Below are 60,672 nucleotides of genomic sequence, written 5' to 3' on the forward strand. Positions count from 1 at the left end.
CCCTCATCACCACCTACCCTGTGCCAGTCCTTGTGGGTCCACCCGCCCCGTTTCCCTGGGTCCTGATGGTTTGTGTTCTCTGGGTTTAACCTGTTTGCTGGATTTCTGTCTGGCGTTGTGCTGGGATCTGACCCTGGTCATTATTCTAGAAGAGAGGGGGGAGACCAGCTGAGGTGAGGAGGACGATGCTTACACAAGGCGGGGGAGGCCTGGCATGACCTCTGGCCTCCAGGTAAGGGGGCCCCTGTCCTCTGTCAGGGAGAGGGACTGCCCCTTCCAGCTCAGAGAGCCCAGGACTCCAGGGGCACCTACCTGAACCTCCCTGACCAGGCTCTGGGCGCCCTCACTGCCTGTGGGTACTGACCGCGATGTAGAGGGCTGTGAGGGCCCACAGCTACCACCCCGTAGCTCAGCCACATGCTGGCCATGCCAGGGGAGCAGCTGCAGCTGTTCAGCCTTCACAGCAGGCCCCCAGGGATGCCATGCTCTGTCTTCAAGGCTCTGCAGCTGCCTTCCACAGTCTTTCACCATGCCGCCCCTTCACCTGCCCAGCCGTCTACATCACCAGGAGACCCAGGCTCCCCTCCCATTCCCTCCACCGAGATTCTCTGTAAATGGGATGTCACCTATGACGGGGTGATCACCACCTCACCTTCCAGGGGCCAGGGCCCTGTCAGCCCCTAAGCAGGGTGCCCACCTGCACAGTCCCCTCCTGGGGCTCTGCCCTCAGTGCTCCACCCCGGAACCTGGGTTGAGACGATGCCGTCTAGAGAGGCGACCCCAGGGAGCAAAGCTGAGAAGAGAGTCAGACAGAGGTAGGGAAGGCCAGTAGATGGTGTGCTCATTCAAGTAAATCCCAGCTCCTGGCCCTGGGCTCCACCCTCCTGGACCTGCTAAGAAGCCAGGAGAACCATCCTCAGAATTGCTGATCTACAGGGAGAGGGCCTCCCAGAGCCCACCAGTGGAGGGTGCCAGAGAGGCACCAACACCCCTGCACTTGGGAGCTGCACATGTGAGTGTTAGTTAGCTGTTGCCACAATGATGCTAAGTAACCACCTGCCCCAGTGCAGGTCTTAGATAACAGGCATTTGTTGTCACTCCTGGGTGGGGAGAGACCAGCGGGGGTGGAGACGGGGTGCGCGTGGGGTGGAGCAGGTGGAATCCCAGTGAGGACCTGGAGGAGTGTGTGTGGGGGCCGCTAGGTCCGGCCAGCATAGCATCAGAGAGAATGGCCTTGCAGGCACCTTGGGGACGTCCCCTGGACAGACACAGGCCTTGCATGGGTTCAGCAAAGCAGGGGTGTCCCTGTGAGGATGTAGCCGCCTTGGCTGCTGTGCTGAAAATTGAGAAGGGCAGAGACAGACACAGTCTGCATTTAAACGAAAAGGATACAGAAGTAATATCAGAGGCCGCCCCACCACCGTGGCCTCTATTAATATAACTAATGACTGGATTAGCTGAGGCTGCGCTCATTTTTTTCTACTTAGATAATGCAGTTGCCAAACCTTGCTGCCTACTGTGTGGGTGAGAGGTCCATGCTGAGGGCCTCTGCCTGGGAGCCAGGCGCTCAGGACGCTGTCAGCCACCGTCTGGTCTACACACCCTCTGCTCCACCTGAGCATCTGTCCACACCTCGGCGTGTGCATCGGCCACCAGCCTGGAGACCAGAAGTCCACCTTCAATTCAGGCTCCCTCCTCCTTCAGATCACTCACTCAGACCTCGTGCTGTGTTCTGTTGTGAGGATTTTCTATCTGACTATCTGCATAGCAGTCATAATGAAAATAATGATTTTTGATACTATCTTTAATATTTACTCTCTATGTCTATTAAAGAGGAATCTCAATATGCCTTATTTCTCTCATGTTAAGCTATGCGTATATAAAACTTGAACTTTGGATGGTTTTTTAAGTCCATTTGAAAAATGACTTAGCAATTCTACTGAAATAACATGATAGCACATATTCATAAGTAACATGATCGGTTTTGAATTGAAACTGTTCTACAGAGAAGCTGAAGGACTTCTGACTGCTCTGGGCCGTGTAAGCATGTTTCATATAATAGGTTTGGAAACCAGCCTACGGTAGTCACCTTTGACAGATGACAGCTGAGGAGCAGCTACAGGAAGAGAGGAGGAGCCAGGGGGACACTTGACTTGTCTCACTTTCCCTTGAGGGGAACTCGCAGGATTGTCTGCCTATGAGCTTCCATCTTCCCCAAGATGAGCCCAGGCAGACAGACTACACGACGGGGACGACTGTGAACACCCGGCTCATCTGGTGCCAGTTTTACATTGTCCGTGGGTTTGTTTATACACTCTGTTAAGACACTGCTGGTCTCTGCACAAGGTACAAAGTAGAATAATTCACAATCCCACGCCTAATATAAGTGCACTTTGGTGATGGGGTGAGGAGTGCCTGCCTGGCTTTTGTTTCACGTTTCTGAAAGCTGCTCATTTTTCTCATTACTCTGGAAGACTCAGGGACCAGGTCTCGTCATCCCTTCCCTCTGATTCTCCATCATCGCCCTTCCCACATGGGGCTTCCCGACATCCACGCTGGTGTCATTGAATTTACAGCCGACATGGGGAGAAGAGGCATCGTTCACAGTGCTGAGTCCTCCTATTTTGTAGCAGTCAAGGGTCAACAAGAGAATTAGAATCAGTAGAAAGTGACCACAGATGGACTTATCGCAAGGATTCAGCTTTCATGACTATGCGGACTGGCCGGGCAAGTCCAGGAAGGGCAGGCTGGAGCCGCTCTGCACAGGTGGCATTCCTTCTTCCTCAGAGAAGACTCAGTGCTGCCCTTAAGGTCTTTGAGCTTATTGGACCCAAGCCACCAGACTATCCAGAATAACCTCCCTTCCTTCAAGTCAGCTGATGTTGACTTTGATCCCATCGGCAAACACCTTCATGGCAACACCTGGATCAGTGTTTGACTGAATAGCTGTCACCATATTATAGCCAAGGTGACACACAAAACTAACCATTATGGTCCACCCCTTGTCAACTTGGCACCCATTTGAATCTCCTTAAGCCATACTTAATCCCCTAATAAAGACAGTAATAAAGGCATGCTTTCACCTAATATGATATTACTATCTTTAGTATAACCAAAAACGTGTTAACCTTTTCCCCACAAAAGGATGCAGAGTCCTTGGGTGACACTCGCTCTTCTCTTTGATGTCCTGTAACCTAAATGCTAGGACATAAAATTGACTGTTATTAACATGTCTTACATTAGATGATAATGGAATAAGAAAGGGAAGAAAACAAATTTGTTAGTTTAATTGATCTGTCTATCTATCATTTATCTATCTATATCCATCTATCTATGTACACACACAGACAGACAGATATTCATGACAAAATAAGGAGGAAACACTCGTGATGATTACAGTCCTCATGTCTGTAACTGGGGTCACATGGTCATGGCTTCCATCATAACCAGATTCTTCCACCTCCCATTCTGTATTCCCTTTACCCCTGTAAGTACCTCAGCTGGTCATGGTCTTTACCTGGTGGGGTGACCCAAACCTTCATTCCTGAAGGATCGGGGTCATGATGGGCAGCCCATGCTGCATGGCCCACGGTCAAGCGCTCAGTCTCTACTAAGGCCCAGTAGCAGGCCAACTTTATGTATCAAAAAGATGGTTACACTTTTCATGAATACGGCATATCTCTCCACTCACATAGGTCTTACGTAATGTCCATAAAATAAAGTTTTATAATTTTCTCCAGTATATTTTAAATATCTTTTCAGAAACACTCAAGTACTTTATATTTTTGTTGTTATTATAAATGGCTGTTTTTTAATTACACGTTTAGTCATTTTGGCATATAGAAACATGACTCATACTGGTATATTGATCATATACCCAGCCTTTCTGTTAGATCTTATTGTTTATGATAATTTCACTGTGTTACTAGTTTTGCACTTTCCTTTGTCTATGAATTATGACAGTTCTCTGTTGTCCCCCTGTTTCTTAGACACTTTGCTCCCTCTGCTTTCTCGTTGTGCTATTTGGGTCACCGGGAGAAGTCACAGTGGACATCCTATTGTTTTCTAAGGCTTCTGACCTTCTCTGTTAACACTGGGGTTTGCAATGTTTTCGGTTATGACTTTCCAAAGGGCTATAACGAGTGTGTTAACCTGAATTCGGTGTTTCCCCCTGGCATATAACTATGATGAGCCGCTAGTTTCTGCCCTGCCCCGTCCTCCTCCAGCAGCTCCTCTGAGCTGTCCAGCAGCCACAGTCCTGGGTTTGCAAGACTTAACCAAAGAGATGGTAAGTCAACTTCCTACCTCCTATTGATTGTGTTAGGCTCATGATTTTCAAAATTCCTGCACTTCTTTTGACAAAGTATTAGAAGTGAATTATCTATTGCACAGAAGATAAAATTCCAAAGAAATATTTAAACAGATTTACAAGCATGCTTCCATTTGAAATTTGTAGTGTGTAGATATTGTCTATCCGTTGATCACCAAGAATGGCAAAGCTGGTTTGTCTCCCTGCATGTTGGGGCCATGGAGCGAATCATGGCTGAAATTGTGTGACCTGCACTCACGTAAATATTTTGTAGTCATTTTACAGTGAAAATATTTAAACACCTTTGGATATATGGTGGGGGACTGGAATTGGCCACCCCAAGATACCTCTCTGGCATGAGGATTATTTGGGGCTGGTTACTTTTAAAAACTGCAGACATGAGAGAAATTCTGAAAAAGTAGAATTTATTTACCCTTTGTTGAGAGACATTTACATTGTAAAGGAAATCTCCATCTGTAAAGGTGTCTCCCTCTCCGAACCAGGAAGAAGGGGGGATGACCTTATCTCTAGAAACTCTTAACAATGCAGAAGGCAAGGACTTAAAGCTGCATATAACCTCACTCTTGTTTACTGTGCTTTTTTGGTGATCTCCCATAACTGACTCTCCACAACCCCCAACATCCTCCTTTCTCTTTAGCTGAGGATGGTACTTAAGGTGAGAACCTCAGCCATTTTGGTGAATTACTCAGTTTTTCTGGGTCTCTCCCATGTATATATGCTGTACAGCTTTGTTTAATTTTCTCCTGTTATTCTATCTCATGTGAATTTAATTCATTGTCTGGCCAGAAGGACCCAGAGTGGGTAGAGGAAATGTCTTCCTCCCCTACAAAGGTGTGTAAGTTTCTTATTGCCTCTATAGCACATCCCATTGAAAATTCAGTGGCTTAACCCAGAAATAAAACCACACATCTATGGACAGCTAATCTTCGACAAAGTAGCTGAGGGTATACAATGGAGAAAAGAAAGTCTTTTCAACAAGTGGTGCTGGGAAAACTGGAAAGCCACATGTAAAAGAATGAAAATTGACCATTCTTTTTCACCCTTCACCAAAATAAACTCAAAATGGATCACAGACCTAAAGGTGAGACCTGAAACCATAAGGCTTCTAGAAGAAAACGTAGGCAGTACACTCTTTGACATCAGTATTAAAAGGATCTTTTCAGACAAAAAATATTTGCAAGTCATACATCCAACAAAGGCTTAATATCCATAATATATAAAGAACTCACACAACTCAACAACAAAAAGTCAAAAACTCGATCAAAAAATGGGCAGGAGACATGAACAAACATTTCTCCAAAGAAGATATATGGATGGCCAATAGGCACATGAAAAGATGCTCATCATCTCTGATCATCAGGGAAATGCAAATCAAAACTACACTAAGATATCACCTTATACCCATTAGAATGACAAAAATAACTAAAACAAATAGTAACAAATGTTGGAGAGGTTATGGAGAAAAAGGAACCCTCATACACTGCTGGTGGGAATGCAAACTGGTGCAGCCACTATGGAAAACAGTATGGAGATTCCTCAAAAAATTAAAAATAGAACTACCATACGACCCAGCTATCCCACTACTGGGTATCTATCCAAAGAGCTTGAAGTCAGCAATTCCAAAAGTCCCATGCACCCCAATGTTCATTGCAGCATTATTTGCAATAGCCAAGATGTGGAAGCAAGCCAAGTGCCCATCAACAGATGATTGGATAAAGAAGATGTGGTATATATATATATACAATGGAATACTACTCAGCCGTTAAAAAAAGAACAAAATCATCCCATTTGCAACAACATGGATGGACCTTGAGGGAATTATGTTAAGTGAAATAAGCCAGATAGAGAAGGACAATCTCTGTATGACTCCACTCATATGAGGAATTTAAAAATGTAGACAAAGAGAACAGATTAGTGGCTACCAGGGGAAAGGTGGGGTGGGGGTGGGCACAAAGGGTAAAGTGGTGCACCTACAACATGACTGACAAACAATAATGTACAACTGAAATTTCACAAGGTTGTAACCTACCATTAACTCAATAAAAATTTTTTAAAAATAGAGTGAGACAGCTGGCTCTCAATGCCTATAATATGTTGACTTATTGGTCACTATGCAATGCATTCTTTTTTTAATTAATAGACTATTTTTTTTTAGAACAGTTTAGGTTTGCAGTAAAATTGGGCAGACAGTAGAGAGAGTTCCCACATACCCCCTCGTGCCCCCACCACATACACACACACGCAGAGTTTCCCTTATTATTAACATCTTGCATTAATGTGGTGCATCTGTTACAACTGATGAGCCAATAGGATATATTATTATTAACTAGAGTCCACAGTTGACATTAGGGTTCGCTCTTGGTGTTGTACATTCTATGGATTTTGCCAAATGCATAATCTCACATGTCCACCATTACAGTATCATACACAGCAATTTCACTGTCACAAAAGTCCTCTGTGCCCCACCTGTTCATCCTGCCCTCCTCACCCCTGGAAAACACCGATCTTTACAGTCTCTAGGGTTTTCTCTTTCCCAGCATGTCATTTAGTTGGAATCATACAGTGCGGAGCCTTTTCAGATTGGCTTCTCTCACTTAGTGACGTGCATTTAAGTTTCCTCTGTGTCTTTTCATGGTTTTACCACTCCTTGGAGCCTGGCTCTGGCCCTAATGGTGTGGGCCTGAGGTGGGCTCCACTTCACAGGTCAGCTTCCCACGCCTCCCCTGGACTCTGTGTCATCCCCACAGTGTCCTGCTCTGTCCCCCCAGGTTCTCTGCTCAGGGCTGGGGTGACAGGGAGCACCGGGCTCTGTGCTCTCCTGCTGCTGTTCCTCCTCTTGCCCTCAGCCACTTTGCCATCTATCGGTTCTCTGTGCAGGATGCTGAAGTGCAGTTTGCTCCTTGAAGTCCCCCTCACTGCCCTGCAGGGCATTTGCCACAGTTCCTTCTGCCGTCACGCCTCCCCCCACCCCCCATGGATCTCACCAGCAGCACCACCCCTGAGTGAGTTCCTAATCCTGCTTCAGATGCCCTGATTTTAGTTTCTCCAGAGTCTGGGAACTCCTTGCAGCAGGGTTGGGTCCTTGGATCCTTGCGTCTCAGATAGACGTTTGGCTCCACCGTAAGCTAGCTGCATCCCAACGAGTCCTGTAAAGTGCTAAGGTTCGATAGTGAGCACCCCAGAACAAAGGCCAGGGAGACACTGGTTCTGAGAGAATATGGCCTCCACTGGGCGTCCATCCATCACATGGAGCACTTGGACCTGCCGGACACCGTCCTGCAACCGCTGCAGCCCAGTGAGACAGTTGGGGCACACGACGCAGAGGAGTTGCAAAGCCACCCCTGCAGGAATGGCCCAGGGTCCCCCTTGCCCAATCTGCTGTTACTAGTTGCTGCATTGGCTCTCTTCATGACGCTTGTGCTCACCCAGGGGAATCTGCTGGGAAAGGTGAATCTCACTGTAATAAACAAGAAAGACCCTCTTCTGACTAACACTGCTTCAACATCCCCAGGGCCCTGCTGCAGAAAGAGGGACATTCAGCTGGGATATAGGGGAAGACCCTTCCCAAACAAATATGGGCCTATCCCCTTGCCTTCCCCTATAGTCATCGCAGGCAGAGAAATACCTCGGGCCATTAAGGCAGAAGGACGCTGGTGGTACCCACCCCCCAGCAAGGGAACAGGGCTATGCAGAGGGTACCTCCCACACCCATGCCACCTACATCCACTCTAAACATAGAACAATGGCTGTTGGAAGTAAGTAAGAAAGACAGATGGGACTATGATGACACGTGGGGCGCTGGGAAGAAACGGATGGAAAGAGGGTTAAAGGTCAGATGTCTCGGTGTGGGAGTTATATAAGAGGATGTGGGGACCTGCATGTGCCTGGTCTAAACCTACCTTAGCTCACCTTTGCCCCAAGGCTTGTTCCGTCCAGCATAACCCGAGTCTCGCCCCTGCAAAGACTACTGTAGAGATCTATAAATATTAACTGCACTTACCCAGAAAATGAAAAGAACAGCTCTTTCCCAGGACTGAATAAGGGAAATAACCTTTAGAAACTGCTGATGACCCAGATAAATTAAGGAAGTAAAATGATATCATGGGGAAAAATCAAGCTACTTCAGGGGAGAAAATAGATGTATTCCAGACGCTACGTAATCCTCAAAATGTACATAAATGCACGCTTGACAATAGAGACTTCAGACTCGCTTCCACCAACTTGGTGTGCAGTCTCAATCTCTTCGCCGACGCTGTTCATCCCTCAGGAACCTGGACTCTGTTGGAGCTGGACTCTGGCATGGACTCTCAGTGGACACCTGGCCTCCAGTGTGAGGAAGTCACATGACCTGGCAGCACACAGATGATTCCATTCAGTCCTTCATTATGTGGTGCATATAATCACGAGGGCATTTATTCTAGGTTTAGAGATGCACACATTCTCACCCGGGTCTCACCTCCTCCCAGATGCATTCTAACATTTCGTCTTCTTCCTGTGTCCTTCCTGTTTCCTCTCCCCCAACAAGAGCTGGGGACTGGACGCCGCTCGTGTCTGACAAGAACCAGTGGCTACAGATCGACCTTGGAGAGAGGGCGGACCATGGTGGCCACTCAGGGCGGGTACGGGAGGTCCGACCTGGTGACCAGCTACCTCCTGATGTTCAGTGACAGCAGCAGGAACTGGAAGCAGTACTGGGAGGAAAGCTTCTCCATACGTCCCATTGGGGTGACACGACTCCCGGAGCCACATCAGAGCGACTCCTCCCCCAGCCACAAATGTCTCAAATCCAGCAGAGAAATGGAACCTGCAGAATTACTTTGCCAAGGTTTTTGTGCATTTTCAGATGCATGACACACGCATAACTTAACAGGTCTCCAAAAGTGAAATCATTTTAGAGCATATTGGAAAAATTGAAGAGAAAGTCCTTTGTTTCACTGAACGTGTGGACAGCATCGCGTGTAACGAGCTGTGTGCCACAGCATGGAGGCCGCACTGTCTCCGAGTCATTTCACACACACACAGGGGCCGTTGTCTCCAATCCTTTGATCCCAAGTTTCTGAATGGCACCACTGAACGACCTCCGTTCCTGGCTTGTGCAGAAATGCAGAAATTGCCACTTGCGGTCTGCAGGGTCTGTCCTTCCTTCTGTGGCTACGTTTAGCGAGTCTTTGGGTAGCGACCTCAGTGGGATTCTGTGAGCTTGTGTCTCTGAACACCAGTGCTTCTTTGGGACAAAGTGTTTTTGTTTGGTTAACTTTTGTGACTTTTAGAAAGTTATGCAATTGACTGCATCTCTTTTATTACAGAATCATTTAAGGAACCTTTGCTAACCTTTGTTCAACCTTGCCTATCTCTAACAATGGTTTAAAATGTTGGATTTTGTGGCTGGGGTGTGGGCTGATAAAGGAGGGATTGGCCATTTAAAGAGGCAGGTTATTTAAAGAAGGCAGCGACGACAAAACCACAAACGGGAAACGAGCACTGAGGGAGCGAGCTCGAAGGACACTGTCAGCAAAAAGACCTCCTTCTTTTCTGATCTAAAATGACATACAAAAGTTAGTCTGGGTTTGTGCCCACCAAGTACCATGTCGCAGCTGGATAACCCTCAATTCTTTCTTCTGAGCTGTCATGACAAAGGGAGGATGCAGAAAGTAGCCACCAGTGATGAGCAGACAGCAAGGGGATCCATCCTAACGGGTGTAGGGATGTGGGGTGGTATCCCATTATGGTTTTGATTTGCATTTTCCTTTTTTTTTTTTTTTGAGGAAGATTAGCCCTGAGCTAACATCTGCTGTCAATCCTCCTCTTTTTGCTGAGGAAGACTGGCCTTGAGCTAACATCTGTGCCCATCTTCCTCTACTTTATATGTGGGACGTCTACCACAGTGTGGCCTGTCAAGCGGTGCGCACCCGGGACCTGAACAGGTGAACTCCGGGCCGCCAAAGCGGAGCGCGAAAACTTAACTGCTGCGCCACCGGGCCGGCCCCTTTAATATTCTTTTAACCAGAGCTGTTTTTACTTTAAGAGAAGTAAAATCTCACAGTTAATAATTACTAGTTTTATCCTGTTGTACTCACTTAAATAAAACAGGCTGCTCCTGGTGTCTCCAGCACTGTCATTCGTATTAGTTAGCTCCTTTATAATAAATCAACATCTTATTAGAAATGCTGCCTTTTCCATATGCATTTGTTTTAGATTGAAATTGTAAAAGTCAGAAGTAGTTAAGTATTTACTTTCATCCCCTAAAATATTAACACTCTTGTTAATGAAAATAATATACTTACTCTTAGCCATGTCAGCATGTTTGTAGATCTCTGACTTTTTAAATTATTGTTGGCGTCTGTGCCTTTGAAACGAGGATTCTTTGGATAAATACCCAGTAGTGGGATAGCTGGGTCATATGGTAGTTCTATTTTTAACTTTTTGAGGAATCTCCATCCTGTTTTCCATAGTGGCTGCACCGGTTTGCATTCCCGCTAGCAGTGGACGAGAGTTCCCTTATCTCCACATTCTCTCCAACACTTGTTATTTCTTGTCTTGTTAATTATAGCCATTCTGATAGGAGTAAGGTGATATTTCACTGGAGTTTTGATTTCCATTTCCCTAGTCATTAGTGATGTTGAACATATTTTCCTGTGCCCGTCGGCCATCTGTACATCTTCTTTGGAAAAATATCTCTTCAGATCCTCCGCTCCCCCCCTTTTCTTGTGTGAGGAAGATTGGCCCAGAGCTAACATCTGTTGCCAATCCTCCTCCTTTTGCTTGAGGAAGATTGCTCAATGCTCCTTATGGACCTTCTGTCAACAAGAGAGACTGGCCTGAGTGGCAAAATGGAATAAGGCAGAGAACCAGGACCTGGCAGGTTGCCCTAAGTGAACGGTGAGAATCTAGGGGTGTTTTCCAGTTCTCTCTTCTCTTCTCTTGCTCTCTCTCGCAATCTCTCTCTTTCTTACACAGAATTTTTAGCATCTGAAAACACCTGATCGATTCTCCAGCTGCCATTTGTCTATAATGAAGGTTCCCATTATCACTGCCCCATTTCTTAGGAGCGGGCACCTTAGCCCCAGACCCACCCCAGGCTTGTTCCCTGGCACAGACATGCGCTTGGGCTCTGAATAGGGACACAGAGCTGAAGGGGCACAGAGGAGGGGGAGAAGGAAGATATGGAGGAGGATGAGGAGGATGTGGAAGAGGAGGAGAATGTGGAGGAGGAGGAGGAGGACGTGGAGAAGGAGAATGTGGAGAATGAAGAGGATGTGGAGGATGAGGAGAAGGATGTGGATGAGGAGGAGGATGTGGACGAGGAAGAGGATGTGGAGGAGGAGGAGGATGTGGAGGAGGAGGAGGAGGATGGGGAGGAGGAGTCTGGGTTTCCTGGACCCACGCTCTGTGTCTGTGGGCAGCCTGGGATGGTTTGCACCCTCCTAAAAACACACCCTGCAGGGACAAGACTCCAAGTGTCATCAGCCTCATGGGTTCAGCCCACTGGAGCCCGAGAAGGGAGATGGAGGGAGGGAGGGAGGGAGGGGGGCTGTCGGGGCTGAGTCTCCACAAGCACCACACACTCTGATTTTTCCACATGTCTATGGTAAGAAACAAAAACGTCTTCCCGGGTGTGGACGTGTCACAGGTGCCATGACTTAGAGAGACACCTGTGAAGGTCGAGTGACTGCTCTGCTCAGTCACCACTGGACCAGGCAGCCATCAGCCTGGGAGGAACGACTCTTGGTTTATGTTGGGTAGAAGATGAAACAACCCATTTTTTATGGTGTAATGTTACGTGGTAGAAAAGTAATCATAGAGGCTGCACATGAGCCGTTTGAAAGCTGCACACGCAGGGACACATCTGTAACTGAGATTTTGTGTGGACAAAGCTGGCAGCTAAGCATCCTGCAAGCAGGACAGAGCCCTGTGGCCGGCTCCTGGGACCACTGACCACAGAGAGACCCTGGCTGGGGTCCTGAGTCCCGAGCCCTGAGTCCACGCTCAGGCAGAGCTTCTGACTCCGTGCTCGCCGGGGGACAGGCTGGTTGCTTTCTCAGTCCCATATGTGCGGCTGCAGAATGAATCGCAGGCCATGGTGGAGTCCCTCTGCCTTCTGTTTCCCTTGAGGGTCTGATGGCTCACCAGCTTCTACACCAGCTCCGAGATGGACTGTAAGCAATTGGATCCCAACTCCAAGGAGGGACAGAAGGAGTCTGAAGGTGCTCCAGCATCTGACCGAGTCCCTATGGAAACACACAGTGGATGCTGGCACTTCCTCCTTCTGCAAGACACAGACACGCCCTGTGAGTCGGGGGCTGAGTCTCCTCACCCAGCCAGGCCCGTCTGGGAACATCAGGAGCACAGGTGTTACCCTAACAGGACAACACCCATCCAGGTCGCTGCTTTGTCCCTCTCCAATCACCTATTCAAAACACTAAGAAGAGGAAAGGCAGCACAAATTGGATTGGAATAATCAAATAAAGAGAAAGAAACAAAAATGAAGACAGAGTGCCCAGGGATCAGCAGGGCTTGGAACCCAGACTGTCTGCCCAGAGGCCTCATGGGTGCATCACCGGGTGGAGGAGCCGGATCCACAGGGAAGCGTCTGCTGGACCGAGGAGACGACAGTTCCCTGACACACCCTCACACATGCAAGTAGATGTTCTGTTAACTTAGGACTGAAGATTTAAACAAAAGAGAAGAAGAAAGGCTCCAAATTTCTAACCATCTCCAAGAAATGTAGCCACAAGGAAGCCGGGTGAGACAGTGGGAAGCCCTCTGGGGAGTGGCTTTGGCTCCTGCTCGTTCTTGGCTCCAGGCGGCGGGGCACAGCGGGCACACCGACCATCACGGGCAGAGCCCCAGCTCCCTGCCCCGGGAAGAGGACGTTATTCCCATCCACCCATGTGCTGCACTGGAAGACTTGCTTTGAATTCAGAGTGAAACGTAGGGCGGTAGTTACTCTTGTTTTCTAGAATTGCTGAATCAAGACATCTTTATTTTCTCGGTAAAAATCCCAGGGCGGCTTTAGAAACATATTTGTTGAAGATTAGGTATTTGACTTGACAGATTCTGAAGTGTATTTGGTTGGATCCTGACCAAAGGACATTTTGTTTAGATGCGAAAGCACTTCCACCACTTGTCAACAGATGCTTTTCTGCATAAACAAAGGCACGAGCTTCAGGGATAAGCATCTTTCTCTTATGAGCCGCGCAGCGCATGCACAGAACTCTCACTTGAAGCAACATTAAGAGTCGGGTCACATCGATGCGATCATTTTGCATTGGCTGTTGTCTCCCAAATTCCACGTGGAGAGTGTCCTCTAAAAAAGGGAAAACTCATTCATAAGTTCTCAAACACGTGAGAGGCAGAGCAAAATGGTGGCATGAGCTGACCCGGGATTCTCTCCCCTCCAAAATACAACAAAGGATTGGAAAAACTGAATTTCAGAGAATAAATCTAATGCCAACACGTTAGAGACCTACAATACCAAGAAGGTGGAGATGATAAACCTTGCAGACGGCCTCAGAGGTGCTGGAACGGTAGGAGAGAACGTCACTCCCTCCCCTAGAGTCTGCTATCACTGCTGCGCAGGTCCGGGAAGGAGCGGGGGAGGGGCCGCACGACCGGGGGATCCTCCAGGACTCCTGCCGCTGGTTCAGTGGAGACCTGCTGATGAGGGGGAAAGCTTCCGTCCGCGGGGACCCTATAAATCAAGGGCCTTGGGAGACCAGAGAACCCAGACCGGCGCCTGTGAGTAACAGCCCACACCCCCCCCCCCCCCCCCCGCAAAGCCAGTGGGCGCAGCCATCTTGCCCCAAGGCGGAGAGCTAACACGCCGCTCTCGACCCCCATCTAGTGGCGACAGGCTGTAACTGCAACTGAATTCTACCACCATGAGAAAAAACCGCTCCTCTACCATCCAGCAATTTATAAAAGCCCCAGACCAGAAGGAAAACAATAAAAACATAGAATTAAGTCCTGAGGACTTGGAATTAGGTAAACTAAGTGATAATGAGTTCAGAGCAGCTATAATCAAAAAACTCAATGAGGTAGAGAGAAAGATAGAGAAACAAGCCGAGTTCTGGAGTTACTTCACAAAAGAGATTGAAATCATAAAGAAGAATCAAACAGAATTACTTGAGATGAAAAACACAATGGACCAGATAAAACAGAACACAATTCCCTGAATGCCCGTGTAGACACCATAGAAAAGCAAATTAACATAATTGAAGATTGACAGGCTGAATGGCTCCAGAGAGAGGAAGAAAGAGAACTAAGAATTTAAAAAAATGAGGAAAATCTCCGAGAGATAGTGGATTCAATGAGGAGTAAGAACTTAAGGATCATAGGAATTCCCGAGAACGTGGAAAAGGAAAATGGAGCAGAAGTGTGCTTAACGAAATTATTGAAGAGAACTCAAATCTAGGGATTGACGGAGAAATGTGCGTAGAGGAAGCTTTTAGATCTCCTAGATTTGTCAATGTAAAAAGACCTACTGTAAGTCACATAGTAGTAAAATTGGCAAGAAGGAAAGATAAGGAAAGAATACTCAGGGAAGTAAGAAAAAAGAAGAGAATAACCTACAAAGGAGCCCCTATCAGACTGTCAGCGGATTTCTCTACAGAAACCTTACAAGCTAGGAGAGAATGGAGTGACGAATTCAAAGCTTTAAAAGATAAAAATCTTCAGCCAAGAACACTCTATCCAGCAAGAATTTCCTTCAGATATGAGGGAGAAATTAAATCTTTTCCAGACAAACAAAAGTTAAGGGAATTTGTAACTAAAAGCCCTCCACTACAAGAAATCCTCAAGAAGGCTCTCATACCTGAAAAAAGAAAAAAGGGAGAAAGGGGTCACAATCCACAGACTAGGGAGACTGATGGATAGAACCAGAACAGGATAGCAAATATTCAACTATAGCATTAGGGTAAAGGTAAGGAAACTACCAAAGAAAGGATGATCTTATCACTCTAACTACAAATTCATAACACAAGTTGGAATAAGAAATGAAAATAATTATTTAGGAGGGGAAGAGCAAAGGGTCTAAATCAGTATTGGTCAAGTAAGTAAGAGACCACCAGAGAATAGACTATATTATACACGAGATTCTAAATACAAACTTCAGGGTAGACACTAAAATAAAATACAGAACAGAGTCACAAATCATAAATAAGGAAAAATCTAAGAAACCCAGCATAAGGAATTGCAGTATTAAATGGGTAGTCTAAAGCACACAGGAAAAGAAATGCAGGAAAACAAGATAATGAGCGACAGATTGACAGCATTAAGTCCACATGCATCAATAATCACTCTCAATGTGAACGGATTGAACTCTCCAATAAAAAGACACAGAGTGGCAAAATGGATTAAAGAACAACATCCAACAATTTGTTGCCTCCAAGAAACATACCTCAGCCCCAAGGACAAACACAGGCTCAGGGTGAAGGTGTGGAGGACAATACTTCAAGCTAATGGCAAGGAAAAAAAGGCAGGTGTTGCAATTCTTATACCAGACAAAGTGGATTTCAAAATAAGACAGGTAAAGAGAGACACAGAGGGACAATATATAATGGTCAAAGGGACACTTCATCAAGAACAAATAATGCTTATAAATATCTATGTACCCAACACAGGAGCACCAAGATTCATAAAGCAACTATTAACAGACCTAAAGGAAGATGTTAAAAACAACACAATAATAGTTGGGGACCTCAACACCCCACTCACATCAATGGACAGATCATCCAGACAGAAAATCAACAAAGAAATAGTGGAGCTAAATGAAAAACTAAAACAATTGACCTTAATAGACATATATAGATCACTTCACCCTAAAAGAGCTGAATACACATTCTTCTCAAGTGCACATGGAACATTCTCAAGGATAGACCATATGTTGGGAAACAAGGCAAGCCTCTACAAATTTTAAAAAATTGAAATAATAACAAGCATCTTCTCCGATCATAGTGCTATAAGGCTAGAAATTAATTACAAGAAAAAAGCTGAGAAAGACACAAAGATGTGGAGACTAAACAACACACTACTGAACAAGCAATGGATCATTGAAGAAATTAAAGAAGAAATAAAAAAATACCTGGAAACAAATGAAAATGATAGCATGCCATACCAACTCATATGGGATACAGCAAAAGCTGTGTTAAGAGGAAAATTCATCGCACTACAGGCACAGCTTAACAAACAAGAAAAATCCCAAATAAGCAATCTTAAACTACACCTAACTGAACTAGAGAAAAAAGAACAAATAAAGCTCAAAGTCAGCAGAAGGAGAGGAACAATAAAAATCAGAGCAGAAATAAATACTGTTGAAATGAAAAAGGCAGTAGAAAGGATCAATGAAACAAAGAGCTGGTTTTTTGAGAAGATAAATAAAATTGACAGACCACTAGCCAGACTTACAAAGACAGAAAGGGAGAAAGCTCAAATAAACAAAATCAGAGATGAAAGAGGAGAAATAACAACAGACTCTGCAGAAATACAACGGATTATAAGAGAATACTATGAAAAACTATATGCCAACAGAATGGATAACCTAGAGGAAACGGATAAATATTCTTGGACTCCTACAATCTCCCAAAGCTCACTCAAGAAGAGGCAGACAATTTGAACAGACCAATCACAAGGAAAGAGGTTGAAACAGCAATCAAAAACATCCCAAAGAATAAACCCCCAGGACTGGATGGCTTTCCTGGGGAATTCTACCAAACTTTCAGAGAGGATTTAATACCTATCCTTTTCAAGCTATTCCAAAAAATTAGGGAAGATGGAACACTTCCTAACACATTCTATGAGGCCAACATCACGCTGATACCAAAACCTGACAAGGACACCACGAAAAAAGAGAACTACAGGCCAATATCACTGATGAACGTAGATGCAAAAATTCTAAACAAAATTTTGGCAACGAGAACTCAGCAATTCATCAAAAGGATCATACATCATGATCAGGTGGGATTCATACCAGGGACACAGGGATGGTTCAACATCTGCAAATCAATCAACGTGATACACCACATCAACAAACTGAGCAATAAAAACCACATGATCATCTCAATAGATGCAGAGAAGGCATTTGACAAGATCCAACAGCCATTTATGATAAAAACTCTGAAAAAAATGGGCATAGACGGAAACTACCTCAACATAATAAAGGCCATATGTGACAAACTCATAGCCAACATCATACTCAATGGGCAAAAACTGAACGCCATCCCCCTGAAAACAGGAACGAGACAAGGATGCCCTCTATCACCACTCTTATTTAACATAGTATTGGAGGTCCTGGCCAGAGAAATCAGGCAAGAAAAAGGAATAAAAGGAATCCAAATAGGGAGGGAAGAAGTGAAACTCTCGCTGTTTGCAGACGACATGATCTTATATATAGAAAACCCCAAAGAATCCATTGGAAAACTCTTAGAAGTAATCAACAACTACAGCAAAGTTGCAGGGTACAAGATCAATTTGCATAAATCAGTAGCATTTCTATACTCCAATAACGAACTAACAGAAAAAGAACTCAAGAACACAATACCATTCACAATCGCAACAAAAAGAATAAAATACCTTGGGGTAAGTTTAACTAAGGAAGTGAAGGACCTATATAATGAAAATTACAAGGCCTTTCTGAGAGAATTGGATGACGACATAAGGAGATGGAAAGACATTCCATGTACATGCATTGGAAGAATAAACATAGTTAAAATGTCCGTTCTACCTGAAGCAATCTACAGATTCAACGCCATCCCAATCAGAATCCCAATGACATTCTTTACAGAATTAGAACAAAGAATCCTAAAATTCATATGGGGCAACAAAAGACCCCGAATTTCTAAAGCAATTCTGAGAAAAAAGAACAAAACGGGAGGCATCACAATCCCTGACTTCAAAACATACTACAAAGCTACCGTAATCAAAACAGCATGGTACTGGTACAAAAACAGGTGCACAGATCAATGGAACAGAATTGAAAGCCCAGAAATAAAACCACATCTATGGACAGCTTATCTTTGACAAAGGAGCTGAGGGCATACAATGGAGAAAAGAAAGTCTTTTCAACAAATGGTGCTGGGAAAACTGGAAAGCCACATGTAAAAGAATGAAAATTGGCCATTCTTTTTCACCATTCACCAAAATAAACTCAAAATGGATCAAAGACCTAAAGGTGAGACCTGAAACCATACGGCTTCTGGAAGAAAATGTAGGCAGTACACTCTTTGACATCAGTATTAAAAGGATCTTTTTGGACACCATGCCTTCTCAGAGAAGGGAAACAATAAAAAGAATAAACAAATGGGACTTCATCAGACTAAAGAGCTTCTTCAAGGCAAATGAAAACAGGATTGAAACGAAAAAACAACCCACTAACTGGGAAAAAATATTTGCAAGTCATATATCTGACAAAGGCTTAATATCTATAATATATAAGGAACTCTCACAACTCAACAACAAAAAATCAAACAACCCAATCAAAAAATGGGCTGGAGACATGAACAGACATTTCTCCAAAGAAGATATACGGATGGCCAATAGGCACATGAAAAGATGCTCATCATCGTTGATCATCAGGGAAATGAAAATCAAAACTACACTAAGATATCACCTCACACCCATTAGAATGACAAAAATATCTAAAACTAATAGTAACAAATGTTGGAAAGGTTGTGGAGAAAAAGGAACCCTCATACACTGCTGGTGGGAATGCAAACTGGTGCAGCCACTATGGAAAACAGTATGGAGATTCCTCAAAAAATTAAAAATAGAACTACCATACGATCCAGCCATCCCACTACTGGGTATCTATCCAAAGAGCTTGAAGTCAGCGATCCCAAAAGTCCTATGCACCCCCATGTTCATTGCAGCATTATTTACAATAGCCAAGACATGGACACAACCTAAGTGCCCATCAACAGACGAATGGATAAAGAAGATGTGGTACATATATACAATGGAATACTACTCAGCTGCAAAACAGAACAAAATCATTCCATTTGCAATAACATGGATGGACCTTGAGAGAATTATGTTAAGTGAAATAAGCCAACTAGAGAAGGATAATCTGTGTATGACTCCACTCGTATGAGGAATTTAAAATTATGGACTAAGAACAGTTTAGTGGATACCAGGGGAAAGGTGGGGTGTGGGGTGGGCACAAAGGGTGAAGTGGTGCACCTACAACACAAATGACAAACATTAACGTACAACTGAAATCTCACAAGATTGTAACCTATCATTAACTCAATAAAAAAAAAGTTCTCAAACACGTTTGGAGAAGAATTATCATCATATTATAGTTTATTTGGTAAACAATCATATCTTGCCTTCTGGATATTTGTAAGCAATTTAATTTATTTTGAGATAGTCTAGGTTAATAACTATTGTCTCGAAAGTGTTTTTTAAAGATACGGGTAAGCAAGTTATTTTTAAGATATTATTTTATCAAATATTTGCATTTTTGTATGTTGTCGTTGGTGGGACCTATCTAAATATGGGAACCCAGTGTTCTAGAAAATATTAATACTATTAATATATTAACATACTTTATCAATTTCTCATATATTTATTGTAAGCACGACTGACAGTAACATTCTTCTGTGATACAAAATCTCAGTCTAATGATGAGAATCTGGAGAGAGCACACCTGCTCATTATAAGTAAAGGTCTGGAGCAGGAGCAGAAGGCGCCAGGCGTGGTCTTCAGAAACCCTGCCAATCATTTCGTTTTCACTAATGAGAGTAAAGAGAACAACCACCAAATGCCTCAGCCAGCCCCACAGACTCAATGGTGCAGCTCCTAGGCGATACCCAGCCCTGCTCACCTCTGCAGGTGTCACCTGGAAGAGTGTCACCTGGGAAGGTGTCATCTGTGAGGGTGTCACCTGGGAGGGGGTCCCCTGGGAAGGTGTCATCTGTGAGGGTGTCACCTGCGAGGGGGTCCCCTGGGAAGGTGTCATCCTTGAGGGTGTCACCTGGGAAGCTGCCTCAGTGGCACAGAGCAGCCCCAGAGCGCACAGCATCGTGTGAGTGCCATCTCAGGCAGAGCCAGGCTGAGTGGGCCTCAGTTGAGCCCAATCAATGGACACTATTAGGGGATGTTTTCAAATTGTGCTTCAAGTGAGGGCTTGGAGCCTCCTATCACAGTCAAGGGGAGGAAGGATTCCTGCTCCCTCCCCCGTTCTAACAGGTCAGTGCGCATCTTTTCCTTGTGCATGTCCTCAAAGGCAGGGTATTATTGTCTTACATGCATGTGTTTTTAGTGTATCTGTGTCTATGTATGTGATAGTGTTCTATTTACCATTTTATTTCAGTTTTTTATTAAGAGGCACTCATGTTGCTGTGTACAAGCGCCCAAAGGGTTTCCAACTCCCTGAGGTCCATAGATGTTGTTGCAAATGATACCCTAACACAAACCCTAACCCTAACCACCCTAAACCTAACCCTAGCCCTAACCCTAAGCCAAACCCCAACCCTAACCCTAAACACTTACTCTGATCCTGACCCCTAATTCTAACACTAAACTTAACCCTACTCCTGCCTCTAACCCTGACTCCTACCGCTACCTGTACCTCTACCCCTAACTCCTAACCCCAATGCCTGACTCCAACCCCAACCCCTGGCCGTGGACCGGGCCCTACCCCTACACACTAGCCCTACCCAGGACCCAGACCCAGACCCAAGCTCTAGTCCTAGCCCTAACCCTCCAACCCTAACCCTAACCCTAATCCTCTAACCCTGACCCTCACCCTAACCCTAACCGAGCCCCAAGCCTCGAGTCCCAAGCCTCACCCTGACTCTGACCCTCTAATAATGACCCTCTAATTCTAAACTCTGCACCCTAAAACTGAAACCCCTAACCCCAAACCCCTAAACCCTAACACCCTCACCTTCTCACCCTCACCGTAACCCTCATGCTGACCTTTAGCCTAGTCACTGACCCTGACCCTAATTCCCAAAACTTAAGCCTTAACCCCCAACCCAAAGCAAAGGAATACTATTCCGCAATAGAAAGGAACGAACCATCAACCCATATAAAGACATCAGTGAATCTTAAACATATGTCGCTAAATGAAAGAATCCAGTGTGAAGAGGCCACACACTGTGTGATCCCATTTGTATGGCATTCTGATGATAAGAAATTTTCACATATTGAGGTATGTGGGGTAGCTATTTTGGGTTAAACCTCATTTATCCTGAACTAAAAGAAAACTGACTTATGGGTTGGCAAAAAATACATTGTACATCTGCTTTAACCATTAAAGGAAAAATGCAGTAGACATTATCTCTGAGTAAAAGAAGCACCCTTTGAAGATAAGAACACACACTTCCTCTCCTAAGACTCCAGTCTCAGCACCACTGAAGCTAAGTTCCCTTTCCAAGACATCCGGGTCACGTTGACCTGATAATTTGCAACTGAATACCTCTCTGAAACTTTGATGAGTCTGTATCCTGGGCATGTTTGATGTCTCCTGAGCGCTTTCTACCTTTGTGGAGACTGCCTCCCAGGTTATAATTCTCAGCTCGGCTCAAGTACAACTAGCTTATCTCTCCTATATCTATAGAATAGCTGGTTATTTGCATCCACACCGGAAAAGGCAAAAACTACAGAGATGGTAAACAGATCATGGCGTGGGGGTTTGAAGAATCCCATATGATATGTTAGTGATGGATAACTGCCACTATGCATTTGTCAAAACCCATATATTTTTACAGTCCAACGAGTAAATCATGATCTGCTCAAATTAAGTTATTTAGGATGTGCGAGTGGCACAGGATGAAATACAGAATGTGACAAAAAATCTAATTATAGGTAATGGGGCAAAAGGTGCTTACCTAGGTAACTTTGGAAATGAATGGAATCTGTAGACTAAAGGCAAAGTGGACTTTGGTTTATAAAGTTCTTTCCCATGGGGGGGTAGTAGCTAGCAATTCTGAAACCAGTGTATCTGTAATTTGGAATGGAGCAATGAATTAGACAAATGATAGACGGTGGGAGCCGGGTTCCTCACTGTTGGAGTGGGAGGTTACAGATAAGCCAGGGGAGAAGGTTGCAATATGTTAAGATGGAGCAGGCTGGAGACATCAGTATAAGCTCGTCCTTAGCCAAGTATGGATGCAGAGAGTTCCAGGTAGAAATCTTTATAATTAGGTGTGTATACATAGGTTGGAATACATGCATATATTTCCTTGCATTGTCAGTTGAGCACATTTAGTTCCCACGTGTAATTTTTAATACCGCTCTCTAATAAAGGGAACCAGGGCTCTTTGAAGAAACAGCTGATACTAGGACTGAGATATTATGTTATATACAGTTACACATATGCTGCCAATTAAACTGCGACTTTCTCAACAAAAGGAAAAAAATCGTTGGTGAATTTACTTCCATCGAAGCCAGACAAAGCATTTAATAAATTCTAGGTTTGGTATAAATAACACATTTAAACTTAATGTTGCGATTTCTAATACACCTACTTTTCAATGTGTCAGTAGGTTTTCAACTGCGTTACCACCGTAACACAAAAGGACCATCACAACCCTCACGAGAGCAAGAGCGCAGGGGCGGCTGGCCCTGATGGCCGGTGGGACCGACCCGTCCAGGAGCACCTGTAGCCCGAAACGGTCTCAGGGTTTCTCTTGACTCTCTGCGGGGACTTTTCCCCGGACAAACCCGCATCTGGAAGAAGTCCCACAGCGTGCAAAGCCTTATATAGGGATGCTTTTGTAAAACGCGTCCTGCGGAAGTACCGCATGAGAAAGCAAAGATAAAAAGCCTGAGAAAGTCCAGACACCAGGGTTCTGTGCTCGCCACCGGACACCAGTGTCTGCGAGGAGCCGCAGCAGATCCGCCCGCGCCCGCAGGGCCGCCGCGACAGCCGCGTCGTCGCCCCGCCCTCGCCGCCCCCACATCCCCAAGCGGCGGGGCGCATCCCTGGACCCAGCGCATCCTCCCCAGGACGGGACGCGCATGCGCTCCCGCGGGTCCGGGGGGCGGGGCGGGCGCCCTCTGCTGTCCGCCGGGGCGCCCGTTCGTACCCCAGGGCGGGCCCGGGAACTCTAATCCAGTCCTATGATTATTCAGCTCGGGACTTGGGAAATTCCAAATGAAAGGGAGCCCACCATTCCCGTGCCTAGGTCGGAAAATACAGAGATTCCAAAAAGCAAAGTAGAAGGCCAATATACAAAACTCAGTCGGTTTCCTATATGTCAGCGCTGTGATCTGAATGTTTGTTCCCGCCAAATCCACATGTCCGAATCCTAACGCCCAACGAGAGGGGGTTAGAAGGCGGGGTCTTTGGGAGTGATTAGGTCGTGAGGGTGCAGTGCTCAAGAGTGGGATTGGTCCCCTTAGAAGAGAGGCCCAGCCCCTCCCGCCCGCCCCCCCCCCACCGGGAAGAGGCCCCCCCCCCCCCCCCCCCCCCCCCCCACCGCCCTGGTACTCTCGTCTCAGCTTCCAGCCTCCAGATCTGTGAGAAATAAATGTCTATGGTGTATAAGCCACCCAATCTGTGGTGCTGTGTTATAGCCGCCTGGATGGACCGAGAGCATCAGCCTGTATAGAACAAATTGGTATCTGAAATGAAAAAAGAATTTCACAATGGCACCACAAAAATTAAAGTCCTTAAGTGTGAGTCTAATAAAATATATACAAATATGCATTCAGAAAACACTGAAACACAGTTGAGAGAAATCAAACAAAATACACAGAAATGCAGAGATGCTCCTTGTTCAGGAGCAGCACAGTCAGTATTGTTAAGATGACAACTCTTTCTAACTTGATCTGTAGATTCAATGGAATTCCAATCGAATTCCCATGAAATATATTGAGAAAGTGCCTCTAAACCTAGACGAGACGACATAAGACTGAAGAACAAGTGAAAGAACTCACACATCCAGACCCAAGACTTATCTTAAAGCTATAACACTGAAGAGAGTGTGATATGGGTGAAAGAATAAATAAATGGAACAGAACAGAGAGCACAAAAGTAGACCCATGTAAATGTAGTCAGTTGACTTGTCAAAGGGACAAAGGCAATTCAACAGAGAAAGGAAAGTCTGTTCCACAAATGGCAATGGAACAATTAGAAACCATATGGAAAAAAATGACCATAGAAACTAACTTTACAACTTGGACAAAAACTCAGCCAAAATATTGTATAGGCATAAGTTTTCAAATGCAAAAATGTAGAAATTATAGAAGAAAATCAACATGACCTTGGGTCTGGTGATGAGTTTTTAAATAAAACACCAAAAGCCAGTTCGTGAATGAAAAAAAATGCTGTTTACTTTATTAAAAATTTAAAGTGTCTACTCTGTGAAATATCCTGTTAAGAGAACAAAATACAAGCCACAGACTGGCAGAAAATATTTGGAAAACACATCTGAAAAAGGACTTCTATGCAAAATATAAAAAGAAACTCCAAAACTCAACAAGAAGACAAACAACCCAATTAAAAATGGGTAAAGATCTGAACAGACATCTCACCAAAGAAGACATATAGATGACAAATAAGCATGCAGAGTAATGCTCAACATCACTTGTCATGAGGGAAAAGCAAATTAAAACCACAATGAGATTACGCTGCACGTCTATTAAAATGGCTAAAATCTGAAGGAAAAAAATAGCAATAGCAACAGGAACTTTCGTTCATTGCTGGTGGAATGCATAATTCTAAAGGAAGACAGTTTGGCAGTTTTTTGCAAAGCTAAACAGGATCCCATCACATAAGCCAACAATCGCATTCCTAGGTATTTAGACAAGTGCTCTGAAAACGTATGTCCAAGTAGAATCCAGCATGCAGTTATGTGCAGAATCTCTCTTCATAATGGCCAAATATTTTAAACAATCAGGACATCCTTCAGTGGGTGAATGAATGACCAAGTGAGGTACATTCGTGCAATGGAATGCTGTTCAGCAACAGAGAGAAATGCCCCACCAAGCCGTGCAAAGACCCAGATGAATCTACATGCACCTAACTGAGGGAAAGAAGTCAATGTGAACAGACCGCACACCGAGCAGATCCCATTTATGACATTCTGGGGAGAAAAACTTACAGAGATGGTAAAAGAGCCATGATGGAGAGGGATTGGGGGACGAGGGTGATGGAAGGCGGTGCAAATGGGCCTGGTGGCAGTGGACTCCCTCTGGTTGCTGAGATCACGCTGGGTGTGTCTGACAAAGTCTGGGGTCCGGAGCCCCAGGGTGAACAAGAAGGCTATTTCTCACGCTAGGAGAAAAGGGCCGTCTTCCATCCCATGTGTAACTATTTCATGACCAGTTCTGAGGAAGGTTGCGTGTGTGTGTGGTAAAATATACATAACATAAAATTTAGCATTTTAACCATTTTTTACGTTACAGTTCAGTGTCATTAAATGCATTCACGTCGTTGTGCGACTGTCACCACTATCGTTTTTCATTCCCCATCAGCAATGATGAGAATTCACATTTCTCCACATCCTTGCCACCACTAGTTTCCACTTTTTTTATTGAATCCATTCTAATGGGTGTTAAGTGATATCTCATCATGGTTTTGATTTTTATTTCCCTAATGGCTAGTGATATTGAGTATCTTTTCATATGTTTACTGCCATCGGATTTGGCGATGAGTTCTCAGGTATGACACCAAAAGCACAGGCAATAAAAGAAAAATCAGTGATTTGACTTCATCAAAATTTAAAACCTTCGTGCATCAAAGGACACTATCAAGAAGGTAAAAAGATAACATACAGAATGGGAGAAAATATTTGGAAATCATATATCTGATAAGGGTTTAGTGTCCAGAATATATAAAAAACTCTTACAACTCAACAACAGAACAACAAACAATCCAGGTGAAAAATAGTCAAAGGACTTGAATAGGCTTTTTTCCAAAGAATATACAAAACTAGCACGTGAAAAGATGTTCAGCATCACCAGAACAGGTAAATCCACAGAGAGAGAAAGTAGATGCACGGTTGCCAGGGGTGGGAGGGAGGTTGGCAGGGGGAGTAAGTGCTTACTGGGCAGGGATTTCCTGGTGGATGAAAGCATTTTGGAACAAGATAGAGGTGATGGTTGCACAATACTATGCATGTAGTAAATGTCACTGCACACTTTAAAATGGTTAATTTTATGTTATATGAATTTTTTATCTCATTGAAAAACAAAGAAAAAGAAACTATTCCGCGGCATCCCCTTGCTTAGACGTGTCCTCTTCCCTCACTGCTCCCTTGGCCTGGCCTTCAAGGCCCTCCCCAGTCCAGCGCTGCCTGGGGCCTGGCCAGCCTCATGTCAGACATTTGTGCTCCAGCCATGCTGTCCATGCAACTCCTCCAGCCACCAGCATTTCGTAATTCCAGTCCCGGGCCAGCTTCTTTCCAGCTGCTTACAGATGCCCGGCGATGAGCGCCTCCCTCCTCGGGGATCCAGATCTTTCAGACCTTGCTCCACTGTAAACCGGACCTCAGCACACGGCTTCCAAGGCGTGTCTCATCTCAACAGCGAAATTAGTGTTTTCTGAGCCCCTTGATGTGCAGGCACCTTGCCAGGTGAACTCACAGCCACTCCAGGAGGTGTCAGCGTGACTCACCGACACTCACACACCTCTGAGCCGCTTCACACTCAGAGTCAGGTCTCCTGGCGCCTCGCAGAGAAAGTGTGCGAACGCTGTGCCTGGCCGCACGGCAGAGGCGTCCCCACGGTAGGGTTACATGCAGGTGGCCCAGGTCCCACGTGAAGCCACACGAGCCACACAGATGCTGTTATAAATACACCAGCTGGGGCTGCCCGGGGCTTGGCTCCAGGAAGTGGATTCAAGCCAGTATTTTTATACTTGGTTAGAGCAGAGGATGCGTGCATCTGACTTCCATCCACTCCCCTCTCGCTCTCTGTATACTAAAGATACATTCTGGGTCCCGCCTACCCCTCTGACCAGAATCCGGCCCCGCTGAGGCTCCCCACAAACCCTCAGAGGCTCCACAGGCACACAGAAGGAGGGGTGCCTGTCTGAGCCAAGAGGGACCTTTGCCTTTGGGACCCTGGGGCAGCAAGTGCTTTTTTCTGCCCAGGCCACAGGGGACACTGGAGACCCACAGAGAGGTTAGCACCCAGAGAGAGATAGGCCCCCATTTTATCCGCCCCTCTGAACCTCAGCACCTCCAACCCCGGAACAGTCTCGTCCCAGCCCTCCCCAGGCAGAGGATGTCAGCACCAGCCCAGGTCCAGCAGCCGGGAGGAACAGGGTCTGCTGCCGGAGGCGCCCAGTCAGAGTGATGGGCGTGCACTGAGAGGGCCCCTGGCGCCCTGGGCAGAGTCAGGGACACTGTTATGGGCTGAACTGTGTTCCCCCAAAATTCATAAGTTCAAGTCCTAACCCTCAAGCACCTGTGAAAGCAACCTTATATGGAAATAGGGTCTTTGCAGGCCGTCAAGCCAAGATGAAGTCACTCGGGTCAGCCCCAATCCACTACAATTGTGTTGGGATAACAAGGGGGACTTTCGACAGAGACAACAGGGAAAATGCCCGGTGAAGACTGAAGCTGTGCTGTCCAGGCCTGGTGGAAGCCCTGAACCACGGCCCTGAGACCCAGACTTCAGTCTCTCAGCCTCCAGGTCTATGAGGGAATGTATCTGTGTGGTTCTAAGCCGCCCGGTTTGTGGGGCTTTGTCACAGCAGCCCTGGGAGACGGCACAGGCACCCCCCACACTGTCCTCACTGCCTGCAGACTGCAGGGCCGAGCAGAGGCAGGGCCCTTCACAGACCAGTGCTGGCGGTCACTTCTGGCCCTGACTGTCCAGGAGCTCTGGCCACAGCTCTCCGCCTCCTGGGGCCCATAGAGGAGAGGATAAGAAGATCGGGGGCATGGCCTCCATAGAGTGGCCACTGGCCCTCCACCCTGCTATTCCTGGAGCCCAGAAAGCCCAGGAAGAGCAGACCAGCCCCCCACACCTCCTCTGGGCCCGTCTCCCCGCCACTGGCAGTTTGGAACAGCCTCCCGCTGCCCTGTGATCTCAGGAGCAGAAGAGCCTCAGGAAGGAGCAGAGAGGACAGTCGGCCTGTCACAGACTCTAACCCATGTCCACTAGGCCCGGGCTGGCCCTTTAAGGGGGTGAGGGCAGAACAGGCTGTGGGGTCAACACCCCTCTTCTCAGAGGGGCCTGGGGTCAAACCAGAAAGCAGGGTGGGAAGTCGGGCAGGGGCCTGGATGGCAGGACGCAGAAGGCAGAGGCCCCTCCCCCCAGTGCTGGATGGGGTGGGGCTGGCAGAGCCTCTGCCTTCATCTACACTGGACGTCTGACCACTGCACAGGTGGCCCTCTGCAGAAGGTCCAGTCCAGTAAAGGGTCATGTCCAGAGACTTTAGTCTGTTTTCCCCAAAATGGACATGATTCAGCTGGCCAAGTCAGGGCTCTAGAACCTCCCAAACTGAGCCTGCTGTCTGCCAGGGGTAGGAGGGAACAAATGCCCTGGAGATCCTCATGCAGCCTGTTCACCAGGGTCTTGCGTCTGACCGTGACCAGCTCCCACATGGGCACCTCCATGCTGGGCATCCAGGCTCTGCTGGTCACAGGAATGGCCACAGGCCAAGGCCAGGGTGGGCCCAGAGCTCTGCATGCTTCCTGGGAATGTCGAAGGGTGGCACCCCCCATAGCAGCCCAGGGCGCAGTAATCGCTGCTGCTGCCCTCTGGCTGTGGGGGTGCTGGCCTGGCAGGGCCCACAGGGACCCAGTCCTCCTGCGGCAGGTAGGCAGGCAGCTGCCCTCTCCACTCCACAGGGAGGCCGGTGCCAATGCCCGCCTCCTCCAGGCCCACTGACTGCCAGGGATGTGCCGGGTCGTAGGTGAGCAATGCAATGTCCTCCTGAATGCCGGGCTCCAAGGCTCCCCGCTGGGCACCGACGTAGTCCTGGCTGAGCTGCAGACCAGCCCTGTGGGCCCCTGTCCAGCTCTGGAATGGAGCATAGGGAGGAGGCAGGGCTCAGCAGCACGTTCAAGACTCACCCTGGGAGCAGCCTCCCCTCCTCCTCCAGGAAGCCCTCCTGACAACCACATCCAGAAGCCAAGCAGCGCCCGTGCCCAGAACACTCTGTCTTTCCTCCAAGTGCCAGTCAAGCCTCAATATGGGACTGAGTCCCTTCAGGCCCCTCACCACTCCCCCAGCACAGGGCCTAATGCTCAGAGCAGCCTGAACCAGAGCACAGATGGCAACAGGTGCCAAGGACAAAGAAAACCGCTGGAGCAGCTCCGGCCACTTTCAGTAGGCACGGAGATGGGGCAGCCAACCTCGACCCCCACTAACACACACACACACACACACATGACAGGAGACACCACTGAGACTGGGGCCTTGGGGCTGAGGCAGGCAGACCTGGACCCCTCCACAGGAGGCCCCAGCTCCAACAGGGAAGTGGTCCCTTGAGTGGGACCTGGAGTCTACACAGAAGGCATCACACACACCACGTCCTCCATTACTGCCCTGCTCCCTGGAGAGCTGACCCCTGGCTCCAGACCACCACCCAGGGGCTCTAAGTAAGCCCTGCCAGGTGCCCAGGGTCTACAGAGAAGGGCTGGGTGCCTGAAACCCAGGTGACAGTCCAGGGGCCATCGAAATCTGTGCCCCACTCAGCCTCCGTGCTCAGCTGCCTCGAGGATCTCGGCAGGTCCCATCCACTGCTTTGGGGAAAGAGGGGACTCCGCCAAGGACGAAAGGCTCAGTTCTAAGCTTCAGATTATATTTTTGCACAAGAATCTTGAAAACTAGGCTCCCTGTTGAGAGAGAAAAGGGCCAGGCGGACACTGTGCGACACGAGGAGGGGAGAACCTGGGAGAGCGGGTCAGCGGACCCAGGAAGTCATGCCCCGCCGTCCTTGGCCCAAGGGAGGGGCTGAGAGAGTGGAGACCAGAGACTGTCCACAAGAGCTTCTCCTCCCCCGACCCCAGCCTCCTGCCACGGGGGCATCAACCACCAGGCCAGCAGGCAAGGGAGGGGTCTGCACAGAGGGGCTGGTGCGACCCCCCAGGTTGTCCTCAGCTTGCCCGTAGCCTGTGGGAGCCCACCAGGGTACCACAAAGGGGGCAATGCAGAGTCTCCTCATCAGCCAGTGTGCTGCCAGGGGGACCAGGAGGCCAGACACTGCACGATGGCCACCAGAGCTGTAGCCCAGGGACCAGGGACAGCACAAGCACCAGAGACCATCCCCACAGCCAGCAGAAAGACACCTTAGGAGAGAAAGAAGGGACGAGATGGCGGCAGGAACAGGCAGCCCCATTGTTTGACCTTAAACTGACTATTTACCTCAAAGGCGCTGCCATGAACCAGAAAAGACAGAGATGATGTCAGAGAAAGTCGACATCAACAATGGAATTAGAAACACCAGAGCAAAAGAAGTCAGCCGTAGAGAAGAAAGATCTTTTTTTTTCCCCATTTGAGACACAGTGTGTAAATTTAAGCCCACTATGTGTACCAAAAATCTCAAAGCACTGACCAAGGCCCTCAGGCCCTCCCCCATCCCTTGCCTGAAGCCCACATCCTGAGCAGAGTCAGGCAGCCCCTTCAGGGTTGCGTCACAAACCTGGAAGTTCCCGTTGTGCACACTGTAGAGAGGCTGGAAGAACGTCACTGGAGAGGGCACGTTCTGATAGAAGGTTCTCTTCACCCTGAGGCCAGGAGAGGACAGTCAGGGGCCTGTGGAGACCTGGGTGGGGGCTCCTCCAGAGGGCGAGGTCACTGTGGAGAACTTAGCCCTCTTCCAGCCAGCAGGTGACCAGCCCCGCCTCGTCCATGCTGCTGCCACACACCCACCTCTCACCAGGTCCACACCTGCTGCCAGGGCAGGCCCTGACCCTCGGCACCCTGTGGCCTCCCTGGATAATGACCCCATAGAACTGATTTATACCAAGACATGTGTCCTTTACAAGGTGACCTGTGATGGAAGGGGCAGGGGCATGGGTGACCAGCGTGTCCGTGGCCTGCAGAGAAAGCCAGCACCTCCAGGGCGCCAACTGGTGCCACGAGCAGACAGATGGCAACTCCCGCCCCATGTGACTTCCCTCTGAGCACCAAATCTATCCGCTCAGGACCCACTGGTCCACCCCTAAGGATGCCACACAGGGCTCCAACCCAATAGGTCCAAGTCAACCTCCGCTGGGGCCTGGCCCCCCCAAGTTCCCCACCTCGGGGGTGACATCAGGGGCCACAGATCATCTCTCATCCTCCCACGCGTCCCCTGGGTTTCTCCCCCTAAGACCCTAGCAATTCCCTCCACTTCACTCCATCTCTGCTTCTGTCACCAGCTCAAGCCCGGCTGCCTCTCTCTGGACACCACCATGGGCCCCCCAGCTGGTCCTCCCATCCCCCTGTCCCCAAGAATCCATTCTCAAAATATACACCGGATCACATCACACACTCTTGAACAGGCTTCAAGCACTTTCCTTTGCTCCAAGGACAAGCCGGGAGCCCTCCTCGGCCTTCCCCACCCCGACCCAGCACCCTCTTCCTCTCTCCCCACCCCCGTGTGCTCTTCGTTCCCTCTGCTCTCATCCTCTCTGCTACCTGTCTGCACCTGGCCAGTCTCATCTGGGATCCCCTCTTTGACGAGGCCCCTGTGCCCCGTCCTGTAACACGATGTGTGTGACAGCTTATGTCAGGAGGGCCCTTGTGTCTGTCTTGTTCTCCGTGGCATTCACCAGGGTGGAGAACAAGGGCCTGGGCACACCAGGCCCAGAACTGTATTTTCACAGAATGTGTTAACACATGAGCGAACCTCCGAGCACCTCCAGAGGCAGGAGACGGAGGACCTCAGGTGACTTAGTTTCGGTGACTTTGGATTCCCTCACGGCTCTTTGGGGCCACACTGCCTCCCCGTAAACCTGGCAACTTGGGAACTCCCCACTAGTCCAGAGCAGGGGCTTGAAAACCTCACTGCATCCAGGACCTGATGGCGGGGAGGGGAGGAAGAGGGGGAGGCTGGCTTGGCCCTCCATCTCCCCATCACACACCCACGGGTGCACACACACACTCACATGCACACACAATTCACACACACACACATACGATAGATAACACATTAACACATGTGCACACACTCCCCTCAGCACTGACCTGGGGGACAGCTTGAACAAGAGGTAGGTCAGGCTGGTCAGCAGGAGAAAGATGGACACAGCGACAAGGGTGCTGTCGGGCTGCCGCAAAGGTGGGATCAGGGGGCCTGTGAGCAGGGAGGGCCCCGAGCTGTGAGTAGTGTGAGCACCTGCATGTTCCTCCAGACACACACATGGCAAAGGCACCACCAGGAGTGCCCCACACCGAGGTGGACTGTTTGCGACTGGCCTCGGAGGTTCACGCTGTGCCTGCTGAGTACCGTGGGTGACCACGCACCCTGAGCCTTGCCTCCCAGCTGCATGGTTACCAGTACCCCTGTGCACAGGGTTAGCCAGCCCTCCCTAAGGAGATGGGCATGTCCAGGCACCAGAGCCAGAAGCGCCAGGCCCGGCGTGCAGCTCTGGGCACACTCGATGCAAACAGCCGGAGCACCAGGTCATGGGAAGCCCAGCGCTCGGCAGCGTCTGTTTCCTGCTTGCACACCCCAGACCTCCAAGGGAGGGTGGTCGGCTGGGGCATGACTGCCCCAGGGAGGGGCTTCCAGGAGGGGGAAAGGATGGGACGATGGGACAAGCAGGGGAGGGGAGACCCAGCCCAGATGCCCAAAAGGCAGTGGCCGTGCCTACCGCGTCTCTGAGGGGAGGGGAAGCGCACGGGCTGGCTCCATTCACTCCACTGGCCCTCATAGCGATCCTCCTCCGCCACATCGTCCTCTGCTGTGGCCATCTGAACACGAAGCCTGGCCTCACAGGTAGTGCCAGGGTCCAGCTCGACAGCTTCAAGGATGAGCCTAGTCACCCCGACAATGCGATCCTTGTGCCGTGCCCGCTATGGGGTCGAGGACAATCAGCAGGTGCCAAGGGTGAGACTGGGTCTATCAGCCCTCGAGAACATACACACACACACACTCACCATACACACACTTATATGTGTACGCATGCACAGGTGCATGGGCACAGGCTTACACTCATCTACCTGCATGCACACTCACATGTGCACACACCACACTTGCACACTCATACACATAGACACAGCCTGCAAATAAATACATGTATTCATGCACACACAGGCACACTCACCATGCTTGCACGCACACACACACAGTCATGCACAGACACACTCACATCCAGACACACCTGCGTGCACACACATACACACATGTGCACAGCCACACTCACCACACTTGCACCCACACACTCTTGGCTCTGGTTACCTCCCCTCCTCATAATTCCAAGCCGACATCTCTGTATGTGGGGGAGGAAGGGCCCTGGGCTGCTGTCCCAGGAGAGAGAGGCCCCCAGGGTCACCACCTCGCAGCCCAAGCACTACCTCCCAGGCCTCCTCCTGCCTCTTGAAGGCCAGCTCATAGGTGAGGAGCGAGGTCAGCGGCTCCAAAGCGGGAGTGATGCTCCAGGTCAGGACGCAGGAGTCAGAGCTGACATTACTCTGCAAGTCAGACGGAGGATCCAGCTTCACTGGAACAGATGAGGCCACATGAGGGTGTGTCAGTCAACATGCCCAGGACTGGGGATATGAAAGATTCCTGGGGGCGTGGGGGACATGGTCAAGGGCCTCTCAGACCAGGGGCCTCACTGTGAGACTGGTCCAGAGAAGCCCCAGGTGGAACAGGATGGCACTGACTTCCTCCAGCCCCTGCAGCCAGACAAGATGATTTTCAAATCTTGCCTTTCCTTTCCCTCATAAGCTGCTGCTGGAAGTTCTTCCCAGTGTCTTACTGCAGTCTTTCCTGCTACAACTTAAGTGTATTTCAAGCAGCTCAAGCTGCAGCCGCTGCCTCAACTCGAAGCCCAGCATTTTCATCCTCCCCCAAAATCCTACCCCTGCAGTAACTAGTGGGACCTCCCCTCCCAGGGGCGCAGACTGCCCCTAGCCCTGGATCTCTCTTAGCAGGGACCCAGAGCACTCGCTGGGCCACGGGTGTCACAGGCTGCAGGGCCCTGTCCTCAACCCCCACGCAGCCAGGATGTTCCCAGCCCAGGCCTCACCATGTCTCCGGGGCAGGTACTGTGGGTCCACCAGGCTGACCTGCTCCTTCCCAGAGATATCACGGTGGAAAGTGATGGTGAAGTTGTCGGAAGGCACGAGCACCTCCTCGGGCGGCAGCACCAGGGTGCACACACTGGCCCGGAAGACGCACTTGTGCACGCTGCCCGGCGCGTGGTTGCTGAAAAGGGCAAGTGTCAGCATCAGGGGCCACCACGCTAGCCCGGCCCCTGCTGCCATCAGGGGACCCGACTCTCACCCCTTCCCCCTGCCCCCTGCCCTCTGCCCAGGTGGGCCTAGCCCTCCTGCCTTACCTGGTGAAGAGGAGCCAGGGGCTGGCACCCTGGCCCAGCTCTGAGGCAGCCCAGTGGCAGTCAATCCTGAGGACGTTGTTGGTGAGGCAGGTGAAAGTTCCAGCCCCTAGCCCTGGGAACAGTGACCATTGGACCCCTGGGAACCCTCAGGGGCTGCTTCCGGGCAGGGCTGGGGGAGGGGAGGGTCTGGAGCTGACTCCCTGACAGGGCAGTCCCCAGAGAATGATCCCAGGAGAATTCACCAAGGGCAGGGCTGGGAGATGGGGGAGGCGATGGGCTCTGACCCATGGTGCATGGGAGGAAGTGAAGTCCAGGCTGATCCCTGGAGGATGGGCCCCAGCACATTTCAGGCCAAACCATTCCCCACAGAGTTTGACAGAAGACAGCCCTGGCCCCCAAGCTCTCTACCCACCCACCTCACACAGACACTAGTGCCCAGCCTCACCTCCTCCTTCCCCTGGGACAGAGACTCCCAAGCCGACCCAGGTACTGATGCAGGTGCAGATCAGGAGCCAGGTGCCTGTCTCTCGTGTCAGGGCCTCGCTCTCCCAAGTCCAACCTGCAAGGGACTGGCCTGAGGGGCTCCGTGTGAGGAGCACCCACAATGGGAGGCTCCTCATGAGATCCTCCCTGTGAAAGATGCTCCCCATTGGATGCTCCTTATGAGGCATTTCCTGTGAGGAGTACTCCCTTGATGGGTACTCCTCTTTGGGTTCTCCCTGTGAGGCACTCTCTAGTCTACTCCCTGTGATAGATGCTCCCCATTGGGTGCTCCCTGTGAGGGATTTCCTGTGAGTATTCCCCTGATGGGGGCTCCTCATTGGGTGCTCCCATGAGGCATTTCCTGTTATGTCAACTCCCTGTGAGGGGTGCTCCTCATTGGGTGCTCCACGTGAGGCATGTTCTATGAGACTGACTCTCTGTGAGGGGTGCTCCCCAGCAGAGTACACCGAGTGGGTCCCCACCCACACCCTCATTGTGTCCCATGAAAGCGGCTGGGCAGCACCATCCGAGCTCCTTTCTGGGACCAGCGTCCTCTGCCAGCCCAGCCCCCATCTCTGGGCCCAGGTCCCCACCTGCAGGGGACGCAGGGTGAAGGGAATCAGTCACCATTGGCAACAGCCACAGATAAGATTTACTGAACCCTCTGGTGTCACACAGTGCCAACTGCGTGACATGCATGATCCACGTGAATTCCCACAACAGCCATGTGCGTGGAAAGCCTGTCCCAGCCCACAAGGGAGCTGAGTCTCAAGGAGGGGAAGCACCTTGCCCAGGGTCACACAGCTAACTTCGGCACATCCTCTCTCACCTTGGTTTCCTTAAATAAAGACCTGTCCCAGTGTTCTGCCCTAGGAAAGGGCAGGAGGATGGCAGTGGGGTGTCCATGCAACAGACGGCACTTCCTAAACTGTCACACCCCTGTTCCAAGGTGCCCTGTGGAGGAGAGCATCCCAGGAGAGCCAGGCTCAGTGCTAGAGTGCCTGCCAGGCCCCAGGATCCCCGGGAGAGCCAGAGGTTAGCTGGAGACAGGGGCTGGGTGCTAGGAAGTGCCTGGTGCCGGCAGGCTGCTGATGCCCCATCACCCTATTTGCAGCTCCAGATGGTGTACTGATAGCTCCTGAGCAGGAAGCAGGGCCAGCCTGGTCGTGCAAACCTGATGGGTGATAAGGAAGCAAAAAGAAGCAGACATGCACACAGACCACAGCATGTAGGCCCTCAGGGAGCCCACACACCCTCTCAGGCAACAGACACCACGCTAGCCCCGCCCCGCACCGCCAGCAGCCTATGCATGCACCCAGAGGACGGAGCCCTGTTAAGATCAGCAATCAGGAAGACCCCACCCTTCCCTAGGATGGAGCATCACCTGGCACCACCAGCCGCAGCATGGGAGGCCCAGGCAAGTTTACCCAGCAGTAGCAGTTACTGGATGGAGCAGGGGAGCAGCGGGACAACAGCTCACTCCCAGGGTGTGTGAGGACAGATCAGAGTGAGCACCAGGATCCAGTGGGAGCTCGGGCATAACAGCCACTTCCCAGCTAAGAGCTGACCCGGGCTCCAGGGTGGACAGCCAATGCCCCAGCAGAGGAGGGACACCTGCATCTGTGCAGAATCCGGCCAGCCCAACCCTAACCCAGGCTAACCCAGGAGCAGATGGCTTGAGAGTGCAGAGTGGCGTGGCTGCAAGCTCAGCAGGCTCGGGAGGCAGGCGTGGGGTGGACAGGACCCACAGGGACACCTGAGAGCTAGAAGGGGCGGAGGAGCCCGGCCTTCTCTCACACTGGACCCTCTTGCCTGGCCTCCTTCTCCATCACGTGCCTCTTCCTTGTGAAGCCCTCTCTGAGCCCCGGGGTCTGTCCCCCTAGCCAGACCAGACACCCCGAGCCAGGCCCAGTCGGCTCACAACAGGAACAGGGAGCCGGTAGAGGCTGTGGGCAGGGCTACAATAAGGATGTCAACAGAGCTCTCTTTGGGGGGCCCTGGAGGTCAAATGGGGGCAAACAACACCCCTACTCTTCCCGCACCTGCCAAGTGGCCTCCTCTGCCCAGCGCCCCTTGGGTATCCCTCACTGCCTCTGTGCCACTGTGTCAGCAAAGCTCATTGCTGTGCCGCCTCCCACACCAGGCCCCTCCCGCGGGAGAAGTGCTGGACTTACACTGCTGCCCCTGCACCCAGCTGTCCCCGCAGACACTGCCCTTGCCTCCAGACGCTGTAAAGCCTGGGGCACCTGGGAGGAGGTCTGGGGGGCGTTACTTGAGCATAAACCCTCTCCCCGCTTTCTCTGCCCTCGCTGAGCTGACCCTCCTTCTGGAATCCCACCCTCACTGGCTGCCCCACCCACAGCTCCAAGGGAGATCCCCAGACTCCCGGCTGCTCTTCTGCCCTAAAGAACCCCAAAGGCAAAGGGTTTGAAGGGGCTTTACCAGTCCCATGGCCTGGACCCCATCTCCACTCGTGGCCGTCACAGCTGAGCCCATGCGGCCCCAGAACACCCCCTCGCACTCATGCCCACCCAGGCGAGCTCAGTCATCGAGGAAGCAAACTCTCTTCCCTAATTAGAAACCTGCCAGCAGCTCAGTGGCCTCCTCTGCCCAGAGGCACTCACGACCCCTGCAGGCCTGGAAGGAGTCTGACATTCTCATCCCTGGAGATGCCCAAGGTAAAACAAGGCAATGCTCCCAAACACTGCACTTGCGAGGCTCCTCCATGGGTCCTTCCCGGGCCAGGGCCAGCCGGCTGCCCACCCCTTTGCCCCCTGTGCTTCACACCAACTCGAGCTGTTGGGAAGTCCCAGCTACTGACTCACCTTCCCAAATGCATCTGGCAGGTCCCATGGCAAGTCTGAGGGGCCCCGGCCCTCCAGACCTGGAGGCGACTTGTGACCCGACCGTCCCTGTGTTCACAGCAGAGCCCCTCAGCCTGATTCGGGAGATAACTGCAGCAACGGGTGACGTGAGCCTCACACGGCAGGCTGACACGGCCGCCCACAGCTGAAACCACGGAGAGCAGCGGAGCAGCGGTCCTGAGCAGGGCTGGCAGGCAACTGTCACCACGAATCAGAACCCAGGGATTAAGAGGTGGGGCCGCCTCTCCTTGCCCATGACACGGAAGGGTGCCACACAGGGGCTGTGGTGATTCATCCATTGATCGGCGGATGAGTGTCCACCGTATTCCTCCCAAGGGACACCACTGAAATGCATTAAATGAGCCCAGGAGGCAAGAACCCTGACCAGGCACAGAGCAGCAGGCCCCGTCCCTTTCTAGGCTTTTCTTAGGACAGAGGCGCGGGGGCTCCTTCCACCAGCCAAGGCCACCTCTGAGCACTGGGCGGGGGGGGGGGCACAGAACATCCGAGTGACGTGGTCTGTTACAGAAAGACAAACAACACAGAATATACAACGGTGGTCCCCTTATCGGACCCAGAGGTACCCCATGAGAAGTTGGACACCAGCCCCTCCAGACAATTTCTAAGCTCAAATGCACGTTTCTAATGGACTCACACTGTGCTGTGAGCTCTGCAGCCTCCTGTTCCTCTGGCTATTTTCAACATCCTTCTAGCTCAGCACATAGAAACCTGCCTCCTGCCTCTAAAGGAGGAACCAGCAGGGTTTAATAATCTCGCTGATGGAAATTTGGATAGTTGCCTATATATATGCTATTTTAACTTTTTCTATTGAGATATAGGTGACATATAACATTTTATTGGTTTCACATGTATATATGCTATTTTAAATGAAGGTAGCGAACAATTCTGGGCATGGATCTTTAATCATCAGAATGAGTACTTCTGTACAAAAAACTGCTATGGGTGGAATTGTGGGGTCTAAAGCTCAGCATTTTAAAATATTGATGGGTCCTGCCAAGTGGCCCTCCAAAAACATACCAACTTCCACTCCCACCAGAAGTACGAGAATGTCTGTGACACTCACCAACAGTACAGATTATCAGTCTTTTTAATCTTTGCTAATCTGATAGGCAAAGATAGTTCAACGTTGCTTTAATTTCACTTCCTTGGTTATTAGTGGTGATAGGCATCTATTCATATACTTATTGGCTTATGTTCTTCAGGGTACCAAATAAGGTCACATTTCGGCATGCATGTTTATGTCAGTGTGCATATGTGCTCTGTGCATCAAAACATCTGGGCCAAGGTTTGGGTACCCTGAGCTGCAGCTCTCAGGACCCGTGGGGGATGGATCAAAGGCTTGAGCCAGGGAGCACCATGGGAATGACCAGGGACAGAATGACATTTCTTTCCAATATTTAAATTTTAATCAGCATGGCTCCCAGTCACCTATTACAAACACACACTTCTATACTCACTGGAACTCTCCCTTCTTAGTATCCTTATCGGGAGAGCTCCCTTCTGTCTGTCAGGGCCCCGCCACCTTGCTGAAGCTAGGATTTACTAACCTAAGAACAGCAGGCCATACCACCCACACCGTAACCCTGAAAGTGGAGACCACAAAGGCTGGAAAGGGAGGAAAGAAAAAAGCCAGAGAGCCCCAAATGCCACATCTAAACTCTACAAAAACCTCTGGACGAGCCCTGAACACATGTGCAGCCCACCTCCAAGCAGCCCACCCAAACAACATGAACAGAGCTGTCAGCGGCTGCCCATGCCAGAGACACAGTTTACAACCTGCTTAACAACCAACAGTCCCCAGAGAATCATAACAGAATCCACAGCCTCTACAATCTGTATCAGTCACAATTTCCAGGAAACCCAAAATTACTAGACATGTGAAGAAACAGAACTATGTGACCCATACTTAAGAAGAAAGACAACTGACAGAGACTGACTCCCAAGACTAAATTGTGGGCAACAGCACAGGTTTTAAAGCAGCTACTCTAACTATGCTCAAAGATATACAGGAAAACATGTTCACAATGAACAAATAGGAAATCTGAGAGGAGAAATAGAAACTATAAAAAAAAAGAAAAAGAAAGCATGTAAGTGAAAAACACAGTATCTTAAATATAAGGAAACTGTCACAACCACACAAAAAACAGATGGAGTGTTAACCATAAGGAATCCCTGAAAGAAGGGAGGGAAGTGAGATTTGACTCATTGACAAAGGAATCACATCCTAAGAGCACAGAGGAGACGACATCTGTGAAAGCTGGCACCTCGCTCTTCCAGGGAGATGGGAGGGGCCAAGGAGAGCCCAGGACCATCACCAGGATTAGTCAGAGGCCTAAACGTGAAGCCGCCGAGCAGGTCAGCTTCATCCCCCACCTGCACTATGCCGGGCAGCACCGATTCCTCTACTGGACTGTTAGACTCGGGAAGCCCAGTGCCTCTGCCCAGAAAAATGCTGACGGCTCTCCGTCACCCCACTCCTCCCCCGTAAGAAATGGAGTATGCAAAGAGCAACACCCGTAAACAAAGGGAAAACCTGGCATGAAGAACACAACCAGGAGCCACCAAACACCCGTGGAAAACCAGGACAAACAAGAAAGAAAGGCACCAGTGACAAGCACCATCAGGCAGACAGGCGGTGAGGACCTCATGCATGCCAAGCTGCATCAACCTCACAACCCAAGGTGGACCACGGTTAGCAAGCTACAGCCCAAGGGCCAAATCCAGCCCACTCCTTAATTAAAAAACTTGTGAGCTAAAAATACTTTGCACGTTTTTAAATGGTTGGGACAAAGCTTAAAGAACTACATGAGGGGCCGGCTGGGTGGTGCAGTGGTTAAGTCCCCACATTCTGCTTTGGTGGCCCAGGGTTTGCCAGTTTGGATCCCGGGTGCAGACCTACACACCGCTTGGCAAGGTATGCTGGGGCAGGCGTCCCACATATAAAGTAGAGGAAGATGGGCACGGATGCTAGCTCAGGGCCAATCTTCCTCAGCAAAAAGAGGAGGATTGGTGGCAGATGTTAGCTGAGGGCTAATCTTCCTCAAAAAAAAAAAAAAACTACATGACAGGTGAAAATATTATGCAATTCACATTTCAGCAACCACAGCTTCATCGGAACACAGCCACACACGTGTGTGCTGTCTACGGCTGCTCACACCCTCTAACAGCGGTGCTGAGTGGTGGGGACAGGGCTTTGCGCTCCTGTTCAACGCGCTGCAGCTCAGCAGGCTGGTCACGAGCCAGCGTTTCAAAAGCCACCATGTGGCTGTGTTGCAACGGTTTTTTTGCTTATTAGCAGTGCATAGCCATCATGCCCAAACAGAGTAGAATCTGAAAGTCACATTTCTAAGGCACAGTGGGGCGTGGATTGTCATCAAATTGGATGGCAAAGGATTGTGTTTACTATGCAACGACACTACAGCTGGTTGACACGACCAGACCAAGCACTTCCACTGGCACTCTTCTCAGTGCACAACAGTTTCCTTACAAAAATTCAAAGTGAAAATAAGGCAACCAAATTAAATTTCCAAGGGGTTCATCTGTTGCCCAAGCAAAGAAAGCCACTTAGTGACGGCGAGTCCACCGTCTGATTGCAGCAGCTGAAGAAGGATGTCCACAGAAAACAAGACTACCAGTCTTTCAGCCAGAACAGCTGTTCTAAAAGTTAAGAGACTGGGAGCAACAGCAACAGGCAATTAAAAATGAGGCAAATGAGTCGAGGCTGGCCCCGGGGCTGAGTGGTTAAATTCGCATGCTCTGCTGCAGGCGGCCCAGTGTTTCATTGGTTCGAATCCTGGGCGCGGACATGGCACTGCTCATCAAACCACACTGAGGCAGCGTCCCACATGCCACAACTAGAAGGACCCACAACGAAGAATACACAACTATGTACCAGGGGGCTTTGGGGAGAAAAAGGAAAAAAATAAAATCTTTAAAAAAAAAAAATGAGGCAAATGAGGGGATCTCGTCACGATGGCAGCAAAGGCAGACTCTGAACTCACCTCCTCCCACAGACACAACCAGGTTACAACTATTCTTGGAAAAATTGCCCTGGAGAGAAAACTGAAACCTGGATAAAAAGAACCCCCACAGCAAGGGACAGTCCTGACTGAGGTGGAAGAGGCAGAAATCCCTTGTGGAGAGAAAAAAGCCACCTTCACGAGCAGCAGAGCCTCACAGCCAGCTGAGCAGGAGCCACCCGAAGCTTTCCTACTGGGACTTCAACATGTGACATCTAGAAGAGCAGGAATCATCTCGCAATTATGAGGACAAAAGCCTCCAAGGATGGCAGAGCAGCAATGGGAAAAGAATTTCTGCTTTTGAGGAATTCACTGAGCAGCTTGCACGCCTGTTTCTAGAATCCCTCTGGTTCAGTTTCAGTTGCAGGCAGCAGAATAAAACAAAAAGGGTGTTAGCGTGAAAGAAAAAGAGGACAATGACTTAAAGCGATTTTCCGAGGCTCCTGATGGATCCACAGGTGTCACTGGAACTGCTCAATGGCTGCTTCTCCGAGTAGTCAACGCCTCAACACTGCGTGGGGAAGCGACTAAGAATTAGCTTCCATGCGCAGTCTGCAAGGAACAAGCGACTGCGGGCAAGAACATCCTCAGAGCTGAGAAAACACTAACTCGCTAGAACCTGAAGTGGAATTTGCTCACGTGTCTCACAAGTGATGGTGGTGAAACAGCAGAGCATGAAAACCTTAGGTGGACAAATCTACAAAGCTCATAAACACATCAAGCGTTTAAAGCCCACGGTTTTTCACTGTATTATACAAAGCAAATGAATAACTTGCAGAAAGTATGTGCCTCTCTCATCAGTACTGAATCTACCAAATCGCAGAAATGTCAACAGGGAACTTCATTCGCGCTCAGGCACTGAACCAGCTTTAAGAGACAGGCATTTGCCACCGATTTTGATGCTAAGGAACACTAACTCTGAACCCTAGGTCAAGCAAAATGATACCCATTCTTCTATCAAGAGACCTGCATAACAAAATATGGTACTCAATTACTCTGATATTTTTAATTTTGTCTATAAAAAAAACTGTAGAAGTTTGTCTTCTTGTGTTTTCCTAGATTTTCACTCTTGATCCACAAGTCTAAAATATTTACTATCCAGCCCTTTACACAAAGTCTGTAAACCCCTGAAATAGACTGCAGTCACGTGTTGCTTAATGACATGCATACGTTCTGAGAAATGTGCCGTTGGGCGATTTCATCATCGCATGAACATCATAGAGTGCACTTACACAAACCTAGATGGTACAGCCTGCTGCACACCTAGGCTGTGTGATATTAATCTTATGGGATATGCAGCCCATCGTTGACCGAAATGTCATTATGCAGCGCATGACTGTATTGTCTCCATTTCACACGTGAGGAAATGAAGGCAGAGGTTCAGCAACTTGAGCAGTCTCACAGCTAAGGCAGAGACAGCAGGCTAACTTCAGAGCACATGATCTCCACCACTGAGCCAAGCTGCCTCCAACAACAAATGCAAACGGAAGAACTGGCACCCGAGGAAATAAAACTAATGGCGGGCACAGAAGATACTAAAGACAACACCCACACGATAAAAATCCCATTTGTAAAACCACAATAAGCTGTTTTGAAATAGAACCAATTAGAGATAATGGGCTCAGAACCTGGTCAACAAATTACAGCAATCAGAAAACAGTCACGTGAAACATAAGAGATTAATCATTTCTGGAAAAGATACCAAGTCTCAAAAAGTAGAAATCTCTATCTAAAGCACAAATTTAAGTCCCATGATTTCACAAGTGAGACCTCATTATCAAGAGATGTGGAAAAATAATTAAGTCTGACACTCACCTAGATCCTGTCCCCAGCTAGTCTAAAGTGTCCTCTTTCTTTTGAGAGTGGAAAGATGAACACAAAGCATAAAGTTTAAAAACATAGTATCTATGGGGGGCTGGCCCCGTGGCTGAGTGGTTAAGTTCATGCGCACTGCTTCGGCGGCCCAGGGTTTAGGATCCTGGGCACGGACATGGAACTACTCATCAGGCCACACTGAGGCAGCATCCCACATGCCACAATTAGAAGGACCCACAACTAAAATATACAACTATACGGGGCCGGCCGGTGGTGCAGCGGTTAAGTGCGCACGTTCCGATTTGGCAGCCCAGGGTTCACCAGTTTGGATCCCAGGTGCGGACATGGCACCGCTTGGCAAGCCATGCTGTGATAGGCGTCCCACATATAAAGTAGAGGAAGATGGGCACAGATGTTAGCTCAGGGCTAATCTTCCTCAAAAAAGAAAAATAATAAAATAAAAATAAATAAAATATACAACTATGTACCAGGGGGATTTGGGGAGATAAAAGCAGAAAAAAAAAAAACCCATAGTATCTAATAAACTTATTGCAATCCTAGGAAACAAGAACAAAAATAATACAGTAACTGAAATTCACATTCTTAGCAATCTTGTAACCAGTTCACCCAGAGTAGTCCATTTTGGAATTGTGATTTGGGGTTTGATGTCTACTTCTGAAGGTACTTAAAACACCAAGAAGACAATATTAGACTTTTCATTTTAATCAAATATTCAGAATAAACTTTGATTAAATAAGTTTGCATTTAACAGTTAAATATTTAGCGACATCTGGTGAACTAAATTAATGTTTTCCTTTCTTAGTTGTGCAAACAGTGTAGCTATTTAAGAGTGTTGTTTGGATGGTGAATGTTGACAAATAAAAAGGATGAACGAACAGGATCTTCAGCAAAGTGCACTCAGTTAGGGACATCCTCCCCACACACGAAAGCCCCAGGACAGTAATGAGTTCACGCCTGCTTGGCAGACGGGCTGCATTTCCTGACACCCTGGGTCGGCCCCCCCGAAAGGGTTAGCTTTCCGCCACACCAGCAAAGACCCTCAGGACACACAGTTCACACTCCTGGATGGGATCCTGGGGACGGGTGAGCAGACCCTGCTGCAGCGGGACCAGCCCAGCCTAGTCCCTCCAGCGGTGCCCACACTGGGCACTGCAGCACTTGTAGAAAGTGGTCATCGGCTCGTCAGCAGAGCGGGTCTGCAGCTGCATGAAATAGGCTCGAGGATGTTCGCATTTGGGACACGGCTCTGGCAATGAGAAAAACAAACAAGTGACCCACGCTGTGAAAAAAAGATGCCTGTGACCAACATATCCGTTCGAAGCAGGTGTTACGTGAAAGGTGGCAGAAGCCTCGCCCCCTCGCACATCTGCTACCCCTTGCCCAGGGCATCTGGTACAATTTAAGGCCACAGACAGTCGTATCCTTCCCACTATGCTCTCACACTGAGGGAAGGGAAGGGACTTGTGACCTTGAAAACACTCCTCCTACTCTCCCTGGGTCCCACTTTTCTTCTCAAATCTGGCTGAAGACTGGTGGGAAACATCCATGTGCATCCCTGGCTCCCCGCCCTGCAGATCCCCTAATAAGTGCGTCTCCATCACCTGGGCACCAACAAGCCCTCAGCTTCTCAGAGGAGCTCCCTACGGATAACCAGTCCACTTCCCCATGTAGTTAGAAATCCATTGTGGCAGTCATTCTTCAGCTGTTCTTATCACGATCTCTCACACATCCACACCTTTGCAGAGTGCCCCAAGGCACACATTTCCCTTCAAAGTGATGTCACTTTGAGAACCTGACCCTGCTCTTGGTGGAAACAACTTCGAACACTCCCAAACACCATTTTGAACATGTGGTACATAATTCACCTTTTAACAGCAAACTCTGCCAATGCTACATTTTTAACATAGCAGATTTGGGTATTCTTCTGTGGGGGAAAAAGACAGTATTAATCATGAGTTAGCCATCCCTTCTCTCAGCACAGGTTGTGTCAGGGACTCTCCTCTTTCCTTCCTTGGTCACATCTGTCTCTCTCAGAAGTGAATCAAGACTTGAAATAAACATTTATTTTGGGGACCGGCCCCATGGCTAAGTGGTTAAGTTCATGCGCTCTGCTTCGGCGGCCCAGGGTTTTGCTGGTTCAGATCCTGGGCGCGGACATGGCACCGCTCATCAGGCCACACTGAGGCAGCGTCCCACATGCCACAACTAGAAGGACCCACAACTAAAAATACACAACTATGTACTGGGGGGCTTTGGGGAGAAAAAGGAAAAATAAGCATCTTTAATAAAAAAAAACATTTATTTCACTGAGATGCAGTTTAATGTTCTCTGGCATTAACTCTTAAAAATCTACACTAAAAGAAAAAAAACAAATTTTTCCCTTAGACTGATATTTACTACTTCTGTCACTGTTGCTATCATCATAGCTACCACCTGGTGAGTACCTGTCATATGCCAAACCCTGTATAACTCACTTCATGCTCTTACAATCTGTGAGTATGGATCAGCCCCAGAGACGTCAAAGGACCCCCGTCAAGGTCACCCCAAGACTCTAACTCAGGCCTGTATGACTCCAAGGCTTGTGCCAATACTGTTTGTGTAACTAACAAAATATTAAAGAACAAAACAATACACTTTTTATTTTTAGAAGCGACTTCATGTCACGGACTCCGACATGGAGTGGCATAGTCAGCAGCCTCACACTCAAAAACAGGCCGGTAACAGAAAAGGTTTCCCCACCTGCAGTAGAGTCGACGTTCTCCCAGGCAGCTGCTCCACCAAGCACATCATCCACTTCCTTCAGCTTCGGGTACTTCCGATTTGTTACCTACCAAACAAGAGCAAGTCTTCAGACTCTCCAAGTGAGTGAACAGTACAAACCCGAGCCACCCAACTACCCCTGCCCTCAAGTGTCTCCCCAGACTTCCTTCCTTCAACACAGACTGGAGGGATGCGGAATGAAAGCAAAGTTCCTGCTCCCACAGAGCAGGATGCTCCATTGGAATTCAGACGATCCAGGATCAGATGCCCCCAAGAGAAGAGAGAGCTCCAGCAGTCAGAGATCTCTGCAATGACTGAGTGAAGCACCAGAGCAGGAAGAAGATACCGGCTTAGGTGTGACCATCCTCCCATCCCACACCTCTAAGATAGCTGATAACCCAAGATGAGAGAAACCATGCAACCGAAACCAAAGAGCACCACTTGGCTGGGCAGCCCGGCCACACCCCTCGGAAGCAGAGAGCTTTCAAGGAGGTCACTCTTGGCTTCTTTCCCAAGTTTTCCCAAACATCCTTGAAATTTCAGGGTTACATAAGAGTTCACTCCTGCCAGAGCTTCAGACTCTAAACTTCCACAAGACGGCTACACGGGCGGGCAGCAAGCAAACATTAGGAATGAGGCAGCACCAACGTGCTCCACTTCTAAAGAGGAAAAGTGTCCCATCGAGTGAAAACACCAAGTACGCCACAGTGGGTATCGCTCGTCCCGAACGTCCACGACATTCTAGGTCCCATTCGATTGCTCAGATTAGGATGTAAGAGAGAACCAGACAAAAACCCTGCCCGTCGACCGCTTACGTCCGGGTATTAATAACCAAAGCACACAGTACAAAGTATGTTAGAAGGCAACGAGTCCTACGGAAAAAATAAAACAGGGGAGAAGGATAAAACAGCGAGAGAAGCTGCAATTTTAAGGAATCACTGAAGTAAAGACACGGGGAAGGGTGAGCCGCGCAGAACACGCGCAAAGGTCCGGTGACAGTGCCGTGCACGAGGGGAGCCTCCGAGAGGCGGCGCGAGGGCGCATCAGGACGCCAAGTCGGAGGAGCAGGCTGGGGAGGGCTCCGGCCGGAGCCTGGCGGGCCGGGGAGAACCTGGGCGGCCACCGGCGCGCGGGGAGCGGCTGCGGGTCTTGGGGCGCAGGAGGCCCGGATCCGACTCCCGGCCCCCGGCCGCGACAGGGCGGCGGGCGCGCGCTCCGGCACCTTGCGGGTGATGTTGTGCACGTAGGGGCACGTGTTGCAGGCGAAGCGGTGGCAGCGCTGCCCCTCCTCAACGATGAGCCCGTTCCCGCAGCCCGGGCAGAAGAGCAGCATGGCCGCGGCCGCCCCGGCTCCCGGCAGCCCCCGCGCCGCGCGCCGCCGACGCGGGCCCGCCCCGAGCTCGGATTGGTCCTGACAGCCGCCCCGCCCCTCGGCCCCCAGTGGACACACGGATGCGCGCTCCCGGCGAGCACCGCGGCAGGCTGCCTCGAGCTCCTCATTGGTCCTCCGGAAGCCCCGCCCCTGGGCCCCTCGGGGGCGGGGCCGTGGTTGCAGCCCGGCGCGCGCGTCCTTGGATCGCACGGACGGGCTGGGCGAGCGGATCGGCCGGAGGGGCGTCCTGGAGACGGCGGGGGCGGCGGCGGGGGCGGCGGCGGCGCTGGAGGAGGATGAGGACGAAGAGGAGGCGCTGCCGCACTCCGAGGCGGTGGACGTGTTCCAGGAGGGCCTCGCCATGGTGGTGCAGGACCCGCTGCTCTGCGACCTGCCGATCCAGGTGCGCGCGGCCCGGGGGCTGGGGTCGGGATCGGGGTCGCTCCCTGCCAGGGCGAGCGTGAACAGGCCCCCGGGGGTCCCGCTGGGGGGCTGCAGCCCGGAGGCCTCAAGAAGGCGCCTGTGGGCGTCAACGGGGGTCTTAACCGGGCCGCGCCCAGGGTGAGGCGAGCGAGAATTCAGAGGGGCTCCAGAAAACCCGGCACACGTGGGTTCGGGATACGGGAAATTTTAATATGATATTTTTAAAACTTTAAGGTGGTGTAAAAAAGTCTGGTAAACAGAGTAACAAAATTGTAAATAAAGACGAGATCAGTGTTACTGGCTTTTCTTCTCAAGCTTCAATATGGCTTGGCACCGTCCTGTCTTTAAATCCTTGTCATTTTGCCCATCATGGAGGTTTAAAATTAACTTGTTTGCTTGAAAGTTGCTTTGAAACGTTTATCATTACCATTTTTTGGCGCCCTGGTAAATTGTGCCCACCTGCCTCAACTTTGTCCCAAGGCCCTGGCCTGGATCATAGTGATCCAGGACTCTCATACTGGGCTGACCAGCCCAGTGTTCTTTCTCCTGTCCAGCCGCTGGGCTAGAGGACCTGGGGCTGATCCTGACGTAGATTCATTCCCCTGCCTGTTTCTATGCCCGTTCTCCCGAGCCTCTGTCCAGTTTGGACGTTAAACAGAAAGTGTGGATGGGACATGAGACAAGTGCTGAGAAACTGGGAGACCCTAACATATAGGCAAGCACCCTGTCCCTGTCTTGTCCTTTGTAAAATATGGCCCCACTTTTTGGACACCACGAGCTTGTTTTTTTCTGTTGTTTGGAGTGGTGAAGAGAGCCAGGCCACCCACCTCCACCCTTTGTCTTTTCTAGGTTACTTTGGAAGAGGTCAATTCCCAGATAGCACTAGAATACGGCCAAGCAATGACAGTCCGAGTGTGCAAGATGGACGGAGAAGTGATGCGTAAGTGCTCCCCTCCTTCCTTCAGGCGGTGGGTCTGAGCTTTCCCCGGGGCAAAAAACGGGGAAGTGGGAAGCTCAAGGGCCATGCCCAGGGGTGTTGGGGCACCCACAAGCCCACCCTGCGTGGATTTGAGCCTCGGTCAGAAACAAGGCTCAATAGAGCTCCTGAGTTCCCCTCCTGCCATCTGAGGCGGTAGCTGTCAGTTCCCACTATGGTCTTCGTCATGGTTTGTGTCCCCGTGGCAGCTGTGGTTGTAGTACAGAACGCCACGGTCCTGGATCTGAAGAAGGCCATCCAGAGATACGTGCAGCTCAGGCAGGAGCGTGAAGGAGGCATTCAGCACATCAGCTGGTGAGTGGAGCGGTGGCTCCTTGCAGCCCTTCCTGGGGTTGGTGTGGGACTCCACGGGAGCGCCTGCTGGATGTGTGCTTGTTAATCACCTGGGCTCTGCTACGAATGCCACCTGGAGCGATGGGCTCCCTGCCCGAGGCTGCTGCTTCTGTGCTTCGGGTCCTGCTTCATGCTCTGTCATCTGTATCACCCCACCTAGGCAGCTGGGTGTCTTCACTTAGGGACACCCTAAGGCACTTGCAGTGTGTCCGGAAGTGGTCTCCCTAGTTACGGATGTGGTGCAACGCCATCCCCTCCTCATTTGGGTGCTGTCAGCCCTCACCTGTTTCATCAGCAAGGTGTGTTTGGCCCCCAGCCACCCCACACAGCGCTTCGAGAGCAGTGCCTCCTTGTCGCTGCCCCAGGCCTAGTGCACACGTTGTTCAGGAGGAGCCCAGAGAGGAGGCCAGCTGCCCGGGGCCCCACAGAGCTGAACGCCTGGAGCCCGTCCCACACAGTTTCTGCCTCCCAGTGGTCCCCAGCTCACCCGGCTCATGGTTTACCTGAGCCCCCGTCTTGTAGGTCCTACGTGTGGAGGACGTACCATCTGACCTCTGCAGGAGAGAAGCTCACAGAGGACAGGAAGAAGCTCCGAGAGTGAGTTCAGGCCACGCCCCGAGCTGCAGGGAGGCGTCTGGACCGCTGCGTCTAGTCCACATGCTCTGCCAGACGGCTGGGCCCCCCAGGAAGGGGGGATCTTGAGGCAGTTCCTGGGAAATGTGGGAGACCAGGAGAGTCCCTGGCTGGACTGACGCCCTCCTGTGAGGAGCTTCCTGGGGCCTCCGTGCTAGGAGAGTGGGAGGCAGAGGAGAGGGGAGCGCCTTCTGCTCCTCCTCAGCAGCAGCAGAAGGGAGAGGAGGGTGTGCATGGAGGTGAGGGGCTGCCCGCCGGCACAGTGTGGGTCAGTGAAAGGACGGCCACTGCTGCCCCCTTGCCTTCTGGGCGCCACACTCCTCCCACCTGTTCTCTCCTGGTCCCTCACAAGCCTCAGGTGAGGAGTCACAAACGTACGCTTCTGTAGATCAGACGCCTTACATCTGTCCTCTTTCAGTTACGGTATCCGGAATCGGGATGAAGTGTCCTTCATCAAAAAGCTGAGGCAAAAATGAACCTCCAGACAAGGACACCTCTGTGCTGGTGGCCGAGTTCTTCTTCAGCAGGAGGACTTGGCCACTCTCCCCCTCTCAGAGAAGAGTGTTGAAGTGGCCTCACCCCAGCTGCTTCCAAGTGGATGAACGCTGGTCCCTCGGGACTAGGACGGGTGAGCTGGTGCTCGTGGCCTCAGCTTGACCTCGCTGCGCCCAAACACCGTAACCCTGTAACCATGTGGTGGATCCCACAGGGCTGTGGGCCTAGCCCCAGGTACAGAATAAATCTCTTTGCCTCTTAGTTTGACAATTCAAAAAGCCACAGTGCCCGGGGCAGAAGGAACTGGCGCTGCCCCACCACAGAGGGGAGGCAAAGGCAGAGAACGGTGCTGGTGAGTCCTAAGATCTAAGGGGCCACACCCGAGCCCTGTGGCCACACTGTGCCCCAAACCATATGACCCTGCTACTGTAATCTCTACAGCAAGGAGGAAATAAAAGCAGAGCAGCTGGCCTTCTGACTCCACTTGTGGGAGACGGGTCTGCGTCCGAGAGCACAGCCTCCAGCCTCAGTGCACAGGGTCCGCCTGCAGCGGGGGCTCCACCGGCTCCAGGGAAGGGAGGCAGCCTGGGGCTGCAAGGGAGCTGCGGGCTGGGCAGGCAGGACTGGGGTGGGGCACATCTCCGAGTGTGGGGGGAAATGTGACAGCGTATCCACAGGCCCTGTCCCACTGTCACCTGCCAGTCACTCTAAGGACAGGATGCAAGGTGGGTCCACCTGACTGAGGGACTCCATAGGGAGGTGTGCCTGACAGTGCTGTGTTCTGGGCAATTGTGAGCAGCAGGCCAGGGGCCTGAAGGACCTCCCCCACAGCCCCCAGCCAGAAACCAGAAAGGAGGAGGCAGCCCTGGTCCAGTTAGTGGCAGCTAAAACGCTCCCGGTCCATTTATTGGCCACATGGGGTGGTCGTCAAGAGACTGGTTAGCAGGTAATCACGGGAAGTAGTGTAATAAATGCCCAGAAGGACGAGCGGTTCAACAGCAGTGAACAAGGCACAAGAGGTCTGTGTTCAGGAAACGGGACCCCACACAGCTTGTCAGTGGAGTCCCGTGGCCTGTGAGGCTCGGGGTGGACAGTCTGCCTGGCTCCAGCCTGCGGGAGCATGCAGCCCCCAGTGCCCCGGCCAGCTCAGTGGAGCTGAGCGTCCAGCTCGTACTTCTCACAGAACTTGTCGGTGAAAGGGATGCAGGTAAGGAACTCGCACCACTCGCAGCGCACGGGGTAGAAGTAGAAGAGGACCACCAGGCCAGCCAGGAGGCCCAGGAAGACCGCCTGAAAGACGATGATCTGGCAGCGCTTGCGGTACAGGTCGAACTTGCCGAAGCTGATGTAGGGCAGGAAGGCAAAGGAGAGAAAGAGGCCGCTGATGAAGCCTGAGATATGGGCGAAGTTGTCGATCCAGGGCAGCAGCCCAAAGGTGAAGAGGAAGAGCACCACGGCCAAGAGCTTGAAGAAGGCGCGCCAGGGCCGCGCCAGGATCTGCCAGCTCTGGAAGAGCTCCACGAAGAGGCAGGCGAGGATGCCAAACTGCGAGCCGGCCGGGCCCACCTGGGGGAGGCAGTGTGGGTGGCTGTGAGGTGGCAGCGCTGTGCAGGCCCCCAGGGATCCAGAGCCTCATGTCCCCGTCTCACTTCCCATGGCCCAGACACATCAGGGTTAAGAAGCCAAATGGAGATGCTCCAGGGCTGGGCACTGGAGGGACCCAAACAGTGCTGGCTGTGGATCCAGTTCATGCTGGGCAGCAGGTGCACATGGGGGTCCCCACCCTGGGGGCAGCCTTACCTCTGCCCGGTACGGCAGGAAAATGGCACTGGCCAGGTTACCGGTGACGCCACTCAGCAGGTAGATGATGGCTATGCGGTGCCAGCCTGCCAGCTTCTCCAGGTCCCGCAGGACAGTCATCTGGAAGCAGACGGACACCAGGCAGTGCAGGATCCTGTGGGCGCATGGGGGCCACTCAGCAGGGAAGGCCGCCCTTCCACCACCCCCAGCCAGCCACTCCTGGGGTCCCTGAGACCACCCACTCCACTCATCCCTGCTCAGCCCTTGTGGTATCACTTGCCCAGCGTGCAAGAAGAGGGACAGCCACAGGCGGTAGAACTGGTCGGGCACCTCGGGGTTGAGGAAGGGCAGGAGCCCACACACGTCATCCATGCAGTGCACCTGTGCAGAGTGGCTGGTCAGCACCCGCCGTGGCTGAGGGGAGAGCAGGAGGGACACAGCCTGGAGGCCTACCTGAGAGCAGAGTGTGGCCTCCTCGTGGAAGTAGCCCCTCATGAAGTCACAGTACTCCCGGGAGGTGATCTCGCATCTGGAAGGTCAGGCCAGGGTTGGGAGGGATTGCCAGCGAGGACTGCTGGGTCCACGGGCAGAAAGCCCTGACTATACCCAGGCCCAGGTTGCAGCCCTCCTCACCCACCTCTCTTGGCCCTCACCCCACACCCCATGGTATCTTGGGTCATTTTGGGACTTGGTAAGGGAGCAGGGCACAGCCCCAGGGCAGTGCTGTGTGCCCAGGACCAGCCGCACACGCACGCAGAGGCGCCCCTACCTGCCCTTGGTGCCAATGCAGCAGGGCCGGCCTGTGATGACACAGTCCATGTGTGGGTGGTTGGTGTGGTTCCCAGCACTGTTTTTGGTGCAGATCTGGGTCACAAATAGGATGAGTGGGGTCAGGGCCCCCCCAAGCCTGAGCCCCACACCATGCCTGGGGGTTGAGGGAAAGAGGAACAGGCTCCTAGGGTAGGAAATGACTTCAGGCTGCCACACCCTGAGCCTCAATCGGGCCCTCTGTCATTCGACCTCCCAGTCTCCACCTGGTCTCCTGCTCTGACTACCTGCTCAGAGGCAAGTGATGGTGGCTGGGCAGACGGGGGGCAAAGCCCAGGGGCATAGCATCTGGAAACACAGGGTGGTCCCACAATGGGGACCTCTCTGGCATCACTAACAGGTGAGGTGTGGAGTCCCCCCATATGACAAGGGTGACCCCCCCAACAGCCACCCCACCGCGACTCACTGGCCACTTGGTGATGTCATCTGGCCACTCATGGGGGTCCTCGGAGGAGGGCTCATCACACACCCTGCATGACCCAGTATGTGGTCAGACCCTGCTTTGTGTCCTGGGCATTGGCACCCTCCGCCCAAGTCGACAACAAAGGGAGCAACTACACCCTCTTCTCCCCTCTCCCCAGGGAGATGTGGACAAAGGGAGGCAAGGGAGGGGCCAGCAGGACTGACCTGGGGTCCTGGTGGCAGACAGAGCCAAACTGTCTCTTGTGGCCAGCAAGGTCTGGGGCATTGGGATGGAGGGGCCACTTCACCCACACTGCCAGTGTGGACTGCGGGAGGACACGGAGTCAGCCTCAGGTCAGAGCCCACCCCTCACCCAGTACAGTCTCCAGGAGGCAGGGATCAAAACCAAAACCACTGAGACCTCCCTCTGGCCCTCCAACCCAACCTCTGGCTTTGCACTCCAGAAATGTGTGTGCATGTTGGGAGATTCTGCTATAGGCTCAAGAGCATAATTCCTATTGGCTTAAAACTAAAAACAACCTGTAGCCAACATCGGAACTGGCATAAAATATGGCACCTCCACATGTAATATAAACTTGGATGAGTCTCTTTTTTTAATTGTTTAGTGGAAAAAATGAGGCAATACCACTTATGTAAGACACATGCACAAAAACAAGTCAGACACGTGCAGAAAGAACACGCCCAAATCAAAGACACACGACCACGGTGTATGTGGGCGGAGAGTAGACGGAGTTGGGGGCTAAGAAAGAATGAATGCGACCCGAGGGGCCTGGCACAGACAGATGGTTTAAGGCGCCGAGAACCAGGGTAAAAGATAACTCAACCCCTCCACGTGAAGCCCCAACGTGACCGCAAGCACACGCGGTGCAGACGAGGGCGCGAGTCGCGGGCGGGGGCACGCACCGAGCACTCCTCCTCCGAGGTCTGCACACAGCCGGACCGGTCGTTGCGCACGCAGCAGGCCGAGTGCTTCTCGCGCTCACGCGCAGCCCGGATGAAACTATGCACCTGCGGGTCCTGGCGCATGCAGGGCGAGAACTTGGCACCCAGGTGAATGAGAGCCTCCTGCGGGCAGGGTGAGCGGGATGTGCAGCTGCGGCCCCCGCCCGCCAGCCCAGCGTCCCCTCCCGCCAGCACCTAGGCCCCGCCCCGCCAGGCCCCGCCCTCACCGAGCTGGGCCCGATCCAGAAGTTCTCCTGCTGCACATACTTGACATTCTCATACACCCCGCGGTTCCGCAGCACCTGGGAGATTGGCGAGAGCGAGTGAACGGAGCCCACTCGGGTCCCCTCTTCCAGAGCGCGGCGGGAGGGAGTCCAGAAAGGCCAGACTCCACGGGTCTGGGCCCAGGAAGGGCGCCGGGGCTCACCGAGTCCACCGTCTCATGCTGCGAGAAGCCCACGGGTGCGATGCCATAGATGCACACGGCCAGAATGGTGACGAGCGAGTGCACGAAGGTGAGCCAGTAGGTGAAGAAGGGCCTACGGGTCGGAGCGTCAACGGAGAGGGCATCCCCAACCAGGAGCCCCGCCCCCATCCCCCAGCCTGGCCCGCCCCAAGCCGCATCCCCAAGCCGCATCCCCCGACAGCCTACCTGTGGTCGTCCATGTCCTCGATCTGGCGTTTGACATAGCTGTCGATGCGCTTGCGGTAGGTGCGGTTGGTTAGCCGCCCCACCATGCCCAGCCCATACGGCCGCTTCTCCCTGGCAAAGAACTTGCGCACCGGCATCGCGATGCGCTGGCCCCGCCGCTGTCCCGCCGCGCTCACCACCTCCTGCCGCAGCCGCACCTTGGGCTGCGGGGCGGTCGGGCCACCCTCCTTCTGCTTCCGCCAGCCGCGTTCCAGGGGCCTGGGGGAAGGGGCGCAGTCACCTCCCGCCCCAGACCCCCCACCTGGGCGGGTGAGACCAGGGCGACCTTCAGGCTCTGTCTTGCTCTCCTTTAGCGGTGAAGACACTGTGCACGTCTCTCCGCCTCAGCCTGCTCCTTACCAGTAAAAGAGCCATCTTGAGCCCCTCTGGGTATGGCAGGGAGGGGACCCGACCTACGGGGTTCCCTGGCTTGCCTGCAAGTATTGACCACATCAGTTCCTGCTTCCGGCTGGATTCTGTCCAGCCTGTGGGCTCTGGGATTGTGATCCTGTTCCACAGGTGGGTGGCAGAGACTCGATTGGTGCCCAGCCCCGGGTCCCCCAGCCATCATAGCCAAGCTGAGCTCCCAGTGGAGGAGGGGACCATTCCCTCAGTCCTCCAGGGCATGGTGCCCTAGGGCAGGGCTGGTCCTCACAGCCACAGGCTCCCACACAACCCCTCCCCAACCCCAGCTTCCCCACTGCCATGCTCCCCTCCACCCCCTGCACACTCACAGCATCAGGTGACTGCGCTCCAGCTCACTGCGGTCCAGGGCCCCGCCCGTGAGGTCCCCCTGCTCTGGGGCCTTCTCCCAGTCCTTGAGCGCCGCCTCCGATGGGGACTCGAACACCTCATCTGGGTAGGTGGACAGCTCCTCGTGGAGGACACCTTCCTGAGCAAACACACGTGGTCAGCGTGGGACGCAGGCCAAGGGGTCGCAGGCGAGGCTGCCCAGCTCTTACCCGGGCGAAGAAGGACGTGTCCAGCTCCTCGGGGAAGTCCGCCGTGTCCTCCTCCAGGAAGCTGGCGGGGGTGAAGCTTCGGCGCTGCGCCCGGCGCAATGTACCGTCTCTAACGGAGCGGCCCTGTCAGGGAGGAGGTGAGCATGCAGCGTGGTGGCCAGCTCAGCTCCCCCAGCCCCCAGCCCTGCACTCACCTTCACCAGCGCCGCGGCCGCCCGGAAGCTCATCTTGGCCACCGACTCGCGCTTGCGTCGCCGCGGGAGCCGGCTGAAACCAGAGCGGGAGCTGGAGAAGGAGCAGAGGGAGGCAGCACCCGGCGTGACGGGCGTGTGCGGGGTACTCAGGCCGTCGGCGGTGTCATCCGCCACCCGGAACGCCCGGCCCCGGGCCAGGGGGTCTATGATCTGGCGGATGGGAGGAGATGCAGGCTGTGTCATCGCCACGGAGCTCCTTCCCCACCCTGGACCCCACTGTGGAAAACACAGCTGCTGCTTCTCACTCCCCAGGGGTCCCTGGACAGCTGTGTGGGTAACGCCCGCACCCCACTGCACCCAGAGGGGCTCTCTCCCAGCCTGCAGTGCCTTTACAGGGCCGCTCATCCTGGATGTTCCCCCACCTAGAGGCTGGCACCATAGTACCTGGACCCTGTCCCCTCACCCAGGACCCCCTTCCCAGAGAGTATCTTAGATACCTTTATGGGACCATCTGACCACCCTCCCAGACCACGAGCTCCGAGAAACCTCCGCTGCTCAGGCTGGCTATGTCCCCAGGCCCAGCCCAGGGGAGCAGGGGGAGAGGCCTGTGGAGACAGTGGCAAGCGGGCATACCTTCTGCATGCCCAGCTGGCATGGCCCCACGTACAGTGGAGGGGGCGTCTCGGTGCTGGTCAGCGACACGTTGTCCTGGCTAGGCAGGTCCAGCTCCCGGATGACCTGGGGCTTCAGCTTCCCATAGCGCTGGCTGCAGTGACGGATGCTCTTGCGCTGCCACTTCTGGGTGCTATCACTGTCCTTGCTCACTCCGAACCAGTCAGCTGTGCCCCTGCCACAGGGGAGGGACTCAGCAGGGGGAAGTCAGATCTCCCCCCTCCCCAGCAGGGGCCTGAGGGGCCCTCTTCCCAGGCAGCATGCCCCACCCCAGGCTCCGGTCACTGCAGGGTCAGGGGTTCCTGTAGCCTGAGTCTAATTAAGAGGATGAGTGGGTTGCAGTCCTGGCTACCCCTGAACAATCAGCCAACTCCAGATTCCCACAGAACCGCAGGCGGCAGGCCTTGCCCAGGTGAGTATGTTACACGGGCCTCCCCCATCCCTGACAGGGGGCTTTTGTGGGGAGACACCGAGTCCAGAGACGACTCAGAGCTCAGCCCTTCGCTCAGCCAGCCAGAGCTTAGCCCCAGGCACTGAGAAACCCTAGACCCCAGAGAACTCAGGCAGCAGGCGCTGCACGCCCAGGCAGGGTGCCCACAGCCCTCAGACATGCAGAAGCACTGTCAGCACTGGCCATTAGGAGCCCCAGAGAACGCCACAAGCTCTGGCAGCTCCCTAGAGGTCACAAGCCATGCACACCAGCTGATGCCAACACACTCATGCCCTGCCCACGGTACCTGAGCAGGGACCGAGAGAGAGACCGGCGCTGCGGGAGGGCCCTGGGGGCAGCAGGGGGGCCCAAGAGGGGCAGAGTGTGGACACACCCAAAGCGCACCTGTCGGCTGTTCAGGGGCCAGAGCATTGCGTAGGGGGAGACAGAGAAGGAGAGAGCGAGCGCTGGGGGGAGGCAGAGAAGGGTGGTAGGGGAGAGCAGTTGGTCCTCAGAGCAGGAGAACGACAGGGTGACATGGGGAACAAGATGGAGGAGAAAGCCGAGATGGGAGGGGCTTGGCTGCATTCCCAGCCCCAGTACCCAAACGGGATCCTGCACATCTGCCTCTGTCCCACCAGCCCCCAGCCCCCAGCCTGTGGAGCAGCCAGGCCAGTGTGGTACCTGCGGATGGTCTGCGTGATGGACGTCTGGCGCTGCAGCACCGGCCGCCGGGGCTCGTGATGGGGCGAGGGGACGTGGGCCGTCTCAGCTGGCATACTCACGCTCCGCAAGAAAGCCTGGCGTCGCAGGGGCTGTGCAACGGGGTCACGGTGAGGGGGCTGCACAGGATGCACCCACAGCCCCTGCTGGCCAGGGCCTACCTGCAGGAAGCTGGGCTCCTCCACTGCCGGGGGCACCACAGCTGGGATGTCCAGCTTCAGCCAGGGCGGCTTCTTGCGCTGCAAGCTGCTCGTGCTGTCCCTGCGGGCCTCGCTCATGGTTCCAGGTGGAGCACGGCGGGCCTAGGGGGTGGCGAGTTATTCAGTAACGATGCTGACAGATCTCTGGGGGTTCACTGGGCACAGAGCCAGGAGGAGGGAGAAGCAGCGATAACCCCACAGCGTGGTCACGGCTCCCATTGCTGACATCCTACTGTGAGCTCAGCACTGACTCACTGAGTTCCTGCCTCGTTCATCCTGACAGACACCGCCAGGCACAAACTAGGTCCTCAGATGACACAAACTCATGTGACAATATCTGAGCACCTACACTCCTGGGTGACTGGGACACACCGGCGGGGCAACAAGGAAACCAAAATGGATGAAACCCCCAAATCCCTGCCCTCCTGGAGCCCACAGTCCAGACGCACGCAAACCTATAAGTCAGTTAGAAGACGTCAAGTGTGACAGGGAAAAAACAGCACGTGACAGTTGCCAGGGGCAGTGATGTCTCCCTGCAAGGTGACATCTGAGCAAAGGCTTAAAAGAGGTGACGGAGCAAGCCAGGCTGGGGGCAACCTGGCACAGAGAACAGCCAGGGTGGAGGCCAGAGTGAGCACGAGGGCAGGGGCTGGTGGAGGGGCTCACCCAGTCTGTACAGGGGGCAAACCTCAAGCCTGTCTGGCCCAGGCCTCCACTCTCAACCACTGTGCCATCCCTCAGGACAGAGGGCCCGCCACGCCCAGGACAGGGTGCCTGACAGTCCATCTCAACAGGAGAGGCCACTGGGCTTCCTGGGTGAGAGCTGCTCCGTGAAACCGCCTGGGCACAGAGCTGCTGTGACCTCCAGGGGGCGCCACGTGCCCAGGAACAGCACCAAGGTGGCGTACCGCCACCCTGTGCATCTGAGACCCAACCCCAGACCCATCACCCTGGCACAGGGGCAGGGCCCAGGACTCAGCAGAGGCCAGGGTGTGATTGGGGCCACCACTGCCTGGCCATGTGACCACGGCCTCCTTGGAACTCTATTTCTCCATTTACAAAATGTCACTTTCAGGGCAGATCTGGCTGCCCCTCCCCAAAGAAAGACCACGAGGGGTCTGCAAACAAGGAAATCCAAGATTGGAAGGGTGCCCTGACCACAGAGGGGCACATGGAGCAGGCAGTGGCTGAGCAATGCTTGGAGGGCAGAGACCCCAAAATTCCTCAGCCTCCTCCAAGAGCTTCAGACCCCAACAGACTGAACTGCGGGGTCAGTAACCCACCCACTAACACCCTGGACACGGCTCACAGCTGCTCCTGTCCCTACACAGACCAGGGACATGCCCAAGACACTACTCACAGCTTCTGTTGGCCCTGTGCCAATCAGGGAGCAGCCCAGAACCCAGCTCACAGGTCCTAATATATTGCCCTATATTGACCAAGGACTGGGCCAGGATGTGGCTGGCAGCTCCTACCAGCCCTATCCAAAACAGGGCTGAGCCCAGGATACCATCGACAGTTCCTAATGGCTCTGTACCGACCAGGACAGGCCCAGCACGCTGCTCACACTCCTTCTGGCTCTGTACTGACCAGGACAGGCCCAGCACGCTGCTCACATTCCTTCTGGCTCTGTACCAACCAGGACAGGCCCAGGACGCTGCTCACACTCCTTCTGGCTCTGTACCGACCAGGACAGGCCCAGCACGCTGCTCACACTCCTGCTGGCTCTGCACAGACCAGGATCAGGCCCAGCACGCTGCTTGCACTCCTACTGGCTCTGCACCAACCAGGACAGGCCCAGAACACTGCTCACACTCCTTGTGGCTCTGTACCGACCAGGACAGGCCCA

General features: G+C 51.7%; 4 protein-coding genes across 6 annotated transcripts in view; 1 reads left to right on the forward strand and 3 right to left on the reverse strand.

The window, feature by feature from the left end:
- Nucleotides 1-26,068: 26,068 nt before the first annotated feature.
- LOC124243046 (interleukin-9 receptor-like) lies at nucleotides 26,069-40,960 on the reverse strand. The gene is given in 9 exon segments (XM_046668622.1): nucleotides 26,069-28,788; nucleotides 28,790-29,251; nucleotides 30,876-30,960; nucleotides 32,405-32,510; nucleotides 33,031-33,232; nucleotides 33,734-33,879; nucleotides 34,411-34,589; nucleotides 34,723-34,834; nucleotides 35,168-40,960. Coding segments are annotated over 9 exon segments (2,031 nt in total). The 5' UTR covers nucleotides 35,700-40,960; the 3' UTR covers nucleotides 26,069-28,581.
- A 3,671-nt stretch (nucleotides 40,961-44,631) lies between these two features.
- On the reverse strand, nucleotides 44,632-48,080 carry POLR3K (RNA polymerase III subunit K). The gene is made up of 3 exons (XM_046665338.1): nucleotides 47,928-48,080; nucleotides 46,685-46,772; nucleotides 44,632-45,191 (listed from the first exon to the last, which is right to left on the reverse strand). Exons 1-3 carry the CDS (start codon nucleotides 48,036-48,038, stop codon nucleotides 45,064-45,066), a joined length of 327 nt encoding a protein of 108 aa, XP_046521294.1. The 5' UTR covers nucleotides 48,039-48,080; the 3' UTR covers nucleotides 44,632-45,063.
- Nucleotides 48,081-48,262: 182 nt separating this feature from the next.
- Nucleotides 48,263-51,429, forward strand: SNRNP25 (small nuclear ribonucleoprotein U11/U12 subunit 25). Its single transcript, XM_046666665.1, has 5 exons — nucleotides 48,263-48,480; nucleotides 49,350-49,440; nucleotides 49,686-49,791; nucleotides 50,353-50,427; nucleotides 50,882-51,429. Exons 1-5 carry the CDS (start codon nucleotides 48,439-48,441, stop codon nucleotides 50,937-50,939), a joined length of 372 nt encoding a protein of 123 aa, XP_046522621.1. The 5' UTR covers nucleotides 48,263-48,438; the 3' UTR covers nucleotides 50,940-51,429.
- A 398-nt stretch (nucleotides 51,430-51,827) lies between these two features.
- RHBDF1 (rhomboid 5 homolog 1) overlaps nucleotides 51,828-60,672 on the reverse strand; it is a 15,286-nt gene continuing 6,441 nt past the window's right edge. Inside the window, exons 2-18 of one of the 3 annotated variants that reach the window (XM_046666663.1) lie at nucleotides 58,785-58,925; nucleotides 58,585-58,715; nucleotides 57,432-57,645; nucleotides 56,799-57,008; nucleotides 56,605-56,727; nucleotides 56,377-56,534; nucleotides 55,604-55,861; nucleotides 55,379-55,490; nucleotides 55,179-55,253; nucleotides 54,913-55,074; nucleotides 54,214-54,314; nucleotides 53,993-54,056; nucleotides 53,528-53,622; nucleotides 53,212-53,287; nucleotides 53,039-53,139; nucleotides 52,759-52,912; nucleotides 51,828-52,524 (exon numbers count right to left, since the gene is read on the reverse strand). In XM_046666663.1, the coding sequence (XP_046522619.1) occupies nucleotides 52,105-52,524; nucleotides 52,759-52,912; nucleotides 53,039-53,139; nucleotides 53,212-53,287; nucleotides 53,528-53,622; nucleotides 53,993-54,056; nucleotides 54,214-54,314; nucleotides 54,913-55,074; nucleotides 55,179-55,253; nucleotides 55,379-55,490; nucleotides 55,604-55,861; nucleotides 56,377-56,534; nucleotides 56,605-56,727; nucleotides 56,799-57,008; nucleotides 57,432-57,645; nucleotides 58,585-58,715; nucleotides 58,785-58,901 (2,571 nt within the window). In that variant the 5' untranslated portion in view covers nucleotides 58,902-58,925 and the 3' untranslated portion in view covers nucleotides 51,828-52,104. Of the gene's footprint in view, nucleotides 52,525-52,758; nucleotides 52,913-53,038; nucleotides 53,140-53,211; nucleotides 53,288-53,527; nucleotides 53,623-53,992; nucleotides 54,057-54,213; nucleotides 54,315-54,912; nucleotides 55,075-55,178; nucleotides 55,254-55,378; nucleotides 55,491-55,603; nucleotides 55,862-56,376; nucleotides 56,535-56,604; nucleotides 56,728-56,798; nucleotides 57,009-57,431; nucleotides 57,646-58,584; nucleotides 58,926-60,672 lie in introns of those variants that run through there. The other 2 variants (XM_046666662.1, XM_046666664.1) reach the window with 2 other exon arrangements.

The sequence above is a fragment of the Equus quagga genome, chromosome 7, assembly GCF_021613505.1.
Source record: "Equus quagga isolate Etosha38 chromosome 7, UCLA_HA_Equagga_1.0, whole genome shotgun sequence".
NCBI lineage: Eukaryota > Metazoa > Chordata > Mammalia > Perissodactyla > Equidae > Equus > Equus quagga.

Excerpts from the sequence above, each read along its gene's own strand:
- POLR3K (XM_046665338.1), bottom strand. The coding sequence starts at position 48,038 with ATGCTGCTCTTCTGCCCGGGCTGCGGGAACGGGCTCATCGTTGAGGAG. Across the intron at positions 46,773-47,927 it reads TGCACAACATCACCCGCAAG|GTAACAAATCGGAAGTACCC; the intron begins GTGCCGGAGCGC and ends CTTGTTTGGTAG. Across the intron at positions 45,192-46,684 it reads GAACGTCGACTCTACTGCAG|AGCCGTGTCCCAAATGCGAA; the intron begins GTGGGGAAACCT and ends TCTCATTGCCAG.
- SNRNP25 (XM_046666665.1), top strand. The coding sequence starts at position 48,439 with ATGGTGGTGCAGGACCCGCTGCTCTGCGACCTGCCGATCCAG. Across the intron at positions 48,481-49,349 it reads TCTGCGACCTGCCGATCCAG|GTTACTTTGGAAGAGGTCAA; the intron begins GTGCGCGCGGCC and ends TGTCTTTTCTAG. Across the intron at positions 49,441-49,685 it reads GATGGACGGAGAAGTGATGC|CTGTGGTTGTAGTACAGAAC; the intron begins GTAAGTGCTCCC and ends TCCCCGTGGCAG.